The following is a 72,089-nucleotide window of genomic DNA, read 5'->3' as shown; positions in this document are numbered from 1 at the left end:
CAGTGTGTAATACGCCGGCCTGCTTGTAACCATTTGTTAGTTTATGAACGTGAATCACTCGTGATATGGCTCGGCACCATACGTAGTGTACTTTAGGATAGTTTGTGGTGGTATCATGTACTTCTCGTCTACTTTTTGGTAATCTTCTGTGGGTGAGGCTACAAACGCTGCCTAACGCATGTCGGTAGCAGTAGTTTTACTGTCTGTCACATGTCTACTGCATCTACATCTACATGGTTACTCTGCAATTCATACTTAAGTGCCTGGCAGAGGGTTCATCGAACCATTTTCATACTACTTCTCTACCATTCCACTCCCGAATGACGCGTGGGAAAAGGAACACCTAAGTCTTTCCGTTCGAGCTCTGATCTCTCTTATTTTATTATGATGATCATTTCTCCCTACGTAGGTGGGTGTCAACAAAATATTTTCGCATTGGGAAGAGAATGCTGGTGATTGAAATTTCGTAAATAGATCTCGCCGCAAAGAAAACCGCCTTTGTTCCAGTGACTGCCACCCCAACTAGCTTATGATATCAGGACACTCTCACCCCTATTGCGCCATAACACGAAACGAGCTGCCATTCTTTGCACTTTTTCGATATCCCCCGTCCATCCTACCTTTGTAGCCTCTAATAAATGATAAATGGGTGCATTTAAAAATTCTCTGAAAGAGTTACTATAATTTCACCTTCACCTCCTCCTTTTTGACGAGTTTGCAGTTAAGTAAAGTACAACAGATTGTAATTATTCCTTCAGTGAAATGAGCTAAGCAAAGCAGTCAGTACTTATTGGCATGTCGTGTTTCAACCAGTAAATGAATAGGTAAGTAGCTTTATTTGATTATTGTGTTGGGCATATGTTAATGTTAAGAAATTAAGGCTGTAGGAGTTTAGCGACTTCCCGTGTCTATCTATGTATTTTACAGGGATAACTGTGGAAACAGTACCGCTGTGCAGTGTGCAGCTGCGTACGTTCCAGTCGAGAGCCTAGCCTCGCCGGCTTAAAGGGACGGGCGGCCGTCCCCAGCTCTCGCCGCTGTCCCAGGATGGCAGGTTTAGGGCCAATAAACTGGTGTCGCGCAGAGTACGTTCATAAAACCGCCGCGCGCCTCCATAAAAATTTCATTTACAGCGCGCGACTGCGTCGTCACAGACCGGCGCCAACTCAGCGTGATTTGTGCGTCTTAGACGCGACTGTGTCTGCACTCAACTGGGAGCGCGCTCTCGCGCCGGGCGAATTCTGGGCCTGTTAAGAGAACCTCGTGAATCTCTGCAGTCGCTATTTGCTACACAGTGATTACAAATTTCTTGATGATTACTGAAGACTGTGCTTTCATCAACACTAGGTAAAACGATACTAGCTTTAATGAAAGTTACATTGCCCATGAAAAATGACTTGAATGAATCCAGATTCAGAATACATGTAGAACAGGGTACCAGCAGAAGGTGATTGAGACTGCAGAGCTTAGACAGTGAAGAGAAGCATAGAGAGGAAACGTGAAATCAAGTGCCAGTATACCTCATCACATCTTCAAGCGAGTGAGTTCCAGTGAAAATGCTGCTTTCGTATTGGACATTTCATCTTTATTGTCTGGAAAAAATAATTCTACGCCTGAAAATACGACGTAGAATTTGATTCGATGACGGCATATGTCAGCTGGAGGATAGTAGATGTACTGATAATGGTTTCAACGTCTTCCTCCAGCAGATGGCGTACATCTACATCTACATGGAAATTTTGCAACAATTACCTGGTAGAGGGTTCGTCGACCCACCTTCACAATAACTCTTCGCTATTCCAGTCTTTCCGTGCGAGCTCGGATTTCCCTTGTTTTATTACGATGATCGTTTATCCCTATGTAGGTCGACGTCAACGAAATATTTTCACATTCGGAGGAGAAAGTTGGTGATTGAAATTTCTTGAGAAGATCCAGCCACAACGAGAAACACCCTTGTTTTAATCAGGTCCAGCCCAAATTCTGTGTCATGTCCCTGATACTCTCTCCCCTATTTCTCGATAATACTGTACTGCTCTTCTTTGAACTCTATCGATGTGCTCCGTTAATCCTATCAGATAAGGATCCCACACCGCGCGACAGACTCCGACAGATGGCTGACAATCGTAGTGTAGAGAGTCTGTTTAGTTGATCTGTTGAATCTTCTAACTGTTCTGCCAGTAAAACGCGGTCTTTGGTTAGCCTTCCCCACAACATTTCCTATGTGCTCTTTCCAATTTAATTAGTTTGTAACTGTAATTCCGGTCGCTCAGATTGTCTCCTAAATCATTGATGTAGATAAGGAACAGCAGAGGGTCCATAACACTACTTTGGGGAACGGTAGAAATCACTTCTGTTTTACACGATGACTTTCCGTCAATTGCTGCGAACAGTGACCTCTCTGACATGAAAGAGTGAATCCAGTGGCATAACTGAGACGATAGTCCATAAGCATGCAATTTCATTACAAGCCGCCTATGAGGTACGGTGTCAAAAACTTTCTGGAAGAGCAGATATAAGGGATCAACTTGAAATACGTTGTCGATAGCCCTCAACATTTCGCGTGACTAAAGAGCTAATTGTGTTCCACAAGAACGATGTTTTCCAAAGCCTCGTTCACAGTGTGTCAATAGGCTGTTCTCTTCGAGGTGATTCATAATGACAAAACACAATGTATGTTCCAAAATCCTGCTGCATATCGACGTTAATGATATGCGCCTGTGATTTAGTGGATTATTCCTATTGCCTTCTCGAATACTGATGTGACCTGTGCAACTGTGAAGTCTTTGGGTACGGATCCTTCGTCGAGTGTGCGGTTGCATATGATGTTAAGTATGGAGCTTTTGCATGAGCATAATCTGAAAGGAACCAAAGTGGTATGCAGTCTGGACCGGAAGACTTGCTTTTATTAAGTGGTTTAAGTTCCTTCACTGCATCATGGATATCTACTTCTAAGTTACTCATGTTGGCAGCTATTCTTGATACAAATTCTGGAATATTTACGTGTCTGCTCTGGTGAAGGAACTGCGGAAGGCTGTGTTTAATACTTCTACTTTAGCAGCACTGTCATCAATAGCATTTCTATTGCCATCGCAAAGAAAACGCATTGAATGTGTCTTGCCGCTGTCATACCTACAAATGACAAGAATCTCTTTGGATTTTCTGCCGGTTTCGAGACTAAGTTTCTTTGTAGAAACGATTATAAGCATTTCTCAATGAAGTCCGCGCTAAACTCCGAGCTTCTGTAAAAGATAGGCAATCTTGGCTATTTTGCGTTCGCTTAAACTTGGCATGCCGTTTTGTTGTTTCTGCAACAATGTTCTGATCTGTTTTGTGTACCAAGGGGGATCAGCTCCGCCTTTAGTTAATTTATTTAGTATAAATCTCTCAATTGCTGTTGAAATAATTTTTTTGAATTTATACTCATCTGGTCTACACTTACATTGTTAATTTTGTAGCAGAGGATATTCTCTCTTAGGAAAGCGTCAAGCGAATTTTCATCTTCTTTTTCTGAATTAGATACGTTTTTCGTTTATTTTTGGTAGATTTGGGAGTTACGGCATTCAGTCTCTCTAACACAACCTATGTTCACTAATCCTTGTATCCGTTTTGTTGCTCGTTATTAGCTCAGGATTATTTCCTGTAAGAGGTGAAGTGTGTTTTCATGAATGTTTACCATTCGAGTGGACTCCTGAACTAATTCTTTGACGTAAGTTTCAGAGAATGTGGTCAGCAAAATTTCGGATGACGTTTTATGCGTACTTATAAATTTAAACATCTGTTTTCGCCAACATATCGAGGGTAAATTGAAGTCACCACCAGCTATAACTGTATGAGTCGGGTACGTGTTTGAAATTATAGTCAAGTTTTCTTTGAACCTTTCAGCACTTGTATCATCTGTGTTGTGGGATCGGTAAAAGCTCCAATTATTATATTATTCCGGTTACTTAGAATTACCTCTGTCCATACCAACTATCTGCTTCAACTTCACTACAAGATAAACTACTTCTAACAGCAACAAACACGCCACCACCAGTTGTATTTAGCCTATCTTTTCTCAACACCGTTCGGCCCTTCGCAAAAGTTTCGGCTCCACTTATCTCCAGCTTTAGCCAGGTTTCAGTGCCTGTAACGATTTGAGCATCTGCGCTTTCTGTTAGCGCTTGGAGTCTTGGTACCTTCCCAACACAGCTACAACAATTTACAACTATTATACCGATGGATCCTAGATCTACATTCTTCCTTTGTTTGACGAACACCCTTTGGGACCGAAGCTATTTTTGAGTTTCCCCGATAGTCTCTAACCTAATAAAAAAAAAACGCCCAATCTACGCCACACAGTTTCTGCAACCCGTTTAACCGCTTCCTGCGTGTAATGGTCTCCTGACCTATTTAGCGGAACCTGAAACCCCACCATCCTATGGCACAAATCGAGGAATCTGCAACCTACACTGTCGCAGAACCGTGTGAGCTTCTGATTTAGACCCTTCACTCGACTCTGTACCAGAGGTTCGCACTCGGCACTGTCGACTATGGCTCAAATGGTGAGCTCTGATTTCATCTCGCAGGCAAGACTAGTTGCCTTGAAAGGGTCCTGTAGACACCTTTCATTAGTCCGGTAGCCCATTTTTACTAGCATTTCTCTTTCTTTTCCTTGTTTCTCTTTTCTCATAACTCTCATAGTGGTGTGATTGAATGGATGTGGTTGTGTGTCACGTTACTAGACGGTGGCGTAGTCTGCTGCAGAAAGTCTTCGATAGTCGTACAGATTCAGCAGCAGTTGTACAGAATAGCGCTACTTGTACAGAATAGCGCTACTTGTGCGAAATCCACCTGCGTTAGGTTGGTGGCGGAAAAGGCATCTTTGGGTTTTCCGGGCCACGCGGAGCGTGGAAGACGCTCGAGATGAAAAAGGGGAGGCAGTCTGCCGCCGGTACGGGAAGCGTCCACAACTGTGCTCCAGTCGAAGAAGGGTGAGTTAGACTGACCGCGTGGCGCGTTGTTACTTGGCGAGAGGAGAGCTGTTAGCTTTTGGTCTCGCTTTTCAACTCTGAAAGATTGCTTTGCCTCGTCGCAGCAGGAAAAGCAAAACTTTGGCAGATTTTTCTTTTAGTAAATTTCTATAGCAGACTTGGATCCGCCGGAAGAGCGCCACACAAAGGTGTCGATAAGAAGTGAGCACTCGCTTCTTATGAGTGTCTGTTTGCCTTCAGGTGTGCCTGTATAAGCTTTCATTTATCTAAATATTAATATCTTCGCCTTCTCGTAAATTTTCCTTGCTTTATGTATCTTTCGTCCGTGGGGAGCCGACCACGTGGTTGAACATTAGAGTTTGTTGGGCTACTGTCATCACTAACTGTCCGATCTCATGTTTGTTATAAAGAATGTTAACTGTTCATGATTGTGTGATGTGTTATTGTTGCAACTTGGCCACAATACCTAGAAATTGTATCTGCACAACCACGTGGGTACGTGGGTGTACTGCGAAACGTGTACCGTTTCACGAGTTATTGCGATCAGTTATCAGGCAACAGCAGTTGTATCAATGATTCACACCAATGATTTTAGGTGTAGATCATAACGGTGAATGTATCGATGCTTTTCTTTAATGTTTTAGGAACTAATTTTCTCAGGAATTGTGTCATGCCTCACATCCATATCTTAGGAATAAATGATTTTATCCACAATTTTCTCTTGTATTCCGAGGTTACGTTTTTGCACCTAAGCCACTCACCTCGTAGCTTTCCTGTTAGCACATCCAACGCGTTTCCTTACGCACAGGTCCAGTGATTAGTTTCGCCTTTTATTTTAAAACAAATGCTTTAGATGAAGTCTTATTTTCAAATGTGTTCCTGGGAGCTGATCTTATGCACAGTGTTCATGCATTTTCTGTTTTATTTTAAATGTTTGTTTCTCGTGAACAGTGAACAGGGAATACTAATAATTACATCGCATCCCCTATAAGCGATATCACAACGTACGCATTTTTATGAGTTTTTCGTCTGTGATCAAATTAATTTATTTTCCGACTCAGCCAAAGCTTTGGTTAGTTGTATGGTTAGAATCGGTGGCGACTCTAATCTTAACGTAATAACCCGTAGAAACAAGTTAGTTACAGCCTTTACCACTTCTGATAGCTGCTCTAAACCAGAGACAATTTCTTCCCATGCAAAGCGACACACATCAGTGTGCTTACGTGAGCCACTACCAGCAGTTGGCTCCAACCTGTGCTATTCTCAGCAACCGGAAGGACCCGATGCACGTATGGAATGACTCCATTGTGTATGCACATGAAATGCACATTGGCTTTCTTCTCCTCCTTCGCAGCCACGCCACTTGGGAGCGCCGTAATGCGCCAAACATTGAAGCTCCCAACTACCAATAATCCTACCCTCTGTGACTGCCAGGATCTTACAGGCTGAGAGGTTTCCTCTGAAACAGGCCAAACGACTTCATGTGGCTGAGAGAGAGTCTCAACCACGGACAGCACCTAGAACCCTTTTGTCAGGCTAACTGGGGAGACATTACGTTCGATCCCCCGGGGAAAGCCGTTTGCAGCGTGCCACGGCCCTAGGCGACCTCCTACTCGACCACAGGCGAGGGGTCAATGTCTATGCGAGCAGTAACTGAGCTGGCCACCTGTGCGGCGCACCCAGAAGGCTAAGAGAGGTGCAGATGAGTGAAGCAAGCAGGCAACCATCCCACAGAGATGCAGTTGTGCTTCCTACAACCAACTGAGCGAGTTTGAAAGGGATCAATTGTTGCCTTTCGAGTGGCGGGACGGTCCTTTCGGAGAATTGCCACCCAAGTCGGACGTGCTGCGTCAGTTGTGCAACGATGCTGGTATCAATGGCCACGAGAACATTCTCAGAACTGTAGACGAGGCTCTGGACGTCTACGAAGCACAGACGCCCGCCAGGATCGCCGTATTGTAACTGCAACAGCCGCGCGGGATTAGCCGAGCGGTCACTAAAAGAAAACCTTTTTAAGTAATTTTTGGGGAAGTTCGGTTAACCAGTAGCTTAATACCGGCACGGTAGCTTAGCGTGTTCGGTCAGAAGGCTGCTCGCCCTCTGTAATAATAAAAAAAATTGAGTCAAGGAATCAACGATCAGCTTGACCGGATGTCTTGTCCGCCCAGACCAAACGCAACGAACAACACCGAAGAAAATGACAAGAGGAAAAAGAAAAGAAAGCGGTCTAAGGCGCTGCTGCCATGGACTGTGCGGATGGTCCCGGCGGAGGTTCGAGTCCTCCCTCGGGCATGGGTGTGTGTGTTTGTCCTTAGCATAATTTAGGTTACGTAGTGTGTAAGCTCAGGGCCTGAAGATCTTAGCAGTAAGGCCAATAAGATGTCACACACATTTGAATTTCTTAACTGCATCAGTTGCCGCTACCACAGCACAGATAAAAGGGCTTGTGAGCCCAGGTGTATGAATATGAAATGTTGCGAAGCGGTTATAAGCAGTGGGACTATGGACACACGCACCTCTAGTCCGTATTCCACCATGTGGAGAAACATCATGAACAGTGTGAAAAAGTTCGAAATACAAAATTATAATTAAGTTTCCGAAATAACCTGGTCGTCCGACCACCAGACCAGATGAGAGGAAACGCAGATCCCAGCAAACTGTAAGTAATCCCTTATTTACATAAAAAAAACGTGACGTGAACTGTTTGACAATCTAAAAATAACAAAACTGTATCGTTATAGATCCCACTGAAGATGCCTTAGCCGCGTGGAATGGCCGCGCGGTTTGAGGCGCCATGTCACGGATTGCGCAGCCCCTCCCACCGGAGAATTGAGTCCTCTCTCGGGCATAGTTCTGTGTGTTGCTGTTAGCGTTAGTTTAAGTAGTGTGTAAGTCTAGGGACCGATGACCTCAGCAGTTTGGTCCATTAGGAATTCACACACACATTTTTGATGATTCCTTAGAGTAAGAAAAAGGCGAAACGCGTCTGGGGAAAACAGATTAGTTGCAGCAAGAAAAGGCAATTTTATTTACAAAACAGGTATTTTCTCCAGCCGCTTCAGACTTAGTGCTGGGCGAGATACTAGCGATAAATGTAATCGAATTGGGATTCCATTCGGACCTGGCACTTGATTTGTTTTCTTTAAAAAAATGGCTCTAAGCGCCATGGGAATTAACTTCTGACGCCATCAGTCCCCCAGACTTAGAACTACTTAAACCTAACTAACCTAAGGACATGACACACATCCATGCCCGAGGCAGGATTCGAACTTGCGACCGTAGCAGCAGCGCATTTCCGCACTGAAGCGCCTAGAACCGCTCGGCCACAACGGCTGGCTGTTTTCTTTCAGTTGCGTCTCTACGACAGGGATGCCTATTATTATGTTCTCCATTCGGGAGTCTGTACGGCGGCTGGAAGGAACTCTGAAGCAGCGCTTGCCAGAGGAGAACTATTATCGGGTAAAGGAGTTGGGTCGAGAAAATGGCTGAACGTTTGATACAATTTCGGTAGTTTTTTGGAGCTTAGGAAATCGAGTAATCGTATTTACCCCTCCTGGCAAACAAATATTGTGACTCTGGAGAGACGGGTAGTGTTTAAAAGTAAAATTTCTTAAGTCAGCTCTTAGTGATCAAGAAAATCATCTTTTCCAATACGGAAAGACGACAAGAATTCGAATGTGCTTTCCCATACTGGACGTGAAATTCTGATTGGTGGTGCCATATTTCGTAGGCTAGTGTTTCGGCTTTTATTACGTGCGCATTTGATCGGTGGGCAGAGGCCTCGTATCATATCTTGGAGCCGTCAGGTGGTTGTAGGCAGCGTTTAATGGATGAGATGCACTTGGCGACGTGCAATCGAAACAAACGAACATCATTTCTTCCGTGAAGTTTGGAACGTTTTGTTTTGGTGTCATTCTTTGCCTGTTGATTCTGAACTGTTATCCTCCTTTGTCTGTGGGAGGGTTATCTACAGAAGTTGCCAGGAACCAGTTGGAAGTGGTGTATTTTCCAGTCCAGTGGTCAGATATCAGAATCTTTCTGACCATTATTTTTGGTGTTTGTGTAGTGACACTTTTAACGTTGCCTCGCTAGTCAAGGGGATGCTGGTGAGCCTTATTAGGACTGTTGTACAAACTTAGCAGTGACGGTCAGTGCTCCAGGTCCAGTTCGCCCACTTGAACGACTGCACACATGAGTACGTTAGACGTAGATATTCTCGGTGTAGTGAAGCAGGTTAAATCAATTAATAAAGCCAAGGCCTCAGGTTCCTTTCAGAGTCTGCTCCATACAGTAGCTCCAGACTTAGCAATCAGATACAACCGCTCACCCATCGAAAGATCCTTACCCAAACACTGGAAAGTAGCACAAGTCACACCAATACCCAATAAAGGAAATAGGAGTGATGTGGTGAATTACAGACCCATAACACCAACGTCAATTTTCAGTAGGATTGTGGAACATATACTGTATTCGAGTATTAAGAACTACCTCGAAGAGAACAATTTATTGACAAACAGCCAACACGAATTAAGAAAATATCGTTCTAGTAAAACATAACTAGCCCTCCATTCACACGGAGTAAAGGATGCTACAGACAGGGGATGTCAAATTGTTTCCATATTTTCAGATTTCCAAAAGGCTTTTGATACCGTTCCTCACAAGCGATTTCTAATCAGATTGCGTGCCTATGGAATACCGTCTCAGTTGTGCGATTGGATTCCTGATTTCCTGTCAGAATTGTCGTAATTCATAATAACTGACGGAAAGTTATCGAGTAAAACAGAAATAATATCTGGCCCCAAGGAAGCGTTATAGGCTCTCTGCTCTTCCTGATCTACAGAAATGATTTAGGAGACAATCTGAGCAGCCCTCTTTGTCTGTAGGTGATGCTGTCATCTATAGTCTTGAAAGTCGTCAGATGATCAAACCAATTGCACGATGATTTAAACAGGATATCTGTTTGGTGCAAAAAGTGGCAATTAAAAGTATGAATTCAAGCACACGAGTACTAACGGGAATCCGCTAAATATCGGTTCCACTTCAAACCACACAAATCCAAAAGTTGTAAATTTAGCTAGGCACTTAGGGATTACAGTTAAGAATAACCTAACCTGGAGCAACCTCCCAGATAGTGATGAGAGGAAGGTGAACTAAAGAGTGCGATTTACTGGCAAAATACTTAGAAAATGCAACAGGTCTACTAAAGAGACTGCTTATACTACGCTTGTCCACCATCTTCTGCAGTACTGATGTGCGGTGTAGCATCGACATCAGATAGGATTGACGAAGGGCATCGAAAATGTTCAAAGAAGGGCAGCTCGTTTTATATTATCACGAAATAGGGGACAGAGTGCCATGGATATGCTTCGCGAATTGGGGTAGCAGTCGTTATAACCAGAGATTTTTCATTGCAGCAGCATCTTCTCATGAAATTTTAATCACCAACTTTCTCCTCGGAGTGTGAAAATATTTTGTTGGCGTCCACCTGCATAGGAAGAAATGATGATGATAAAATACAAGAAATCAGAGCCCGAACGGAAAAATGTTCCTTTCCCAGCGCGCTGTTCGAGAATGGAACAAGAAATAGCTTGTAGGTGGTTTGATGAACCCTCTGCCAGGCACTTAATTGTGATTTGCAGAGTAATCATGTATAAGTAGATATAGAGATAAACATTGTAACCTAACCGCTTGATGCTTCTCTCTATATGAGTAAATCTTCCTAGAACTGGCTTCGAAAACTTCTCAAAAATGATCACCAAACCAGCTAGTTCCTAACTAAAACTAGTGTACAGTACAAAACTCTGACTATACTGAATTATACAAAGACTTATTGTGATTCTACAAATTGAAGCTAACTGTTTCTATAAAAAGTCAGTGCTACCCTGAATGTAACGCGACTTCTGAAAAACGTGCGCAACTAAACGAACAAAGCAAATCCTGGCCGTAAACTGTACGCTATTTTCACTTACCTAGCGTCTTGACAAATAGTTTTGCAGATTTCTCGAAAACAGCGCACAGCATACAATAGCAAAGCAACACTAAAAACTACAACTGAAAATTCCGTACCATAAAGTGCAATGTGCCTACATATATAATGAACTGAATGAAGGGTGGGAATCTTAGCTGGTAAGAATGAACTTCTGACAAAATTCAAATAAATCTTTATATTCAAAAGTAATGCTTTAAAAAACAACTAAATGTTCACCATAGTATTTAAATAACATGACTAAGAAATAATTGTGACGGCCAATGTGGCCGAGCGGTTCTAGGCGCTTCAGTCTGGAACCGCGCGACCGCTACGGTCGCGGGGTCGAATCCTGCCCCGGGCATGGATGTGTGTGATGTCCTTAGGTTACTTAGTTTTCAGTAGTTCTAAGTTCTAGGGGACTGATCACCTCAGATGTTAAGTCCCGTAGTGCTCAGATCCATTTGAACCATTTTGAAATAATTGTAAGCACAAGGAATCTCATCTTCTTATCAGAGAAATCCATATAACAAACCTACTATTTCAGCTTCGTTACTACAATCTCAATAACACCAAACAATGCTAAGTGTTTAAGTACTTACCTCAATTTCTCAATATTCCAGAAAAACATACAAACAATCACCTTAGCTTCTGTCTCTACAACTGCATCAAAAATATTCATACACCAAATCGATCAATATCGTATCACACTTATAAAGAAAATTTCCTGATCATTTTTCAAAATCTGTCTGCTACTTAGCACTGCTCAATTTAGAATGCGTATAACTTGGCTAGCCATCTCAGGCTGAGGCGGTGTAGCAACACAAAGATATTGTAGCATAGGCAAAGATTATTAAGTGTGAGCTATGCATACAGATATTTACGTGAGAAACAGAATTTGCAGAGCGACCAAAATAACATTCATACCTCGCAACAAGTCCTTGCGAATCGACGGAGCAATACTTACCGCAATTTTTGTAGAGCGCCGCACACACCGAAAAGTGGTTGGATTTTAACCTAGCGAAGGGAGATGAAATAATGTTGCAAAACTGTAGCGTTTTTATACGAATACCCCGTGTCCCTGTCCTACCTACGCCAACACTGATGACTTGGAGAGACCCTGGATACAGCGAAGTACTGCCCCGTGCATAAACATACCCTCGTGACCTGTTTTAGCAGGGTAATATGCATCAAATATGGTGAGGAATGTTTAAGGCTTCGAATAATAACATCAATTTTCAGTGTTTTCGCGGTATGAGAATTTGCTGAGCTATCGCCCATCCAACATGTGTGGGATTTGGCTCCTTCGCAATAAATTGGTCACGGTCTTTCAGCAATTAGCCGTGATGATTTGTGTAGTCACATATAGAAATTCATGGCAGGAGCTTTCTGAGGACAATATTAGAACTCTCTTTGACGCTGGAAGCAAAATAAGTTGCGAAATCCCACAGAAAGGAAACACAGACATGCACTGAGGTGACAAAAAGCTATGGGATAGTGATAAGCACGTGTACAGATGGCGATAGTATCGGGGTACACAAGGAATGAAAGGGCAATGTATCGGCGGAGCTGTCATTTGCACTTAGGTGGGTCATGTAAAAGGTTTCCGGCGTGATCGTGGCCGTAAGGCAGGAATGAACAGACTTTGAAAGCGTAACAGTAGTTGAAGCAAATCGTTAGGAAATTCGATGTTCCAAGATTCATAGTGTCAAGAGCGTGCTAAGAATGCCACATGTGAGGCCTTGCCTCCCACCACGGACAACGCGGTGGCCGATGGCCTTCACTTGACAACCGGGAATAGCGGCGTTTGCGTAGAACTGTCAGTGCTAACAAACAGGCAACACTGCGTGAACTAACCGCAGGAATCAATATGGGACGTACGACGGACGTATCCCTTAGGACGGTGCAGCGAAATTTGGCGTTAATGGGCTATGGCAGGAGACGATCGACGGGAGTGCCTTTGCGAACAGCCCATCACCTGCAGCGCCTTTCCTGGGCTCGTGATCATGTCGGTTGTATCCTAGACGACAGGAAAACGGTGGCCTGGTCAGATGAGTCCCGCCTGAAGTTGGTAAGAGCTGGTGGCAGGGTTCGAGTGTGGCGCACGCCCCATGAAGCCATGGACAGAAGTTGTCAACAGGGCACTGGGTAAGTTGGCTGGAGGAGTATGGGCTGTGTCTACGTGGAATGGACTGGGTCTGCTGGTGCTGCTGCACCAATCATTGACTGTAAATGGTCGTGTTTGGCTACTTGGAGACCATTATCAGCCTTTCATGGACTTCATGTTCCCAAAGAATTATGGAATATATGGATGACAATGCGCCATGTGACCGGGCCAAAAGTATTCGCGAATGTTTGAAGAACAATTTGAACAGTTCGGGGGAATGATGTGGCCACCTAGATCGCCCGGCATGAATCCCACCGAATATTTATGGGAGTTACTTGAGAGGTCAGTTCGTGCACAAAACCGTGCGCTGGCAACACTTTCGCAATTATGGACAGCTATGGAGGCATCATGGCTGAAGTTTTCTGCAGCGGACTTCCAACACTTGCTGAATCGATGCGACGTCGTGTTGGCGCGATACTCTCCTTGGTAAACAAGAACAGGAATCAATATGGGACGTACGACGGACGTATCCCTTAGGACGGTGCAGCGAAATTTGGCGTTAATGGGCTATGGCAGGAGACGATCGACGGGAGTGCCTTTGCGAACAGCCCGTCACCTGCAGCGCCTTTCCTGGGCTCGTGATCATGTCAGTTGTATCCTAGACGACAGGAAAACGGTGGCCTGGTCAGATGAGTCCCGACTGAAGTTGGTAAGAGCTGGTGGGAGGGTTCGTAGACTCACCTCAGATGATGTTGCCCGCAGCTGGCAACGAAACGTCAGGGAGAAGTATTTCTACTATTGGACCACGGCCTCTTAGCCCGGAAGTTTTAATTACTGAAGACGCCGGCCGTGAAAGCCTACACGCTATGATAAGAACAGACTAAATTCACGTCTTTCAGAAACAGGATAGAACACGTGCACCTTTTGATTGTCTGCTGTCGATTTCAGTAACAGCATGTAATGTCTCTCCATTATTCATAATAATTAATTCCGATAAACCCTTACTCTGCTCAGACATGAATATGACATTGTCGCAAAATACCTACCTCTTTATGAAATTTTCTTTCAGATACCCATCATTCTGTTTTCGCGTCGATTGTGATGTCCACATGCAATGTGAGCTATAAATTATCTTTGGTGGCAATTTTATTCTTATTTGTCGCAAAAATTCCTTGTAATATCCCTCTGTCTGTACCAAGACATTGATTCTGATGTTTAGACTCCATACAATGGCTCCTAAATGAGCGACTGTTCTCGTAGAAGGAGTTTCAAACTTCATTAACTCGCCTGAAAACTGGCTTAGCACGATCATCTTGGTTTCGATTGAAAGTTAGTGATAGAACTTTTCCGCCAATTACTGCAGCAGAAAATCACAATCTATGCACTCTCAAAATAAGCCCACGATTTTGCACTGCAAATGTGTATCTAAGATGCTCAAATAAAAGACTATGAACTTGAAAAAGTTTGAAAAATTACCTGTCTTCGTAAAATGTCGTGCTATATCAAGAAAAGTACAACAGAAATCCTAAAACTCGAGCACAGATGGATAAAGCATCAAATTCCAAAAAGAATGACGGCAAAAAAAGCCCGTCGGGCACACGCGTCCCAGCGCACGGTACTGCCGCAAATACATGATAACGGAAACTGTCAACGACTATTCAGGCAACTTCTGACGAGTTTAAATTAATACGGAGAAGAAGGAACTGGGAGAATTTGCAGTTTGGTGCTATCGACGTATGTTAAAAATCAAGTGGTGGGATAAAGTAAAAAACGAAGCAGTCCTAAAAGAACAGGTGAGGAAACAACGCTATCAAAGAACATTAAGCATTGGGACGGGTTAGTCGGACTCCTGTCACTGAATACAGGATTTGTTAACTGGACGTTGGAAGGAGAAGTTTAGAGGGAAATGTTACGGGCAAGGACTAGAACATTCAGAACAAAAATGATTTTGGGTTTGTACATTGAAATATTAGCAGAAAACAGGAAAAAATGAAAGATAGTATCAGACTAGTCGAAAGCCTCGCGATTTAAAATAAATGGATGGCTTTCTTTCAGTATCAGATGAAGAGTCAATGGCAGGTATTTAACAAATTTAAATCCAAAAATATATATCGTTTCATTATATCATATACCATTGACGTTTCTACGAAATTAACTGAAGTAGATAACTATAATCACTGCATTCTTTCTTCCACTATTGTGTTCAGCACAAGAACTTCTCGCATAAACTCTGAGCTCTGTTGTGTCACTGTGTACAACAACTCAAAATAAATTTAAAAGATTTGCAACTGTTGTCACAGGTAATCTGATAAGGCAGGCGCAGTGACAGTTAGCCAACATACCGCCACAATGACCATGCACATACTAATCGCTCGAAATTCTTACGGAGATGTCACATTAGAGAGGAAACCAATAAATAATGCTTATACGTTGTGGGAAAGTCTGAAAAGTAACTCAGGATTTAATGTGTTCTACAGTTTCATAGTCTCTTCTTTCAAATCTATGTTGGCCCCCAAAGCACAGATTTTACGTGTTCGTTCTTCATATCTCTTCGTAACATTAGTCCTGGATGTTTTATGTTTTTATGTATGTGGTAAAATCTTAAGCGTTGTACTCCGGCAATACTGTTTATGTCCATAAATCCGAAGCAACGCTATTTTCTTTATTACCAGCTTACTGTCCATGCAATCTGTAGGCTTATACATTTCTCATCAAATGCCTAGTGCAGCTATTACTGAAACCCCAGTAAGACAATTTCCAGAAAAATGTGCCTGACTTCGACGTATTTTCGGAAAACAACGAGGATCTTATAAGATTTGGTACGGTAACATTATTATTATGAGTGTTAATATTTGCTAAAAGGGCAGGGTACTGAAACTGAATTTAAAAAATCCAAATCCACAGAACAGACTGCGGAATATCTGGGCAAGGCTAGACTAAAGTCTGATCCTGGAAACACCATTCAATCTTAGAAGTAACTGAAACCTCCAAAGGAGACTACATTTCGCTAGTTCTCTTGTTCCCCAGTCATTTCTCAATAGATTCAGAAAATTATTATTCATTAGGTAGACGACGAAACGAAGCTTCCCGATAATTCGTTCTAAACGTTCTGCCTGAAAGCTACATAAAATCAGTAGTTGGAAAACCCACCCATGATAGAATTTTCACGTATAAAATGGGGTGACTGATCGTGAAGCATGTGTTGCAACAATTATCACCTAGATACAAAGGAGCAGGCAGGTCAACATGTTCGGCAAACTCCCTATTTGTGTATACATATATTAACAATGGCAAAATATGACTGAATTATTGTATTTGCTGACAGCAGACTGTTGGTGTTCCATCAGTTTCGGGTCTCAATGCGATAAGAGAACGTAGTTCATGCTCGACATATCGCACATCACATATTTAGTGCTGAGTTTTTCCTCTGCTTACGACCATCGCCCATGTGTGGTAATGTTGCATGACCTATTTACAGACGTTTGATTTTGTAGTTGAGTGGCGAAATTGTTTGCAGAATTTAATTCACTTTTGACTTACTCAGAAGACCTTTCAGTCCGGGCAGCCATAGCCTGCATGTACCATTCTGAAGATAAGAGTGCGTCAGCTGTAAGTATTTAAAGGCACGACCGGTTTCGCAGCATTTTAGCTGTATCATCAGGTGCAATCTGTACAAATTAAGGGACAAATACTCATGTAAGGCAAGAAAACGTAATTAAACTGAAAAGATAGACGGGATTAATATATTCACAAAATCAGGTCATGTTCTGATCAAGACAAGAGAATGAGATGACACAGCGTTCACAGCCATCAATGTTTCACTGAGTAGAGACGTCAGTTATAAAATAGCATAACACAACATAGGAAGCTCCCGTGATACGCTCCCTTGATACCTTGTAAAGGACGAAAGCTAGAATAAGAGCTCCCTAATAACAAACTTTCTGGAAGATAAAATACTGCTACATTCCAATCGCCATGATTACCACTATCTGGTGAGCTAACGTGCCCCAATATACCTAAATATTGATCAAAAACTGAAAGTATATGATCATCTATGGGATTACATAAATTAAATAGGACCGGTCCCTCATTTGCCTAAAATGATTGAAAAACACGGAGGAAAAACTCCAGTCATTCAATATTAAATTGTGGTTCATTCCCCAAAATATCCAATGTAAAACCGTTTTAAGGTTTAGCATGATACTGACATGAATTGAAACATCGAAGCATGTCACAGTACAGTAATTTTAGTATCTACAATTCTGAACCATTTTTAATGATCTGCTTTCCTATGGACATCATTGGCACTAATAATAGTCTCTAAGAATTTACGTCAGTTTTAACCCATTATAAGGGATCACTCAGTTTCCCATCAGGCCTGGCATAGTTCTACATGTCTAGTTACCCACGGATCCGCAAGGGCGGTCCACATGAATCTTCTCTTCGCGTCGCTATATCGCGCTTCCACAGTTTCATCTTGACACGCCGCTATACATCCAGGGCGCGCGGTTGCGGTGGTAAGTGCAGCCTCTTGGCATCTGGCTTTGCGATGGGTTGCTTTCTGCCAGTTGAGCTATTTAGATACGTCACGATATTCAGCCTTGTTTCACTTCATGTTAACTTCATCTTAAGACTTAAATAGTTTTATATTGGATTATTTTGGGACGTGAACTACAATTTAAGATTGAATGACTGGGGTTTTTACCAGAATGTTATTCAATCATTTTTAGGCAAATGAGGGACCGGTGCTGATTAATTTACGTAATCCCCATATGATCTCATACGGTCACTTTTTGATCACTTTTTGCGTGATTGGGGATACGTTAGCTCACCACGTTGTGGTATCCTGGTGAGTGAAATGTAGCAGTATTTTACCTTCCAGGCAGTGTGTTATCAGGAAGTTCTTATTTTAGCTTTCTCATTTCTAGGTATCAAGGGAGCGTATGACGAGAGCGTTCTATGTTCTTTTATGCTATTTTATAATTGACGTCCGTTACTTAGCGAAAAATTGGTGACCATGAACGCTGGCTCATCCCATTCTCTTTTCTCGATCAGAGCATGACTTGATTTTGAGAGTATGTTTGTCCCGTACATCTTTTTATTTTAGTTACGTTTTCTTGCCTTACCTGAGTTTTTGTCTATCAACCTGTACAGGCTGCACCCGATGCTGCAGCTAAAATGCTGTGAAACCGATCGTACTTGTAAATAAAGCACTTACATCTGAAGCGATTTTACCTTCAAAATATCACTTATTCATTCTGTTACTACATTTGCTAACGAAAACAAAGTTACGAGAATATAGGAATTTGTACAAATATAAAAAATATCAGACTCGTCTGAAATAAATAAAGTTTACATATGTTCATAAGTATTTATTGTCAACGTTTACTTTCACTCTTCGACCAATTTGAATGCCATGTCGGCGCAGGAAGCTTTCTTGTCTTCTAGAAATGACTCCACGTGCACCTTGTAGTCCCCTAGAGGCAGAAGCATAGAGTCCACTGGTATCTTCAGAGTCTGATCTGTAAAGCTGTAATTTCCCTGTGGACGTAAAGGAAAAATACGGATTTTTAAATGTCATAGCACAGCAGGGAAGATCATATGCGCAAGCAACACAGTCTTCTGCAGAAACACGAATGTCGAGAAAGACATATATACAAAAAGTCTTGACCTAACTATCGGTAAAACTACATGGCCACAGTCGTTTGTTCCGTATGAACAGTGAGTGACGGTTGTAAGACAGCTCCGTTCAGGCAGCAGCACAGGAAGGTACAGTGTTCGTTTGTGTATTATTTTACGAGCTTATAACTAGAAGCTTAACTTGGTTTCACCTACACCTGTTACACGCTACCAGATAACTTCACTGTCGCACTCCACTTCGACCTCAATAGAGACAATATTGTTGTCAATTTGCAATCAACACTCCCGCTCCCCCCCCCCCCCCCCTACTATGGCCGCTAATCTGTCTTTCCTTTGCCGGGCGGAGTGGCAGAGCCGTTCTAGGCGCTAAAGTCTGGAGCCGCGCGAGCGCTACGGTCGCAGGTTCGAATCCTGCCTCGGGCATGGATGTGTGTGATGTCCTTAGGTTAGTTAGCTTTAAGTAGTTCTAAGTTCTAGGGGACTGATGATCTCAGAAGTTAATAGTGCTCAGAGCCGTTTGTCTTTCCTTTATACATTCCTCGACTCGCTAAATATCTCAGAACTGTCCACTTCGGGTTTCAGCCAGCTTTCGGCTCCAAGAATAATTTGTGAACGAGAGCTTTCCTGGAGGGCAATAATTTCTAGACATTTGATACTAATACGTTGACGGTTTACTGATAAAATTTTGACAGTCGAAGTGCCCTTACTCTCAACACGGTCTGACTTCCCATGCTGCATACTTGATATCCTTGTAAACAAGACAGAGAAGAGTTAAGTTATCCATTGCAGATAAGAATCAATCGTAGGGCCTAAACGAACTTTCTGAGGTGAAATTAGGGGAGTATATTCATTTGTAAAATTTTCATATAATTCTGTAAAACCATTTTCTAAGATGGCATAGTTTAAATACGCGACAGTTAAGCAATGTGTTGTGATTGATGAAGAAGCCATTCTGTGCATTGCTGATAGCCAATCTTTATACTCAATTTCATTAACAAATAGTCAGATTCAGTATAGAGCAACTGGCAAATGAAAGTGATGTGTAAAGTTAATGTTCGTGTTAGAAGGAGGGTAGCAAAAGCTATTCTAGATCAGAATACAGGACAACTCTGTAATCGAAATTTAAAAGTTACACAGTTCTGAAATACAAGTTTTTTTAGATAACAAATTTTAAAGTGATTAGTTTAAAGTCAGTAACTGACCCTAACTGAGGGTCAACTGTGAAGCTGTTACGTGGACAGAAAATCCCTGTGATCTAAGCAAGTTCTTGAAAATCATTCTGCACTGGCCATTGCCGCAGATGCTGCGTGCGCAAGGGCCGCTATATGTCTACACTAAGCACATGAACAGGATTACAACATATTGCACACTTTACTACTGGTAGCAGAGCAATGATTAGTACAGGACAGAAACAACAAGTACAGTTCTTTCTATCCAAATTGCATATGGCGAGGGAAGATTCCTGACTACTGGCATCATAGTTGGCAACTCCCGAACGCGAGGAGCAGAGTCCTGCCGACAGTAGCGTCTGACACCCACAGTCGCTAACAATAACGATAGCACTGTGCTGTTGCCACGGAAACGTAAACAAAAACGCTTTACGTTACTGGCCGCGATAGACGCGCAACGCAGCCGCACCAAGTGCGCTTTAACTGTAGGGATCTTCTTTCGCCGTATAGCGACAGGGAGCCAAGTATATATCTTATTGTAAAGCTGGCAACGTTTAGTTTGTGAAAGTATGTGATGATACGTACCTTTGGACCAGGACAATCCGCCTCCCCGTTGACCATGGAGGCCATGGCATCCAGTATGCCGGGCATGGATGACTTCAGGGTGCGACAGGGGTCCGGCAACTTGATCACCGTAGGCTTGTCATCTGTCCCACCGTCTGGCATCGGCATGTACAGATCCAACACCAGCTGCGACAGTACAGCGAGTTCATTACCTTCTTCAACCGAACAAAATCTCCGACAAAGCACACGTCTACATTTGCTCCTACCTCTTTTTGGCTTGCCGCGTTACTTTTTTTTTTCTTTTATTCAACTTCTATCACTCACTCGAAATGTTATCAGTGGGAGAAGAGCCGATTAAGTTCACGAAATAACTTGTGGTCGGGTACAGTGAGGTCTAACTTCGTTTCCCCTGCTTAAATTGGGTATTGGCTCTGGTCTCATTTCCATATTTTTCTACTGAATCAGCGAGTGTAGCCATACTGCGAGGAATGGTGCGCGTGAAAAAATCACGCGTAGTAGTGTAGTACTGTTAGGGAAAACACCTGGGAACTATATTTTATTATCTACTCGCTACTAATACCAGAGAGTTACCAGCAGGCGGTCGGTCGGTGACAATAGTGGGGTATCGACAAAGGCGATCGGCCCCTCCCGTCGAAGGGTCGAGTCCTCCCCCTGGCATGGGTGTGTTTGTTGCCGTGGTACGCCTGGGCATTGAGTCAAACAGAGCTTGGATGGCGTTTACTGGTACAGTTGCCCATGCAGCTTCAACACGATACCAGAGTTCATCAAGAGTAGTGACTGGCGTATTGTGACGAGCCAGATGCTCGGCCACCATTGACCAGACTTTTTCAGATGGTGAGAGATCTGGAAAATGTGCTGGCCAGGGAAGCAGTCGAACATTTTCTGTATCCAGAAAGGCTCGTACAGGACCTGCAACATGCGGTGGTGCATTATCTTGCAGAAATGTAGGGTTTCGAAGGGCTCGAATGAAGGGTAGAGCCACGGGTCGTAAAACATCTGAAATGTAACGTCCACTGTTCAAAGTACCGTCAATGCGAACAAGAGGTGACCGAGACGTGTTGTAAGTAGGCTGTTTATGTTTTCTTATTGGTAACGCCACGTAGCGCTCTATATGAAAAATCACTGGCTGTGCTGTGTGCGGTCTGTGGGTAGTTTGCATCGTTGTCTGCCATTGTAGTGTTGGGCAGCGGCAGCTGGATGTGAACAGCGCGTAGCGTTGCGCAGTTGGAGGTGAGCCGCCAGCAGTGGTGGATGTGGGGAGAGAGATGGCGGAGTTTTGTAATTTGTCATGAACTGCTATATATATTATGACTATTAAGGTAAATACATTGTTTGTTCTCTATTAATATTTTTCATTTGCTAACTATCCCTATCAGTAGTTAGTGCCTTCCGTAGTTTGAATCTTTTATTTAGCTGGCAGTAGTGGCGCTCGCTGTATTGCAGTAGTTCGAGTAATGAAGATTTTTGTGAGGTAAATGATTTGTGAAAGGTATAGTTTAATGTTACTCAGGGCCATTCTTTTGCAGGGATCTTTGATAGTCAGATTGCGTTGCGCTAAAAATATTGTGTGTCAGTTTAAGCACAGTCTCCTGTATAACTGTACAAAGGGGACGTTTCATATGGCGACCCTGCCAGGATACGAACCTGGAATCTTATTTTGTGGGGAGCATGGGGGCTATGTAAGTAGGCTGTTTATGTTTTCTTATTGGTAACGCCACGTAGTGCTCTATATGAAATATCACTGGCTGTGCTGTGTGTAGTCTGTGGGTAGTTTGCATTGTTGTCTGCCATTGTAGTGTTGGGCAGCGGCAGCTGGATGTGAACAGCGCGTAGCGTTGCGCAGTTGGAGGAGAGCCGCCAGCAGTGGTGGATGTGGGGAGAGAGATGGCGGAGTTTTGTAATTTGTCATGAACTGCTATATATATTATGACTATTAAGGTAAATACATTGTTTGTTCTCTATTAATATCTTTCATTTGCTAACTATCCCTATCAGTAGTTAGTGCCTTCCGTAGTTTGAATCTTTTATTTAGCTGGCAGTAGTGGCGCTCGCTGTATTGCAGTAGTTCGAGTAATGAAGATTTTTGTGAGGTAAATGATTCGTGAAAGGTATAGTTTAATGTTACTCAGGGCCATTCTTTTGCAGGGATCTTTGATAGTCAGATTGCGTTGCGCTAAAAATATTGTGTGTCAGTTTAAGCACAGTCTCCTGTATAACTGTACAAAGGGGACATTTCATATGGCGACCCTGCCAGGATACGAACCTGGAATCTTATTTTGTGGGGAGCATGGGGGCTATGTAAGTAGGCTGTTTATGTTTTCTTATTGGTAACGCCACGTAGCGCTCTATATGAAATATCACTGGCTGTGCTGTGTGTAGTCTGTGGGTAGTTTGCATTGTTGTCTGCCATTGTAGTGTTGGGCAGCGGCAGCTGGATGTGAACAGCGCGTAGCGTTGCGCAGTTGGAGGTGAGCCGCCAGCAGTGGTGGATGTGGGGAGAGAGATGGCGGAGTTTTATAATTTGTCATGAACTGCTATATATATTATGACTATTAAGGTAAATACATTGTTTGTTCTCTATTAATATCTTTCATTTGCTAACTATCCCTATCAGTAGTTAGTGCCTTCCGTAGTTTGAATCTTTTATTTAGCTGGCAGTAGTGGCGCTCGCTGTATTGCAGTAGTTCGAGTAATGAAGATTTTTGTGAGGTAAATGATTCGTGAAAGGTATAGTTTAATGTTACTCAGGGCCATTCTTTTGCAGGGATCTTTGATAGTCAGATTGCGTTGCGCTAAAAATATTGTGTGTCAGTTTAAGCACAGTCTCCTGTATAATTGTACAAAGGGGACGTTTCAGTGTAACCAATGGCACCCCGTACCATCACGCTGGGTGATACGGCAGTATGGCGATGACGAATTCACGCTTCCAACGTGCGTTCACCGCGATGTCGCCAAACACGGGTGCGACCATCATGATGCTGTAAACAGAACCTGGATTCATCCGAAAAAATGACGTTTTGCCATTCGTGCACCCAGGTTCGTCGTTGAGTATACCATCGCAGGCGCTCCTGTGATGCAGCGTCAAGGGTAACCGCAGCCATGGTCTCCGAGCTGACAGTCCATGCTGCTCAAATGTCGTCGAACTGTTCGTGCAGATGGTTGTTGTCTTGCAGACGTCCCTATCTGTTGACTCAGGGATCGAGACGTGGCTGCACGATCCGTTACAACCATGCGGATAAGATGCCCTTCGTCTCGACTGCTAGTGATACGAGGCCGTTGGGATCCATCACGGCGTTCCGTATTATCCCCCTGAACCCACCGATTCCATATTCTGCTAACAGTCATTGGATCTCGACCAACGCGAGCAGCAATGTCGTGATACGATAAACCGCAATCGCGATAGGCTACAATCCGACCTTAATAAAAGTCGGAAACGTGATGGTACGCATTTCTCCTCCTTACACGAGGCATCACAACAACGTTTCACCAGGCAACGCGGGTGAACTGCTGTTTGTGGATGAGAAATCGGTTGGAAACTTTCCCCATGTCAGCACGTTGTAGGTGTCGCCAGCGGCGCCAACCTTGTATGAATGCTCTGAAAAGCTAATCATTTGCATATCACAGCATCTTCTTCCTGTTGGTTAAATTTCGCGTCTGTAGAACGTCATCTTCGTGGTGTAGCAATTTTAATGGCCAGTAGTGTATTTTGGGAGATGCCAGCCAGTCGCTTCTTCTGCCAGGCCACTGCCCTCTACATCCTGGCTGATACAAATGCGTACCGCCGACCATTAGCCAGGGATCGTCTTTGTCATCATCGGTCCCTAGACTTACGGCCAGAGGTGGTTGTTCTGGATACTGATTTCTCAGGATGTATGCACCCAAATTGCGTGAAAATGTAAACACATATCATTTATAGTATAATATATGTGTCCAGTGAATACCCGTTTATCATCTGCATTTCTTATTGGTGTAGAAATCTAATGGTCAGTAGTGTAGTTGCACCGCTGAGTACGGCTTACTGGTTGCCGTCTCGTCGCCAGGCATGTGGACTGTGAGGATGTCGTTCTCAGAACTCGATGTCTGACAGTGTGGGGTGCCTGACGAGTAGGCGCCGCACACAGCCTCTGTTTTGCGGTGCTCGGGTGCTGTTTCTCACGTCTCTGTCCTCCTGCGCGCAGCAAAACAGGAGAAAGATGATTGGAGGACTGGAAATGGTTCATTCTGATGTCATAGAGCGCCACTGAAATTTTGTGGCAAGTCTCTCTATTAAAGGAGGATTTTGCGTGGTGGTTTTGTATGATCTCCCGGACAGCCACGATTGGATGTGTTGCGCCGTGGAGGGGCTGAGGCTCACTAATTATACAGAGTAGATGCGCTGAGGAGAGTTTTCGAGGAGTCTCATCTCGGCCGCCAAAGACAGAGGTCGTGGCGTCTCCTCTGGTCCGTCAGAGACAGTGTTTCATCGTGGGGTAGAAGACCAAATCCTTGGTCGACATAGGAGTGATTACTGTCATTGTATCCCAGACAAATATCAACAGATTACATTCATAATCATCGGTTGGAATAAGTTATCATCCGAATCCATGACATGTCGGGAAATTATCCGCGGTTGCAGCTCATAAGGGAGGTCGGCAATCCTGTTTGCAGCCTGTACATCAACCCAGTGCTGATAGCTGTCTACCCTCGACCAGACTTCAGAGTTTGATAAAGTATTCACAGCACCAGCAAGGGAGAGACTTGTTTATTCGTGCTCACTCTCTCAGCTACATGTACCATCGCAGTGTGGTGGCCACACCAGAAATTTTTACATATTTGAACCTACAGATGACTAATCTTAGTCAATCATTGTTGCACAGCGTAGTCGAGTTTTTAATCCATTTGAAATTCCATCCTGTTTACAATACAATGCAGGGAACGATAGTTACGGAGTAGGACCCCATTTGACTTTTCCAACAGCTCATTTTCAAATACCTTTTTTTTGCCGATTATATTACAGAATAATTACATTGTATATTGAATTATCTTTGTGTCCTAGGATAATAAATCCTATAGTGATACCCAGTCTGATTATCATTTCAGAAGTTAAGGTACTACTTTTAAATCCTGTCCCTGGACCATTCATTTTTGGGGGCATTAATTAGTCAAAATAAATTATGATGTGCATTTTGTTTTTGTGGGTTACATATACTCAGGGACAAACTTGATGTCTCCTAGTGAATGTGAAATTTCTAGTGATGACGATGAAGAGGTATATATTGCAGAATACTCGGAAGTTCACAGAGACGACCATCATGAAGAATCCCTTTACGAAGGTGGAGAAGAACAATTTAGTGCAAATTCTATTGAATGTTACTCATTATTTATCTCGTAATGGGTATGAAATATGGGCTACAGCTGCTAAACTGGAATTTCTGGTAGGCAGAGTAAAAGGATGTATTGAAAGAAGACCAGGGACCCTAAAAGTTGTTCGATTAGGAACTGCGATAATGAAGAATCTTGTTTTACGTTCTTCTTTCATGTATCCGTCACTGACAAAGTGTGAACGTGGACCAACCAGGAATGTCGAATCTTTTATAAGAACTGGGTAGATATGGATACGAATGAAATGAAAAAGTTTATAGGTGCTCTGATCCTGATTGGAGTTTACAAATCAAGAAATTAAGATAGCAGTCAGATATGGAGTGTTGAGAGTGGCTGACCACTGTTCATTGAAATTATGTCTAGCAACTACTTGCGTGCTATTCCGAGGGTGTTGCGCTTTGACAATGAGGCACAGCAAATTGGAACCAGTTAGAGCAGTTTTTTAGATGTGGGAAATTACCTTCAGGGATGACTACATTCCTGAATGGTGCGTGACTGTGGATGAACTGTTGTTCACATTTAGAGGTCGCTGTCCATTTCGACAATACATCCCATCATAGCCTGGTAGATCATTAAGTTCTGGGCAGATTGTGACAGTACAACAACCTGCTCGTGGAAGATGAAAATGGACATGGGGAAGAAGGAAAAAACCAGTGCCGTATGCCTTGGAGAGAATGTTGTGAAAAACCTGGTGATTGAACTTGAAAAGTATGGACGTAATATCATCTGTGATCAGTTTCTAACATCTCACGATTTAACTCATTGTTTGTTATCAAAATATCTGACACTAGTCGGTACTGTCAGAAGAAACAAAGGTGAACTGCCTGCCGATTTTATTATACCCAATGGACGTTAAGTATGCTCTACATTATTTGGTCTTCAACCAGATGTAACGATAGCCTTTTATGTTCCTAAGAAAAACAAAGTTGTTACCGTCCTTAGTTTTCTTCATGACCAGGCAACGGTGTCATCACAAGCCTGAAGTTATAATGACATACAATGCCACAAAGGGTGGTCTTGACACCACGAACCAGAAGATGGAACGCTACAGTGGGAAGAGTAGAACAAGGCGCTGGTCATTGGTGGTTTTCTTCAACATGATCGATGTAAGTGTAATGAATAATTTGGTAGGTGCTGGCTACCAATAAAAAAAAATGAGATGTCAGACTTCCATCGTCAATCTGAGAAAGCAGCCAGCAGGGAGAAAGAAGTCTATGAATTCATTAGTAACACTGGGTCCATGAAGGACAATGAAACCACCAGCTAAGAAAAGGAGAACATGTGGATACTGTGTAGAGAAGAAAGATAGAAAAAGTCAAATTACATGTTATAAGAACACCAAATCTGTATGCTCGGAACGTTCTGCTATTGTCTGTAGACCCTGTGCAAATTTGCAATGAGAATAAAAGCCACTAGGAGAAGCATAAAAATTGTGTTTTTTAAAATGTAAACTTTAAATACATAAAATTATTTTAAAAGTATTTACAACTAAAAACTCGTTCACATCATAAGTAGTCAAAATAGTGTCAATTTGTCTCCTTTTAAACAACTGGTAGGTAGATGGATAAAACTGAAACTATGTGCACTTAACTCGGGCTTCGTGTGAACGCACTAAAACATTTTCGGTGTCTCTGCATTGCAGCAGTCCAACATCAAAAGCCACAATAGTGTATTACCCATATGTTTTCCACGATTCGTTCCATTCAGTTGTGTTGTCTATTGTTGTCGTGCAACAATGCCACACCGTCAAAATGCAATCCCAGTCTTTTCTTCCGAATATCTTCGTCCAAGCATCCCATCGTGGCATAGTAACTGCCGTCAGCGACCGTCTACCTAAGGACGAGGAAATTAACTAGCAGCACACGCTGCCCATGTAACAGACAGTGACGATAACTTTCATCGCAGATAGTACTGTTTTGCAATTCTTGTGGGGAAGCGGGAGATGAGAGGTGTTCCCTTGACACTGGTGCCTTCTTCATACCTGTTGTCACGTGTTGCACCCATGTTTCGTCACCAGTGGTGATATATAGTGAAGGAACACCCTCCATCTGATACCGCAGTAAGTGCTCGAAAGGAAACCTCATCGCTTGGTTTTCTTCTCATCTGAGAGTTGCGGCATACCAAAAGAGAACACGTTTTCCTAAAGACAGAAGGGTGGAAGAGTATAATTTAACATCCGGTCGACATCGAGATCACTATAGAGAGAGTGTGCCGGTCATGTGGCCGAGCGGCTCTAGGCGCTTCAGTCTGGAACCGCGCGACCGCTACGGTCGAAGGTTCGAAACCTGCCTCGGGCATGGACGTGTGTGATGTCCTTACGTTAGTTAGGTTTAAGTAGTTCTAAGTTCTAGGGGACTGATGACCTCAGATGTTGAGTCCCATAGTGCTCAGAGCCATTTGAGCCATAGAGAGAGTGTGGCGGTACCAAACGAGAACACATTTTCCGGAAGCAGGAATGAAGGAAGATTAGGGTGCAGCATCCGGTCGACATCGAGGTTAATGAGACGGAGCACAGACTCGGATTGATTCAAGGATGGAGAAGGAATTAGGCCTTGCCATTTCATGGGAACCATCCCGATATTTGCCTGAAGCGATTTGGGAAAATCACGGGAAACCTAGATCAAGATGGCCGGACGCGGGTTGAAACCACTCGTCCTCCCAAATGCGAGTCCAGTGTAGCACAGCGCCGCCTCGCTCGGTAACACATCTTCTACTAGCCCATCGTGTTGTGCACGATACATTGTTGCAACGGTAAATGTTGAGTTCGTGTGCAGTCTGTCACACAGAAATGCAAAGATCGTCTTGAATAAACCCGTCTGCGAGGCACGGATCGTCGTCCGACGTGCAGGTGCTTAGCCGCCCTGATCTTTCATCCTATCGCATATCTTTCCTGCCTTTATCAGTATACCAGCACCAAACCCATACCTATTTTCGTGACACTACACTCGCTTCGTAAAGATCCGCAGGTTAGCAATGTGTTCCAACCAGTAACTTTCCTCTAAACTCGGTACCCCGTTGAACTTCACACTTCAGTTGGCGGTCACGGTATCCACTATCTATATCTTCAAATTGAATTTGTTAGCACACTGGCACCGATACTTCCATCTACTGGCGGCGTTTGAAAGTTTTGATCATTTTAACCACGTAGAAATGACATTTAATTTGCAGGTGGTATTTATACACCCATGAGAGCTCTTATAATCGCACTTTGCTTTGCTAGTAGTTTAAGGAATATGTACACTGGACTTGGAAACTAGGAAAAGGAGAGCCTTTTACTGGTTAAAGAAAGGCACTCAGATGGAAGTACGAAGGGTGCTTGGAACTGAGGCCAATTCGAGAAAGGTAATGAAAGACTGCGTATTGCAACTGTGGCAAAATGAACGGGACAGTTCAAGCACAGGCAGGAGAACGTATGAATTTCTCCCTAATATCAAGGATAGATTAAAAACGAGGTTTCTTAACCCTTGTAGTGGACTGACTAGCAATGGCTGAGCATGTGAGGACTGTGGTAGGGAAGACGAATGGTAAACTTCGGTTTATTGGGAGAAGTTTAGGCAAGAGTTCCTCACCTGTAAAGGAGACATCATATAGGACGCTGGTGCGACGTATTCTTGGGTCGTGCTCGACTGACACCCGTATCATGTCGGGTTGAAGAAAGACATCGAAGCAGTTCAGAAGCGGGGTACTACATTTATTACCGGTAGGTTCGAACAACACGTAGGTGTTGCGGAGATGCTTTGGGAACTAAAATGGGAATCCCTGGAGGGAAGGTGACGTTCTTTTCGAGAAACGCTATTGAGAAAATTTAAAGAACCGGCATTTGAAGTTGACTGCCAAATGATTCTACTACGGCCAACATATATTGCGCGTAAGGACAACGAAGATAAGACACGAGAAATTAGGACTCATACGGAGGCATACAGTCATTTTTCCCTCGCTCTATTTGCGAGTGGAAGCGGGCAGAAATTGACAAGTGGTGGTTACGGTGGCTCGCGGAGTACCTGTGTAGACGTAGATATGTTACGTTTCTATACGAAATCAAAGGATAGATGAATGACAGCTGCAGCTGCGGCAGTGCGGGCACACCAGAACACACATTGTGGGACGGCGCGTATTATGAAGATGCGGCGGCTAATGGACGTCAGGTATAAGGATATTGGATTCCAAAGCAACACTAAGGAGCGAGTCGACCTGGCGATACTACAGCCGCAGTATCCAGGAAGTCCAAGGAAGACGAGACATTCAACCTTAAGTCATCATGCAGTTGGAGAGAATACGTTCTGCAGATGGAGAGAAGATAACTGAGGCCGGCCACCACCGAATGAAACAATTTTCTAAAAATCTACGTTGTGTTAGTTCAAGTGATCATGGCAGTGTGGAGTTTAAGACGTAACAGTGATGGGTGGAACTGTTTTCTACAGTGGAAACGCTGTTGACGAGCTGTCCGACGATGGAATCCAGCACAAAATGGCTGTTGACCGGTGTAGTATGGGGGCGGATCCAGCAGTGCAAACAACCATCTACAAGTTAAGTGAACCAAAATAAATGAACAAAATGAGAACAGATTCTGTATGGCTTCTATTAGTACCAGTAGTTGGATAACGGGTTAAGGCTCTGAGCACTATGGGACTCAACTGCTGAGGTCATTAGTCCCCTAGAACTTAGAACTAGTTAAACCTAACTAACCTAAGGACATCACAAACATCCATGCCCGAGGCAGGATTCGAACCTGCGACCGTAGCGGTCTTGCGGTTCCAGGCTGCAGCGCCTTTAACCGCACGGCCACTTCGGCCGGCTACGGGTTAAGGGTCTTATTGTAGTTCTGCGGCAGTAGAAGTAGCTGTAGTATTTAAAAAAAGAATTAAGTATCAGAGACAAATAAAATTTATTGCTATCCAAGGAAACGTAATTTGTATGGCATGTTTTAGCTTATAAGAGAATAGGTTGTAATTGTGAAGAGTAAATAAATAATACAGCCTCTTGTGAGGTCAACCTCGTGGTGCTTTGAGCACACCTCCGCAGTTCAACAACGCCCACTCACCATGAACTTTTCGTCGACATCCACGGGCGTGTACACATAGCCCGAGAAGAGATGTTGGCCGTCCGCTCCCTCGTGCTGCTCCACGGACGCCTCCATTATGGTGTCCCCCCCGCACCATGTCAGCTGCTCCGGGATTGCCATCTTCATGCCCTGCAAAATCATTGTAAACGCCATTATAGGTTTTGGTGGCAACTAACTAATTCTCAACAATAAGTAATTCCAGTGCTTTTTTCTGAAAAAAAAAGTTTGGGGGTACTCCGACATTGGATATAATGCAGCGAAAATTACTTATAATTGAAGCTTGGGATACCACCCGTCTGCTTTTAGTCATTACGTCATCAACATGTCGAACTACAAAAAAAATTGTATTGGACTCTTCAGTTGACTTTACGCAAAGAAACCATTTCCTCTTTTCTGGAACCACATGAAGATGACACAGATACTGTACCCCAAGGCTCTGTAACGTTCATGCTTTGTTTATTTCTTTCTACGTCTAAACTTCCTACTTCTTTGGAAATTCTGCAGCCAAGTTTTTTGTTTGAAACGATCAACCAGTCATTTTTCTCACAAAATGCGATTTCGTGTTCCAGAGTTCAACATTCTGGACGATCATTTAATTTTCTATCATGCACACTTTCGTTCACTGCATTTTCACACGTAAGTTCAGTGCTCAGGTTTACCGTTTCACTTTAGTCATCCACTGTTGAACTTCCTAGCTTTTCACTCGCACACGAATTATTGACTTTTTTTGGTTTTTTTAAATGCAGGAGAATAAGTAAAATAGTTCGTTAGTTTTCTGCTAATCTCTCACCTCCAACTTAACTTACAAGTTGCAACGAAAGACAGGACACACTGAAAACTTCGCACATCCGACAATAACGGAACAGCAAACGCAAACGAATAAAGAGCAACAAAACAAAGATGGCAATGAATCGCGAAGGATCATGGTAGCGGGACCGTAGAGACATCTATCGGCGTTTTAGAGTACGCATATCCGTTTAGCACTACCATCGCCCACTATTAGCGGGCGAGGGCACTAAATGCTTGTCGAACTGGCTGCCAGCGATTCAGTTGTCGAGAACGGTTGCCGCAGCTTATAAATGCTTGAAACAGTCAATGAGATCGCGTTTCCCACCAAAAACTGCACTGGTATCGTTCGTATTGCAATTAGCAACACTAAAAAATAAAGTAAAAAATTTACGTCCGTGAAATAAATCTTTGGCACTCTTCCAAGTTCCCAACATCGTAAAAAAATTACTTTGTCGACGGAAAAGTTTAGGGGTACGCATCCCCCAGCGTTCCCCTAGAAAAACAGCTCAAAAAAAAATGGCTCTGAGCACTATGGGACTCAACTGCTGTGGTCATAAGTCCCCTAGAACTTAGAACTACTTAAACCTAACTAACCTAAGGACAGCACACAACACCCAGCCATCACGAGGCAGAGAAAATCCCTGACCCCGCCGGGAATCGAACCCGGGAACCCGGGCGTGGGAAGCGAGAACGCTACCGCACGACCACGAGATGCGGGCTAGAAAAACAGCACTGAGTAACTCTCCTCCTCGTCTTCCTGTTTACTCCAATAAACTGGGAATTGTCAAAACAACGAAAGGAATTATTGTGACGTCAGTCGCTAAAATAAACTGTTAGTTTCTTCCTAGAGCTGACTGTGCACATTAGGCATGAAAACTGTGCACATTAGGCAGTGCTTAGGGCCAACTACGCCTGGTTTAATCAATATTTTTTTTCAACAGCAACAATATATTTATGAAATAAAACAATTTACATACAGGCCAATGTCAGTTGAGTAGTCCATGCTTGGGCTTGGAAACCTAGCCCTACAGGAGACAAAGAGTTACAGATTCTTGGCTGAGGTAGAGGCCAGTTTTATGACTTGAGAAAATCACATAGATAAGATTTATTCGGAAAAAAGCTGTAACTCATTTCTTATGAGGATAATATTTAGTACTGTAGATGAAGACACTTTATTAAAAAAGTACTGCAGTCCCCTATATTCACACTTAGTTTACTGCAGTTTGTTTCTTACTTCCTTCATTGCTTCACCACATTTCTTTTTCCTGTCTTCAGATAAATTTGCCCCAATTGTCTTTTCATAGAGGATCTTTCCACTTTTAAAACATTTTCCCTAAAAATCTTTCTTTCCAATATCTCTTCTTCTCTTCCGATGTTCCCTTCTTAGTCGTTCATAGCCTGTCGAATCACGGTGGTTGTTAATTTCTTTTCCCTAAAATATGCGAAGAGCTGCTTGGTAAGTCTGCTGTCAGCCATTCTATAGATAGTCCAAATAATAGTACTCTCTTCTTCCTTGTTTAGTATTTGTTTTCTATGTTCCGAAAAATTTCGTTGTTACTTGTTAATTGCCAAAATGCTGCATTTTTCTGGGGACCTAATTTTTCCGTAAGAATTATTTCCTTCCCAATATTTTTACACTGAAGCGCCAAAGAAACTGGTATAGGCATGCGTATTCAAATACAGAGATATGTAAACAGGCAGAATACGCCTATATACTGCATGATCAATCAATATGTTTTATAAAGTTGCTGACCAACTTCGTAGCAGTAACTCGTTTGTCGCTGTAACACACTCCTTACTATGCGGATGAATTCTTCAAAAAATCAGTAGCGTAAAAATGCACTCATAACTGGTAGGTGCAAATGCTCGAAAACAGTATTGAGAAATAATATTCAAAGCCAATGTAATGTAAGGAAAATAGACGTCGTACAGACAGACGTGTTCCTCTTTCACTTCAGCTCTGGTTTTTGTGAGTGGCACATGGTACCATAACGAATATGTGCCTGCTTGTTTTCTGAGGGGATTCAGGGCATACATCATGATCGAATGATCCTCTTCTAAGAGACCCAGAGTTCGGACAACCGTTAAAGAAAACCCAATCGCAAAACATTTGGAAGGATCATGGTTCTGCCATTTATCGTTGCCAAGGCATAATAAAGCATGTTACGCAGTGATGGGTCTAAATTAACGGATCAGACGAAATGATTTTCAGTCGTAGTGGCAGATTAACTTTGAATTCCAAAACTGCTGCCAGTACAGCAGGTTTGTGTAATCGATTTCAACGTTAAAATTATAGGCATATAAACGAATATAACTCCTGATTTTTTTTAAGTAGGATAGAGTAGTACATTCTACCATTACCGAATAATCGATTAAAACTTCAGTCTTCCACATCAAGTATACATTCAGCTAAAAGCGTAACAGGAATATATTGTAATTTAGGAGTCATAACCAGAAAAGATATCACGATCAATACCATATGATCTAGCATGACCCAAAATGATCTTAGGGATATATATACGAGAACCTTAATAAGTAATGGTCTAGGTCTCCTTGATAAATAATGTCTCTTTTACGTATCAGGAAGGCCTAATTTATTCTCCATCACAACCAACGAGATTCTCCGGAGCAGATACGTAGTTGTTCTTGGCATTCTCAGATTACTCTCACTAGAATTTTCCATACTGATTTGCTTACGACAAACAGAATCATCTCGATGTGCAACATCAGTACTGTCAAAGTCCCGTTTGGCATTTTGTGTAACCCTTTATCAGTTCATTTTGGGTGGGTGGATGGGGGCGGCGGGTGGAAGCGCATCAGCTCAGTCATATTTACATTAATTCTCTGGATGGTGGTGAGCTGATCTCATTTCACTCTGTCTTAGTAACTTTATACAGGATGATTTTTTCCACTGTGTGCAAACTGCAGAGATTTATCGATGAGTAGATATAGAACAAAGAAGGTCAATGAACTTATGTCCGGAAGTGCCTGGTTTCTATGCTAGTGACCATTTATTCAATCACATTTTGTTACAGAGACTGCGGTCTAATACGCTCTGTACCATGCAGTCACAGTTACAGTACGCATGGTTTCCTCCTAGAGGGTGGTACTGTTCATTATACGTCATGCCCTAACGTCCTTTCCTGCCATAGTAATTAGTAATGTTGTGTCCGATTCGCTTCTCTTGTTGACTCAATTTGTAGTGGATGTAAGCTAGCGTTGTACACAATGGTTCCAAATTCGAATCGAGAGCTTGCCGACATAATGTTTACTTACGGAAAAGCAAATGGTAACAGACGGCGGGCATCAAGGTTGTATCAGGAGATCTATCCCCGCCGACAACTACTACAGCATTCACTGTTTGCAACAGTGTTTCGCCGTTTGGAGGAAAATTTGACTAACACTGTGGAATGAGACCGCCGTGTCAGTACAAGGCAGTCGTAGCTCCAGTAGGGGCAAGCTAGATGACCATGTGGATCATTTACTTCACCACACAACCACGATTCAGGGATTTGTGTCATCCATCCTTTTCAAATATGAGGCCACCTTCATGCGAAGTGGTGTCTTTAACTTTCATAACAGTCATCTGTGAGATAGTATGCAGAACCCCCACGGTGTGGTGACAGCGAATCACCAGCGTCGTTGCAGCCGGAACGTGTGGTCCGGGATAATTATCGACCGTATTTTGGGACCAGTCTTCCTTCCACGTCGCTTAACAGGCCGGAACTTACGGCGTTTCTTGCGTGTGACTGCTGGAAGAAGTGACATTGATGATTCGAATCGTTATCTGGCTGCTACATGATGGTGCTCCAGACCAGTCCGCCGTTAACATCCTGACGCAACTCAATAGTGTCTTCTCTTGTCGATGGATCGAGGTCCAGTTGCATAGCCTGCTCGTTCACTGGATCTCAATCCGTGCGATTTCTGGGTAAGGGGTTATCTCAAAGTATTGTGTATGCAGATCCCACTCCAGATGTGGAGACACTGGAGCAGCGTATTGATGCTGCCTTGGACACTGTTCGGATGCAGCCTGGCCGATGTGAACGTGTGAGACAGAACACGCAACGGTGAGTACACGCATGTGTTGAGGCACATGGAAACTATTTTCAACAAATACTGTAACTGCGGCTGCTCAGTATAAGGCGTATTAGACCGCAGTCTCTGTGACAAAGTATAACTGAATAAATGATCTCTAGCAGGGAAACCATGCGTTTCCGGACATAAGATCATTAGACCTTTTCTGTTCCGTATCTTCTCATCGATCAATCCCTAGAGTTTGTACACGATGGAAGAAATAACCCTGAGCCGGCCGCTGTGGACAAGCGGTTCTAGGAGCTTCAGTCAGGAACCGCGCAGCTACTAGGGTCTCAGGTTCGAATCCTGCCTCGGGCATGGATGTGAGTGATGTCCTTGGTTTAGTTAAGTTTAACTAGTTCTATGTCTAGGGGACTGATGACCTCAGATGTTAAGTCTCATAGTGCTTAGAGCCATTTGAACCATTTGAAATCACCCTGTCTGTATGTCTGTCACTTCGCTATTATCGTGTAGGTCAAATCCTGGAATGCATATTTCAATGGTAAATAATTAAAACTATGGGGATACAGTTCTGTAAAAGATTATTCAACTGATTGTGAGGAATACATGTGACCCTTTACACCTCATCCATATTTACCGTGACTACCAGGAATGTTGTGTTTTAGATCTCACATCGACCTCAGTATTTACCATCTCCCTCTCACATGTGTCATCTTTTGTATGCACTTGTTAAACATGGGAAGACGATTATTCGTACCGATGACAGGAATCAACATCTGGGTAAAGAGGGAAGCACTTCCAGTCATATAGCGTCGCTACCCTTTCAAACACCCATTATATGCGTGCTCCAGACATTGCGTCCTTTGGACATCTGTACAATCACCAGTTAGGTACCTCCTTTGCATTATCAGAATTACACTTACTTGTCATTTTTTTCTCCATTATTCTTAACAAACCAGTAAAAATCACCGGCAAAGTTGACGCTTTTGGAAACCATAAATAACAACCATGCCTCCAAGTCTTGATTCAAGAGGATTTGCCAGACCGCCAGATGTAACATTGACGAACGGACGATCATCCTACCACTTTCATACTGAGAGAGAGAGAGAAAAAAATATGTTTCTACAGCATGTTAATTTACTTTAGAGGAGTGTCCAGCTTTGTCTGGAAAAAGCAGTGTTATTTATAAAGAATAATTTTTCAAATATTTCTATAACTGGGGGACTGAGACGGGAGAAGCTCACTGGATAGCAGGCAGAGCTGTCGTCGATCCTAGACGGTTCAGTATTGATGGACATGACGTACCATACCCAGTAGCGATGACATGTGGACCCTTGGGTGGAGCACGAGTTTGACGTCCCTGATGATTCGGTTACGACGGTGGGATGACCCGCCACACGGATCTACTGTTGTGGTCCTTACAGTTTGTAGATATCAGTCCTAATTCGGCGTTATCTTTATTCGACCGTACTGTAGAGAACAATATCCGGGATTGAGAGAAATACGTTCTCATGCTTTAATATTGCACAACTGAGTAATACTTACGTCGTCTTTGTTGGAGTCATGTTAACCTCCATTTAGTAGATAATTAAAACAGTATGCAGACAGAACATAATTAACAAGCTTCCAGCGGTCTAGCGTCTCAAGACGTTTTAAGGCAATTTTCGAGTATTCCTACCACCTCCAGTAGACAAACTTACGCTGTTCTGCATGTTGTCTGTTAGTTGACACCGTATGGATGTAATTGGCACAAAGTGCAGTGGCGCACACTGTAAATGCAGTTTGGTATATTTAAAAAATAATTAAAACGTCTTCCACAGGATCAAACACACTATCCGTTCTGTAGTTACAAATTGTAGCCTCCAGCTTGATTATGCAGTCACCTTTAGCCAAGGAGTACATCAAAGCTCCTTATAGTCACATGTCTGTACACCTTATAAAATTTACAAGGTGGTTTGTTCATGCCTGGGCTTGTGATTTGACATATAAATTTATTATATATCTACATTCCACAATAGGATGCCATCCAGTTTACACATTCTATTCAAACTGACTTATCATTGTCGAAATTCCTGTCAGTCTCCTTCCACGTAGAAATCGTGGTATGATGCCACGTAATCGGTGTATGTGGCGTCACCACTACCCCAATATCTACTCGTTACAGCTCTACTCGACCGATTACCCCATCTGTGTAATGATCATGTTTTTTTTTTCTAAGCTCATCAGTGACGCCATGTCTATGACTTCCTGCGCATAAGTAGCAAAAAAGTACGTATATTTTTTTCCAGGGGGTCTACTGTGAGATGATGAAAGTCAATTAAGATGCATATTGCCCAGTGATTCTAATAGATCACTCATACTCGTAGCTTTCTACGAAAGCGTCCAAGAGTTCTCCCCCAGACACTTTGATCCAGTGCTTACGTCACATCTCGACTGTACTCTGTAAGTGCAGATATCCTATGTGACCATACAGTATACAGATTTCCTACCGAGGTTTTTGACACTTATAACATTTTTCAACATTTGCCCATTTTATGCATAAGAAAATGTACAAGTACAAAAATACTCTTATTACTTACACGACCAGATGTAGTTTGCTATTTTCTCATGCCATCCAACTTTGATACATAGTCCCAACTCAGTCAGTGTCTATTCTTAATCCTTCAAATGGTAACACTAACGCTGAATCGCTTTAGGTAGTGAGTTGATGTTATTCTGCTGCAAACACACAGTTACACTATTTCGCGGGTAGATTTCAGCTTTCCACACACACACACGCACGCATCCCCCGCCCCCGACGTTGGAGAGGTCAATTCGAGGTTCTAGGTCAATTATAAAAAGATCATCTGATCATTATGTATCCTCCTAATATTTTTTAAAACGCACGCAGATACATATTCCTTATGATAACATGTGCCACGCAGAAAAACTCGTGCTAAAGAAAGAGAGGAACGTGTCTATCTGTGCAAGGTCTATTTTCCCTTAATCTACGTTGGCTGTGAATCTTGGTTCTCACAAGGGAACCTCCCCATCGCACCCCCCCTCAGATTTAGTTATAAGTTGGCACAGTGGATAGGCCTTGAAAAACTGAACACAGATCAATCGAGAAAACAGGAAGAAGTTGTGTGGAACCGTAAAACATTAGTAAAATATACAAACTGAGTAGTCAATGCGCAAGATTGACAACATCAAGGCAAATATAAGCCAAGGAGCGCCGTGGTCCCGCGGTTACTGTGAGTAGCTACTGAACGAGAGGTCCTTGGTTCAAGTCTTCCCTCATCTGAAAATTTTACTTTCTTTATTTGCGCAAAGTTATGATCTGTCCGTTCGTTCATTGACGTCTCTGTTCACAGCAATAAGTTTAGTGTCTGTGTTTTGCGACCGCACCGCAAAACCGTGCGATTAGTAGACGAAATGACGTGCTTCTCCAATGGGAACCGAAAACATTTGATCGAAAGGTCATAGGTCAACCGATTCCTCCACGGGAAAACACGTCTGATATATTCTATACGACACTGGTGACGGCATGTGCGTCACATGACAGGAATATGTTGTCGACCCACCTAGCTTTTACACTTGGTGAATGGGTAAAAAGATTCTTCTACTTTGCACGATTTAGGTTTTCTTGTGGATGTGATAATCACTCCCAAAAAAGTGATGAAAACATAAGAGTTTGTCACATAAACTGAAGATAAAAAATTAAACTTTTCACTCGAGGGAAGACTTGAACCTAGGACTTCTCGTTCATTAGCTGCTCTCGCTAACCACGGGACCACGGCGCTCCTTGACTCCAAGTGTCCTTGATGTTGCCTATCATCGCATGGACTACTCAGTTTGTATATTTTACTAATTTTTTTCATAGTTCCACACAACTTCTTCCTGTTTTCTCGATTGATCTGTGTTCAGTTTTTCAAGGCCTATCCACTGTGCCAACTTATAACTAAATCTGAGGGGGGTGCGATGGGGAGGTTCCCTTGTCAGTAGTGTTTTCGAGCGTGATGATTGATTCCATCAGTAATGATGCCAGCATTTGGCTATTGAATTTTTGGAGACGTCGTCAGCTTCATAAGGATTGTGTTAGAGCGGCAAAAGAGTCGCTGCTACAAAGTTGGTCAGCAACTTATAAAATTTCCTGGTGGACCATAGCTCTTTTTTCATCTTCGTTGGAAACAGTGTATGCGTCTGTCTTTTGATACGATGATCGTAATGTAGCACTACATACCTTGTCAGAACGCTTTTTTGTTAATGAGTCGCATCACGTTGGAAAAAAATGACTCAAGTTACTGCATTTTTGTCTCAGGACGTTTTTCTCCCGGTACAATCGAAGCACTCCGTCTTCAGGCCACGAGTGGCCTACAGGGACCATCCGACTGCCGTGTCGTCCTCAGTGGAGGATGTGGATAGGAGGGGCGTGGGATCAGCACACCGCTCTCCGGGTCGTAATGATGGTATTCTTGACCGAAGCCGCTAAAAATATCGGTGTCCAGATAGACTATGCAACCATTCTTCTCATAAGTATTAGTGTATTACTTGATTCGTGATTTGTCAAAGACAGCGATATGTGAGAGGCGGAATGGTGATAGACTCTTAATGTCCAACATCTCTTGATATTATAGTAACGATTACAAGAATGGAGTGTTTTTGCTACTAAGTACTGCTTGTTTTGTTAATAAGATATATGCAGCAGCTCACAGATGTGTAATATAAATTAATTTCGGACTATTTTACTCTTACAGTCTCTGCTGTCTGCATCGCTTTCGACAGGCGATACGCTGGTGGCTTTATCACGCTGGCGTCTGAAGGTTATCGGCGGCGGGTGGGCGATCCTGGGCTAGAGCTTCTCAACTGCCACACTGCAACCGAGCCTGCACTAGTTATCGGACGAAAGCTGCTGGGAAAAAAGTCGGAACCATAACCCCTCGGTGATTCTCTGCATCCCTCAGTTTCCGTATGATTTTTCCTGCCATTGCTTGGGGCCCTCAACTGGCGGGCACATATACAGCGATGTGTAGCACAGCCGAAGTGTTGTCATTATTCATAGATCTGTCTGCAGGCTCACAGTGACCCAGAGACACTCCTTTTCTCGTCATAAACACAGTGCTGATTGCACTGTTGTCAGGTACGTTGTCCCGGTTTTTTTTTTTTTTTCAGAGGTCATGTGCTTGCATTGTTCGCATTTTTTGATCTTGTTGGTAATTGGTCTTGCGAGGTCATGCTTGTCGCTATATATGGTGCTCGATCTCTAAGGTCACATTTTACACCATCGTGATCTCTGGGAGTCTATGACTTTATATGCAGGAAGGGTTTATTTTTGCTGCACTGCGTCCATTTCTCAGTCTTGTTTGCGTGTGGCGATGTCATATTTAAATATTTCCGCATCTATTTAGTGCCTTACAGTACCGTGAAACAGCCAGAGATACATGTGTGGCAGATCTAGCCTACAGCCGAGGTACTACGTTTGTATTTAGTCACTAATTTTTTTTCCCGGTGCACTAAGTATGGAACACTCGTGGGGGGGGGGGGAACACGTCTATTGCACCAGTCCTGCTCTGGTTTGAGTGATAGTCATTATTACTGAGTAGATAAATTTTCGTAGCAAATACAGCAGTCGAAATTACATACCGTACTCGTGGTTAGCATATGGGGCCTATATTTACCTCGCATACACTTGCAGGGCTTGTTTCGTTACGAGTCTTCCACTTGGGAGACCACCTAACTGAAAATGGGGTGCCCGCATCTCGTGGTCGTGCGGTAGCGTTCTCGCTTCCCACGCCCGGGTTCGATTCCCGGCGGGGTCAGGGATTTTCTCTGCCTCGTGATGGCTGGGTGTTGTGTGATGTCCTTAGGTTAGTTAGGTTTAAGTAGTTCTAAGTTCTAGGGGACTGATGACCATAGATGTTAAGTCCCATAGTGCTCAGAGCCATTTTTTTGAAAATGGGGTCACAAGCGCTAATTTGAAAAGCATAATGGTTGGAGGGATGGGGAGGAGAGTATGTTTCTAGTTGGTCAAGAAAGAAAGGTAAGTGGGGAAAAATGTGCTTGGCGTCTAAACTGTTAGCAGCGCTTATCCTCGAAAGAGTCCACTGATTTCCTCTGATGAGGTTTCTACGAGTTGAGACTGTTTTGTCTAGAGGTTCCATAGAGAAATTATAGTGTACGTGGAGGGGGAGTACTTGGCGCTTAAATGTTAGCAATGTTTTATCTGAAAAAGGGTCGACAACTACGACAGGTTTTTGCTGTGGTGGGACGCCCACTCCTTGGACGATTGAGCACCATTTGTGACAGCTATGATTGCACATACATTGTGCAAAATTCTCTTCCACTCCGAGGGAGATCATCTGGCGTACTTATAGGCAGACATGTGGATCTCTCTCGTTCGCGACCTGATGACCACGATCATACGAGGAGTTTCATACCTTATCGGTATGATCCGATGAATAGAGTTGAGGAGTTCCTCGTAATATAGGTGTGTATCCGTTTTTGATAGTTTCACCTGCGACTTGGGATCTACTTGTCGTTATTATCGCCAGCAGGAGATCTCTCGACCGTCAATGTTAGGCACCAACTGCAACTTTCTCGGTAATTGTTGGGCGCTGTGTTCGCAAGCATTGGCATTCGCGACTACGCCCCATCCTCCGAGTCTGAGGGTGGTGGTCTACACCCCAGCAGGTGACGTGAATTTCATTTGAGTTGTAGCAGATATTGGTTGGTTGTCCTCAGAGGTGCGGTACAAACACAGATCTTTGTTTGGAGGCATCACAATTTTACTATTAAGTCACATAATCTAGTATTTTAATGTGCTATTTCTTAGACAGTGTCTTTGGATTATAGAAATATCTATGACTTCACTATTTCTACCAACGTGTACGTTTTCTAGCACTATGACTTCACACACTGGTAATGGAGCTGTGACTTAGCAATGATACATAAATCGGTACCGTGCTGAGAGCATCATGACGTGGGCGCGACTCAACGCGACGTGACGCATCGCGAACACTGTGAAGCGACGTTACGAAGCCACTTCGTGACACGATGCGACGCGATATTGACTCATAACTCTCGTAATAGAGTACAATACACAAAATTGTGGAAAATACGGAACACAGAGTGCTTACATATCTGCTTGGGGGAGGCCTCTGCTGGTGATTCGAAATATTACACAAACAGTCCTCGAGTGACGCTGTTTGTTATTAACAAACAGACTCAGCCTATTCCAATGACCCCCAGCTCCAGAATATCCCAGTTTCAAAAGAATGAGTTGGGGAGTTGTGCCTCAGTATCAGTGGTATCTAAGTCTCCATTTCAGTTGCCTGAGAGCGTCATGACGTCGACCCGACGTCGGGAACAGCCTTATTTTATTGGACAAAACACGTAAAATTGTGGAAAACCCTAAGGAAAACACGTAAAACTTAGAGTGCTTACATATCTGTGTATGTGAAGTCTCTGCTGGTTCCATGTGATACTGGTATTAACAAATAGACAAAGACTGACATAACTTGTTATAGACAATACGACACAACCTCTCCCTATGCTCAAGAGTGCTTCCTGTTATAAAATAGCAAACTTGTGGAAAATACGTAAAACTCGGAAAAAATGCAAGAAATGAAAAAAGTAAGCATACTTACATATCTTTCTGGATGTGACCTCTACTGATGACATTTAATACTGGTATTAACAAATAGAACTCAAGTGACGTGACTTAACGGGATATTGTTATTAACAAGTGGACACATACCTTCCCTATGCTGTTCTATCCTGAGTAACCCCTCTCACACAAGTGTTCCAGTTACAAAGATGCTGTGGAGTGGGTGCACGATCGTCATTAATCCAGTGGCGCGAGGATAGCCTCCCGTCACCTTTAAGTCACATATGGGTGACCTTGATCAGTTCCCGTTAGTTCCCTGGGGGAGAGGGAGTAGGTGAAGCTAAGAGCCCAAGTGCCTGGCCCCACACCGGATGCGTAACATGACACTGGGTGCGTCAAGATCGTTATCTTAACTTGAACCTGCCCTGTATTCCTACTGATGTCTACCAGAACTTCCTGCGTCCTGGTTATGAAGGTCCACTCGCTATTTATCAGCCTGTCAGATCAAACTGTATCGATTCCTACCCGTTACTAAATAATTAATTAACTAGTGTGATATAACGATTGTTCCTACAGTGACTCATTACTGCTTCAGCCACGCTAAAAGCAAAAGTTGTTCCGCCAGAATTGTTGCATGCGGAGGGCTACATTGACCAAATCGTAACGAGAAGCTCCCTGACTCACCATTAAGACGTTTGCTTACCTCGTGTCCTGTGAAGTTTCCTCGACGTCCCAAACGGTCTTCTCCTCCACCGGTCGTGGCTCCACGCAAGCTTACAATAGCCTATGTCTAGTGGAATGGCAAGTGGGAAATTTCACCATCACTTTAATGAAAGTCCCGCAATAATGTCATTTCACCATGTTTTCAATAGAAAAAAAACAAGGAAAAATCAGTCTTTAGAGCCAGCCTATCGAAAATACTTAAATGCAAGTTTGTGGACTCTAGTCGTCACATACCGAGTACCATTTCTTCGTACATTTATCTCCACACTAATAATGACAGTTCGAAGTAGCAGACTCGCGAATACGCATATAAACTTTTTCCCAGACACTGTTAACTCATCAAGCCCGCATCTCGTGGTCGTGCGGTAGCGTTCTCGCATCCCACGCCCGGGTTCCCGGGTTCGATTCCCGGCGGGGTCAGGGATTTTCTCTGCCTCGTGATGGCTTGGTGTTGTGTGCTGTCCTTAGGTTAGTTAGGTTTAAGTAGTTCTAAGTTCTAGGGGACTTATGACCACAGTAGTTGAGTCCCATAGTGCTCAGAGCCATGTTAACTCATCAGTCCACGGCCCAAATGTTGTGCCTCTCCAGAAACTAATCCGACACTGTCTAGTAAACTAGAAGTCACTTGGTATGAGGGGCAACCACAGCTATAATAATATATTTGAACTAATGAATACCGCAACAACTGAGTCAAAATTATTTATTGATCATGACTTTCTCGCAAAGCAACAACGTTTTCATACTCTAGTTCGCGAATGCGCTACTGAATTTCCTCCCTATGAGGGTGCCCGCTTATTCAGCATATGTTTATCTAATGTCCCGTCCGCTGATCGTGGAAAGACGTAACGGCATATGTCCGGGTTACATCCCGATTTTGTTCCTCTGATTATTTTATTGATGATGGCTGCGTACTTTATGACGCGAGTTTTTTGCAGGAAGATATGGGACTCTGTTATTTACCTGCACGGAAATTTTAAGGATATTATGTATTGAAAGGCCAGAGGTTTGTCTTCTGAAGGTGTGACTATAATGTCTCATAAATAGTCGTTATTAATAAATCATTTTGACGCAGCTGTTACGCTTTTCGTCAGTTGAAATGTCCAGTAAACTTTTCCCGAGGCTGACTAATACTTAATTTGAACAAAGTTAAGTATTGACTCGCAGTGAGTTACGTTGCCAGCCTGAATATTAGTCGAATATTGACTGTTTGAACCGATTTAAGGTTCGTTGTGAACTGCATGAGACATTAGCTTCAGTGTTTCGAGTCTAACTGTTTCTAGTTATTCGGTTTAGTCGGCCAATGACTGAGAGTCTTAAATAAAACGTTAATTAAAATGTGAGTTTGATTTTGTAGTTACTGAAATCATGCCAGTGTGGACAATGTCGACAATCTAGTTGGAGGCGAATACACGTATACACATTTATGTGAATCACCGCATTCTCAGTACATTCCAGTACGATAAAGCTCATACTCGCATCTCCATTGTCACGCTCCATGGCCATCTGTCGCTTTATGGGATGGGGATTGCTACAGATCCTAACTCGTTGCTGGTGGCATGAACCTTAATTTACAACAAGACAACATCAATTTTCTCGACAACACTGCGGGAGGCACGTAAAATAGTCAACAGTAATAACGTAGCCGCTCTCGGTAACAGACAGTTATGGGACAGGCAGAAATTACTTGAAGTGAAAGGGCAAATGACAGTATTGGAAACGACAAGTGTGTTGATTGATGTAAGGATGAATGAAATACGACAACCAACATCCTTCATTTAAATGCACGTGTACTGTACAGAATATGATATCTGATTTGTCATATTAACAGACATTTAGGCTTGGCAAGAGAAGCTAACTGTACAAATTGAAAGCTAACTGTCGTCTTCATTTATTTAATCACTCAAACCTAAAATCTGAAAAACTCGTAACTGGTTATAGCCAATCACACAATGTAACAAAACTTAACCAAGATTACGTTTATGTAATTTTTTATTGTTTATTTGCCGTGCTAATGAACGACTTGAAACTTTTTTCTCTAATTTCAATATTTTAGATGTAATTCCAAAACATTCACTTCCACTGATGCTAGACTAATGTAATTGTTCTCTTCGACAAACAAAAAATATATGATACGCAACAGACATTCCAAAAGAGTATGTTTTGTTTGGTGAGAATTTAAATAATAAAAAAAAAACAGCGTTCCCTTGTATATGGTACTATCTCCATTCCATGTACTAAGTCCAAATACAGTCCCACATTATAGATGTATCCCACCTTCCTTGAAATGTGTTGGCGAAAATTTTCACCATGCTCACACATATCTCCCACACTCTTCTAAAGAAACCAATATGTGAAAGCAAATAGTGCATTCTAATTCACATTCTGCATCCAAGGGCACTGTAGCTTTGAAGTAAAGCATCTATAACTTCTACGTAATTCTCATTTCTTTTCTTGCCTAGAAACCCAAGCACCAGCGTTCCGAATGACTCCCATCCATTACGTTCTTCTAGAGTCATTGCTTCCTCCAAATCTTTTGATTGTAACATGAGCCGGCTTTGAGGCAAGGTAAACATTCCACCATTCAGTTTTGTATGAGATATCTGGAGTAACACTTGTCTTACAGTTCCGCTGCTTTTGCTCTTTGTGCAGTTGTAATCTTGTAAACAAATGTACCAATTTCCTGACATATTTTGCACATTTCCACATACTAATATCTTACGGAATAATCATTTAGAAAGAAAGTGCTGATTGCACAAAAGGAAGCAGTAACAATAATATGTGGTGTTTACAGATGGACGCCATGTCCTCGTCAAGGAGCTAGGTATTTTTACTGCACAGTCACAATACATATATTCGCTAATGAAATTCGTGAAACATAATCCATCACAAATGGAGAAGAACAGCAACTCAGAAATAAATCAATCTACAGCAACAAAAGTTTTGGTCTTTTGCCCAATAACATAAAATATCTGACAGGTAGCAAAAAATGTTCAAATGTCTGTGAAATCTTGAGAGACTTAACTGCTAAGGTCATCAGTCCCCAAGCTTACACATAACTTAACCTAAATTATCCTAAGGACAAACACACACACCCATGCCCGAGGGAGGACTCGAGCCTTCGCCGGGACCAGCCGCACAGTCCATGACTGCAGCGCCTGAGACCGATCGGTTAATCCCGCGCGGTGACAGGTAGCGAAGCATGTTTTAAATCCAGTTTAAAATCAGTTCTCCTGGGTAACTCCTTATCATCCACTGACAAATTAAAGTGTTCACTAATGTTAACAGTAATCATGTACACATATCATTTCGATAATAGAGTTGTTCAAATGATCTACGGAACATGTAACTAACTAGCAGAGAGGGTAACGAAATATCTTCCCTGGGTAAAAGAGGATTTCTAAGTAAGATGCTTGTGCCTGGAATTAGCTCCTCTCCCACAGGCCATGTTTTCCTAATATGGTGTTGGTCTTTTGCCCTGCTGTCCCGAAGACAGGGAAAACATGAGTACCTCTTAAAGTCCTAAAAGGAATCCAGTCATCCTAAAGTCTTCACATAGTAATCTACAAGACAGTGGAATAATTTTCTACTTGAGTCTTACCTATTGGTAACCTGTGGTATTGTCAAAGAAAATGGAGATAACTCTAATAACCGACGTGACAGCAGGTGATATGTACTGACTATTTATCTAAGTAAATGACTAGACGATTTTCCATCCGAACTATTTTAAAAACCAGGCTCTCCTAAATATTTAAAAAATAATTGTTATTTGAGCAAAGATATTGTCATTTTAGTGTTCTGCATGTCAGTTTTAATCAGCAAGTGTCGCTAAATTGATATGAACAATTTCTTGTAACACAGTGTTATGCGGCAAGCCGAAGTGAAGGCACATCTGACTATAATTTATGTGACAACGACAGTTAACCTTCACAAGCGCGACGGAAAACAGACTCTTGAGTCTCAGAAGAAAATGATTAGTTAGTACAACAAGAGGGATAAGTGGAACTAATAGGATGCTAAGATTATGAACTGTTAGTTTAACGTTTTAGATACAAAACACTAATCTCTGTACACAAAAACAGCTTTTCTCTGCGCATTCGAAGAGGGCTGAACCGTAGCGTGAGCTGGCTTGTGTTACCACATTCACCATCAGTCCACTGTACGAGTACTTATCTAAAAATATTGGAAAATCGTATAACACTACTTGTGGCGCCGGGAAATGTGCAAGGTATTTTTGAGTGCTGGCACAATTAAACAGGGCATGGAATCATAGCGTGCACTGTTCACACACCGTGATCTTAGATAATAACGTGGGTGCGGGATCACAGTAAAATTCGGAAAGACAGGCACATGAGCATCAGATTTGTTAATAACTTGCTCTACTACCCATGTCATTATGATTGGCCCTTGATTTTGAGCTCATATTCTGGTCAAATTGCATTACAAATATCGATATGTTATGCCGTGCCAGATTTGTGGAAACGTCTACTTTTATTTAGTTTATGAATATTATATCTTAGTTGACATGGAGGCGACGGACACGCTAGTATTTAAGAGAAACCGTGCTTTTTCAAGTTTTTTTCGGCGAGTGTCAGCTTTAAAGACACATAAAAATCAGACCGTAATTAGGAGATAAATTTCCTCTGCACAGTTTAAAGGTACAACCACGTTCTATTTACAGGATGATTTTCGTTATTTTCTGATTACTGGTTTCTCCGCTATAATGTCAAATGCAAGACGCTACGATTGAGCTTACCGATGCCGCTTCTGTGACGGAAAAGGCACTGGTGTTAAGTTTGAACTTTTGTTGAGTACATCATACGTCTTTACTAATGAATACTCCTCGTGTTTGTTGATTAAGATTTCGTAAAGCAATTATGTTAGTAGTTGCAATTCATGCGAGGCTGTGGTGGGCGCCGGCCGGAGTGGCCGAGCGGATCTAGGCGCTTCAGTCTGGAAGCGCGTAACCGCTACGGTCGCAGGTTCGAATCCTGCCTCGGGCATGGATGTGTGCGATGTACTTAGGTTAGTTAGGTTTAAGTAGTTCTAAGTTGTAGGGCACTGATGACCTCAGAAGTTAAGTCCTATAGTGCTCAGAACCATTTGAACCATCTGTGGTGGGCATGGTTGTCACACCATCGCGCCGCCACCGTTCTAATGCGCCATAAGCGCCTATTCATCAGCGAAGAACGGCAGCTTCCAGTACAGTATTGCCGCGTTCAGTTTTTGTTGCAAGTAGATGGACGACATAATATGGGAAATTGCAAATAAATGCTCGATATGCAAGCAGCTGACAGTAAATGAACATTTATGTAACACATTTCAACAGGAAATTGAAAAGTCGATTATGTCGAATAAATTTTGCAGTAAAGAGTGATAACTGAAATAAAATCCACCCTAATCGCTTTCGCTAGTGGCTGAGGTCTTGTTGACGCTGTTGCACGCGTGTGCTTGAACAGTTCTATTGCTGTGTCAAGACAGTGGGCTCTTTGTGCTTAACTGTTTTCAAGTTTGTGTACATGACTCTCTGAATTCCTCCAGACACTTTGGAGGGGGGGGGGGGGGGGGCACTTTCCAGAGCGGAGCAACACAACTGTAAACTATCACTTATTTGAAAATTCTTGTTCTCCTTTGCTACCTTGTTCTTGACAAATGCCCAAATTAGTTCAAAGGCTTTCAATTAGCAGTGCGCTACAGACAGCCACTGAACTTTAATTTCCTTGTCCACTGATCGAAACATAGTTTCCAAAAGGTATTCCCGCGCCCTGAAGTGCTGTCGTGCGTGTTCCAGTAGGCTCATATGATGTGTCATTAGATCGAAGTTCTACATTATTGCTTTCCATCCATTTAATAATAGAATCCTTCCTCTATTTCGTATATGGATTTCATGATAATGGATTTATCATCGTGTGATATGGAGCCTGATCCAAAACAATCGCAGATCTGTTTAGTAATTTTTCGAGAACGCTCCTAAATCAGTCTTCATAGTGTCTGGCATTCACTTCAGAATGATACTCTGCACCTCCTTTCTGCCCAATAAAACATAAGAAAGCATTTTGCACGAACCCATCTTCGTTCCCAATGTGGCTTAGTATAATCCTTTTTTCAGAACCTTACGCTGTTTGAATTCCTCTTTTCCAGCTATTCCACTCTTGAACACTTCCTCTGTGATAATCGTATACATTTTCTGATGAATAAGGCATCTTTTGTTCCTGCTAACCAAACTTTCTGGAATGATTTGCACCACACCAACTATCAGCGTAATAAATAGTCCAGCCAGTGTTGCGCAAGTGTATTCCCCGCAAGAACGCGGCTCTTTTTCTTGCTATTTTGTTATTTACCGTCAGCACAGGTTTTCTGTTGAACTTTTTGTATCTGAAGCCCAATTTTCGAATAGCACGTGAAAGGGTTGTTTCACTCATATCAGGAAAATCTTCCACTTCAGTCTTCAACTTTTCCAACAAGGCTGCCACTGTTGGAAACTGCTTTTCCACATAGAAGTGGATTTTCTTCTTGTGACTCCCTATGTAAATTCGTTTAGCACAAACTTCTTTCGCCTGCCAGAACTCTTTTTTTGGTGATACATGACGTAAAATTTCTCTATATTCTCTCTAAATTCGCTTCACTGCACTTCCACTAATATCGAGACATTCAGAAATTCTCTTTACTGGCTGTGATACGGAACTGCTTGCGCCCTGTTCTTTTTCTGACTCAAAGTAAGCACGCGCACTGATCACCATACACTTTTCACAACTTCGTAAATGTTACATGATTTCACACAAATACAAGGCAACTTTTTATGTTACGAGCACTGTCTCACATGAATACACAACAACGCGTGGGAGAACAATTGTTTACTATCTGGCAGGAAGCCTCGATGTAAACACTGTAACAACAGAGCTTGCATTTACACTTTTAGTATTGTTAATATGTATCTCCATTAAGCGAATCGCGGCAATCTATGCCCACCATTCTTAGCACTAAACGACTGATTGGAAACCAATGACATTTTGCCTGAAAATTGAGTATGGTTGCATCATTAAACTGTGTAAAGGAAATTTATCTACTAATTGCGGTCTGACTTCTATGACTCCTCAATCTTGAAACTCGAGAAAAAATGGTCGAAAAAGCACGCTTTCTCTTTAATACTACCGCGTATGCCGTCCCATTTTCAACTAAAATGTAGTATTCATACACCAAGTAAAAGCAGGTATTTCGACAACTCCGACATGGTGTAACACATTGATGTTCGTCATGGGATGTCACCAGAATATGAGCTCAAAGTCAGGAGCAATCATTATGAAATGGGTAATAGTAGAAACTACTTCTTTTATAGAATAACCACATGTACAGGGATGCTCTTTGATCAACATCGAAATTCCAGCTTAGGACAAAAGAAATAGATCACTTCGCGCGATATATAAAATAGTTCTGACTACCACGTGGCTGAGCGGAACTAAGATAAGAACGAGAGCAACTTACTGCGCCTCACACCACGCCGAGTTCAAAGCGAATTCTTGTGGAAAGCATCGATTGGCGACCGCAAGTCAAAGAGACTTCCATAGGACATGTCACACGTCCGTCTAGACGAGAGAGCCACACCATCGATACCTTCATGACTATATGCGTGGCTATTTGACAAGACAGAATACCGCCATTTTCATGTATCAGTGAAACAAGTCAAGGCAAGACGCAGAGATGTTTCAAAAGTTACCTAAAATTCTTCTGTTGTTATTTCTGTAAAATTATTGAGACCCACCCAGAAATTTACGCATATTTGAAAGGCAATATGAGTCACCAAATAAGAACTGCTTGATTCGCTGTAAATAACGGTTTGGATGATCTGAATGAAATCCTATGGAATCGCCAGCCACATACTAGGGTTATTAAGTAAGGCAAACAAATTTCAATGAAATGAGGGCAAAGATTTTCAGTGCTCGACATTGTAAGTGCGATTTTTGCTGAAGGGATAATTTCAAGGATTCTGTCCCTGTAGCGTAAGGGGATAGAACCACGGCCACATATGGTGGTAACTTGGGCAGAGAAGTGGAGTGCTCCGAAAAGAAAAGGTGTAAGTGGAGATCCCTCATCTGAGCTCCTCGCAGTTCAGTGCTACTGTACATCAGCATATACTGACTCCAAGGATCAGAGACTGGGCTGAAACTGAGTCCAAGATGTAGAATTATCTGCACACTTTTTAATGTCCCTAACAGAACGTAATAATACTAGATAGAATATGATACAGAATTATTATTACAACGTCATACACATACATAACGGAGCCTAGTTTATTTAATTACATTAACAACACAGGTTTAGCTTATATCTTGATTATAACTTGGATGTAATATAATAACATACTAACAATTTAGGTCAAGACATCTAGTTAACTAACGTTCTGACGTAAATTAGCACGAGAGTATCCTCATCTTGGTATGCAGAATTCATACGCCATCAACTAAATATTGCGGTAAGATGACCTGGTACATTACCAGACAGCAACTCAGTGGTCAACGTGTAAGGGGTCCGCGATCCCTTACCGAACGAATAACACTTGTTTGCTCCACACAGGTCGATGGCAGACAAAACTGACTGTCAAGCGCCGCTAGAGCTAGAGAGCGAAGCGTCAGTCGAGTTCGTGTTTGGAGTCCGTCGAGTCCAGGCGAAACTGTGAGCTACGCGTCGTGTCGTGTCGGCTGAGTTGAGTCCCCGCCGCCGTGGGTTGATCCTCAGTAAAAACATTACCGATTCGTAATATATTATACTCCTGACAAGTGTTTTACAAAGGTCTGCCGTATATTCGTGTTCACGTTAGCCGCGCCTGCCATATCTTGTATTGCAGTGAGGATTGTGTGTGGTGAACATTATTAGAGCGTGTCACGTAATACTAAAAGTCTGATCTTTAATGAGATCAACTGCAACTAGACGTGTGAGACGAATGTAGTGTTTGCCTCATATTGTGTCTAACAGAATATGTAAGTCAAACAATTTAAAACATCTTAGTAATGGTTACTGCAAAACTCTTTATGATTGTGTGAACACTGGTGAGCAGCCGCACTCTGATTAGAAACGACTCCTGAAGCAGCAAAGTCCGATTAGCATTCATTAGGCCACAGTCTCATCAAAATTACAGTTAGGCTGCTGTTTCGGTTAACAACAATCGACTCCATATTAATCGGGAGCATTTCAAATGTCAGCAAATAAGTAGGTAAATAAACAAGCGTGATTACTGCAGCAGTTGCAAAGAAAATTTGAGCAAGCAGTGTCAGACACTTCACTATCGACAACCAGCTGAATTTGTAACTGTAGCGCCGGCCGCTGGTGGCCGAGCGGTTCTGGCGCTACAGTCTGGAACCGCGCGACCGCTACGGTCGCAGGTTCGAATCCTGCCTCGGGCATGGATGTGTGTGTTGTCCTTAGGTTACTTAGGTTTAAGTAGTTCTAAGTTCTAGGGGACTTATGACCTCAGCAGTTGAGTCCCATAGTGCTCAGAGCCAGAGCCATTTTTTTGTAACTGTAGCAGCTTCTGAAGAACACGAGAAAAAGACGCTTTTCGTTTAAACGGATCGGTCACATCGATTTCATATAACTTCGTCTCGATAGTAAGTAATTCCAGTGTTCCATTGCCACTAGCTGCCTGTATGCGACAGTAGCAATCATCCAGAAGGGAACGAGTCATTGTTCACACCTGTATTTTGTGTAGCTGCGTCTTTTCTGTGTCCTAATTCTATAATTAAGCCCACAATTAGGGTTGTGTTTTATTTGAATGTGTATTTCTCTCTGGTTTCGGGACTCTGTAGCCTGCTGTAACAGTTTTGCCAACATGAAGTGATGTAGACAGAGAGGTTAGCTGTATGAGCAGGACAGATTGGCTTGTCATGGGGCTACCGTTAGATCGTTGAGGGGAGCTTCGTTCCTCTGTGGATGGTTACCCCCAGCAGGACAGATGGCCAACAACGTCCTCTGGGTCCAACACTCTGACGGCGGTGTTGAGTAAGGGCAGTCGTGTCTTGCCCACGCTCTGTTACTGTTTGGCTTCAGGTATTCGAACGTGTCATAAGTGAGCAACGGTCGTGTTCCATAATTTTCCTCCGGTTTTGGATATTACTAGGAAATTTGGTAGTTGTTTCGAGTGTAATTTTCATGTGCACAAATGACTACGACTTCTGTGGGAAATACTCTGTGCACCAACTTAACTGATACAACATTTATTTAATGAACGAACGAATGTGCAGTTGTTTTTCCTTTCTGTATGTCTACATGTGTTACCACATGCATTTTACAAACCTTTCTAGTATAATGAACATTCATGCATTCCTAGAAGGTTGTAGTTTCACTGTACCGATGTGCAGTTGCTTTATCATGGGTAAGGACCATTTTTAGTTTGTATAGGTTTATATGTTTTGTGTTCACCAAGATCTTCTTTTCATCTGTTCAGTAAAAAATTTGAGAAACCAATATCTTCTATGTTAAAACCTCTGCCAAATCCTTATTTAAATTCATGGATTTTAAGATTTTGTATCCATTGTCTAATTTAAGTGTTGATTTCTTATATCTGGTTAGAATGGCAGTCACAAAAGGTAAAATACGCATAATAAAATAAACCCCCGCTGCGAACAATGCAGGTGATAACTTTTATATCGCCGACCCTGCCAAGATACCTTCCACATAGGTCATCCTGCCAGATAACTTTGATTGGGTTATTAAAATTCTTAATTTGAGGGATGGTCTGCTGGACAGATAAAAAAAACTGACTAATCTGAAGTTCATGGAGACCCTGCACTAGCACTGGAGACCAGTTACTCGCACTTTTCGGCTACCGAGGTTCAGCGTGGTCATAGGAGGACTGAATATAAAAATATTCAAAGTGCGAGCAGGACTCGCACTCTGATGGTACAAACTTAATTAGGTGCATATACAGTTTATTCCATCTCGGGAATCGAGAATCTCGACGGTTTTTCTCTGTTACGGATATCGATACTTGCAAGACATCGATCCCAGGAATTACAAGACTTTCTAGAATGTTGTTTTCGAGTGGTATAAATATGTTGCTGTTGTTGTGGTCTTCAGTCCAGAGACTGGTTTGATGCAGCTCTCCGTGCTAGTCTATTCTATGCAAGCTGTTTCATCTCCAAGTACCTAATGTAACGTACATCCTTCTGAATCTGCTTAGTGTATTCATCTCTTGGTCTCCCTCTACGATTTTTACCCTCCACGCTGCCCTCCAATACCAAATTCGTGATCCCTTGATGCCTCACAACATGTCCTACCAACCGATCCCTTCTTCTAGGCAATGTGGGCCACAAATTTCTCCTCTCCCCAATTCTATAATTCTATTCAATACCTCCTCATTAGTAATGTGATCTACCCATCTAATTTTCAGCATTCTACTGTAGCACCACATTTCGAAAGCTTCTACTCCCTTCTTGGCTAAACTATTTATCGTCCATGTTTCACTTTCATACAAGGCTACATTCCATACAAATACTTTCAGAAAAGACTTCTTGACACTTAAATCTATACTCGATGTTAACAAATTTCTCTTCTTCAGAAACGCTTTCCTTGCCATTGCCAGTCCACATTTTATATCCTCTCTACTTCGACCGTCATCATTTATTTTGCTCCCCAGATAGCAAAACTCATTTACTACCTTAAGCGTCTCATTTCCTAATCTAATTCCCTCAGCATCGACCGATTTAATTCGACTACATTCCATTATCCTCGTTTTGCTTTTGTTGATGTTCATCTTATATCCTCCTTTCAAGACACTGTCCATTCAACTGCTCTTCCAAGTCCTTTGCTGTCTCTGACAGAATTACAATGTCATCGGCGAACCTCAAAGTTTTTATTTCTTCTCCATGGATTTTAATTCCTACTCCGAATTTTTCTTTTGTTTCCTTTACTGCTTGCTCAATATACAGATTGAATAACATCTGGGATAAGCTACAACCCTGTCTCACTTCCTTCCCAACCACTGCTTCCCTTTCATGCCCCTCGACTCTTATAACTACCATCTGGTTTCTGTACAAATTGTAAATAGCCTTTCGCTCCCTTTATTTTGCCCCTGCCACCTTCAGAATTTGAAAGAAGGTATTCCAGTCAACATTGTCAAAAGCTTTCTCTAAGTCTACAAATACTAGAAATGTAGGTTTGTCTTTCCTTAATTTATCTTCTAAGATAAGTCGCAGGGTCAGTATTGCCTCACGTGTTCCAACATTTCTAGTGAATCCAAACTGATCTTCCCCGAGGTCGGCCTCTACCAGTTTTTCCATTGATATGTAATTATAATTATAAATTATCAATTTTCGAATTTTTACCTTTATGTGTACTCTAAAACATGGCTTCTTGGCAAATTTAATGATTCTGGGTCAACGGGAAGCGCCCAATAAGTTTTGATAAATGCAGTTAAGAGTATCCAAATATGTGACATGAATTGTATCTTTTGACTACATTGACTTAGAAGCTTAAATGTTTTACGCGGTCAAGGGACTGTAGACCCTACTATGTGACATAATTTTGGACTTGATACGTCAGCGCGTTGCTCAGAAACAGAGGTCTTAACAGTCGGACAGACAGACGGATAACAAAGTGATCGCGTAAAGGGCTGGTTTTTATCGACTGAGGCACGGAACGCTGAAAAGTGCTGGTACACGTCAGTTGACGACAGTATGATGAAAAATCACTGAATAAGTTCATGATATCGCGATGCGAAATAACCAGTCGTGCGTGAGGTACTTGGGCACGAGTACACAGTACCATTCACGAGAGAGTGGAAATGAAAGATATTTACTCAGTATATGCAGCAAAAGCTGACACTTAAACAAAACCAGAAGAAAATTTTAACCCAGTATCGAGCGATGTTTCATTGCACTCAATGTTTTTCCGTCTACTTCTAACTTTGGATGAAGTTTTAATGTATCGTTAGACAACACATTCAAAGAACAGTCAAAACAACGGACGAAGTACCCTAAGACTGTGTGGAATGGAATACATCCGTTTTGTCAGTAGATGATGAGATGCCCGCAGAATTTTGGGATTCCAAGAGATTAATACTCGTAGAATATTTATAAAAGTGCAGCATTGCAAAGGAGGCCTCATATGTTTCATTCTGCATCACCTGAAACTAGATTTGAATGAAAAATCATCAAAACAGCTTTCAAAAAGATGCTGTGCGATTGTGACGAAGTCCCACACAACGGAAATGATTCGTTCGTAGTTCACCACATTGTCCAGATTTAATTCCAAATGAATTCCTCCCGTTTTTCAAATTTAAAATTTCTCTCGGTGAGAAGAAATTTGCGTCAACCGAGGAAATGATGTTTGCAGAGTTTGACAAAAATCTTACTTGCATATTGAAAAAACTTATTTTGCGGACGGAATGAAAATATTGGAAACTCAGTGGATTGTAAGCCAAATGAGGAAGTAATCTTTCCACACTGTAAACATTAGAAGTTCGGGCGCCAATATAAAATGGCATCTATCTTAATAATATGAATATTTATATATGTGTTTGGAGAGAGAGAGATTGATTTTTGATTGAGACTTTACTTTAAGTCTTAACTGGTACGTGAATTTTGGTTGCTGCTTCCTTAAATGATTAGCTTCTGCACCAGTTGGTGACGTATTATAATTTGGAGGAAATTATTTTTCTTTAAGGTTTAAAATACGGCTCTGTTGGTTACTTGGCCGTATTGCGGATATCTTTGAACCCAAGTTTTCGTAGCTTTTCATACCTAAGGGACCACTGTTGTAAGTAAATAAGATCAAACAGTAATCTGCTTTTCGTGAGAAAAGGTGGTTGCTTGGCACACAAACTTCCTTCAGACAACACGTCCTGCTGCATCAAAATTGATCAGTGGAGTTCAGCACCATACTATTATACAAGAACATAATCCAATTACTGAAATTAAGAAATTATGAGAGGTTGTTACATATTGAATGAAAACTATAGAGAATGCATTTCCTTTCCCGTAATTTAGTGAACTTTGTACACTTACAATTCTGTCGATTGATAGCCGGTAACGACAGTGAAGTTCACCTCCTTTTCCAAAAACATACTTTACTCTTTTATCACTGAAACAGCAATTTTCATTAAATGTAACAATACGTTCTGAGCGATGGCCTAGCAACACGTCCTCTTTCCACAAGATACAGATTAACAGTCCTCTTTTTTTTAAATAAATCAATTTTTTTGTTTTGAGTCCATACTCAAAGATTCACAACTACTATCGTTCCGGGGATGGCGCCCTAAAGAGTTTCTTGCTGTCCAGCTGCGATTCACTTCACTTCAAGAACTTTTTGAATCAAATTTACATTTACTGTATTAACATACATTACTGAGCTTCTCATAATAAAATCAGGCATGAATTATTTTTTTAAAAAAGGGCAGTGAGTCTCACATAACATTACAACACCCTGACGGAACTTGCACTTGCAGTTTGATAAAAACCTACTTTGCCGCGGTAAACTCTTTTAAATATGTGTTTACAGTTTTGATTGTTGCTTGAACTCAAGAATACGATTATGAATCCAAGGTGCATTCACAGTTACAAGTCGATGCAAAAATCCTTTGTTTCGTGCCTAACACTGACACATTCTTGGTTGGGATACCCTTCCACATTATTTGTTGGTCAAAATTAGCAGTCACGAAACCACGCTTCAAAAGGGCTTTTTCTTGTTTAACTTTTAACCACGAATGTACGCGCACTCATTTACTTGAGAAGCTTAGCATCTTGAACACATTCGTTCGGCGATTTTAGATGATCACCAAACGAATTTTTCAAAAGGTTCTTGTGTTGAACAGGTTTTCAGAAATTACTGCAACCAGTCGCCTTTATGTAGATGTATTTTATTTAACCATGACCGGTTTCGAGCTGCCTAGCAACTCATCATCAGATGGTGTATACATTTAGTGCTTTTTTGTACCCATTGTGTGGGTGGTTGAGTATCTGTGGCTGGCTAGGTAGCAAAATAAGACTTTTATCCATTGTGGATGTGGAGCACTGCGACTGTGGTGTGAACAGGTTTTCAGAAATTACTGCAACCAGTCGCCTTTATGTAGATGTATTTTATTTAACCATGACCGGTTTCGAGCTGCCTAGCAACTCATCATCAGATGGTGTATACATTTAGTGCTTTTTTGTACCCATTGTGTGGGTGGTTGAGTATCTGTGGAAATAAATCTTTTTGCAGGTATATATATCTCTTTTAGGACGTATTTTTGAAACCATTGTGTCTTGTTTTTCACAATTTCACAAGTTAAAACTTTCACTAGATGTATATTACTTTTATGAGGCACTGTTGGAAACATATATCTCGTTTTTCGTAAACATCGCGATGTTTACGAAAAACGAGATATATGTTTCCAACAGTGCCTCATAAAAGTAATATACATCTAGTGAAAGTTTTAACTTGTGAAATTGTGAAAAACAAGACACAATGGTTTCAAAAATACGTCCTAAAAGAGATATATATACCTGCAAAAAGATTTATTTCCACAGATACTCAACCACCCACACAATGGGTACAAAAAAGCACTAAATGTATACACCATCTGATGATGAGTTGCTAGGCAGCTCGAAACCGGTCATGGTTAAATAAAATACATCTACATAAAGGCGACTGGTTGCAGTAATTTCTGAAAACCTGTTCACACCACAGTCGCAGTGCTCCACATCCACAATGGATAAAAGTCTTGTTCTTGTGTTGGTCCCAAGTACCGGCGCTTTGCCAATACTATACAAAGACGATCACATTTAAACTCACTAATCCAAAAATAAACAGTATCGTGTATTACAGTGCGTAATCCACATGAACTAGCACGATTCTATTGTCCTGTGCGCAATTCTGGAGCCACTCACATAAATTTTAAATAACCTCAAAAAACTCGTTTTCCTCTATCTGGGATCTAATAATTAAGAATAACATGAAGTCAATTTCAGTCTTTCAACGAGCACTGTACAAGAATTGTGAGCCGGCCGGTGTGGCCGTGCGGTTCTAGGCGCTTCAGTCCGGCACCGCGTGACCGCTACGGTCGCAGGTTCGAATCCTGCCTCGGGCATGGATGTGTGTGATATCCTTAGGTTAGTTAGGTTTAATTAGTTCTAAGTTCTAGGCGACTGATGACCTCAGAAGTTAAGTCGCATAGTGCTCAGAGCCATTTGAGCCAAGAATTGTGATAAGACTAATGGTGCGGTTTAGCCAAAAGTCTCGTCCCGTCGCAGAAATTCGTACGCCTTTACAAGCTACCCACATATGCGACTAGTGAGGTACTCACACTCACTACTCCAAGGGCTGCACACAGCGCGACTGCGCCGAGAACATTCCAGCTGCCATACTGTGCTCCCATCTCATCGGCCGCGAGCTGTCGAACAGATATGCCGCCAGTCGCTACAGCTCTATATCGTCCTCGCCAGGGCAGTTTGCGTGATGACCCGCTTGCCGGAAACCATTTCTACAGCCACGCTGTGCTGACAGGAAACACACCTAGATAGCAGTCACGTATTTCCGTATGCCTCCTGTTGTTAATGAGTAGAACCCGGGTTATTATGTAATCATACGTTTTTCCCCGTCGCTCCTACGTACGTAAAAAGTGTAGATTTTCACGAATTACAAAAACCATCAATGTGTTTCATTTCATCGCAAATTTTTACACATTTCAAAGAAGTTACATGTTTTTGCATAGTTTAACTTCATGATACGTAATATTACCTATTGCTACTTTTTCTCTCCTTTATATTTCCCCAAACCCTCAGTAGGCCGATCCCTTAGATAAATATCTGAATCCGACGTAACACAAAAGCTGAACGCACGAAGTGCATTATCGGTAAAAATCACGTTCTAGTGCAATAAAATGAGGTTAGCTACACTTTGAGCTATATTATGAAGCCAATGCTTTTTTTTATTTTCTAAAAGTCAGAATTTCAGTGTCAAGAGGAAAGCAGGTGATATAGCAATAACGCTGCAGCAATCATTATTGTGTGTAGTAAGGAGCTTCGTGTGCTGTGTAGATCAGAGGTTCCCAAACTTTTCTTCTGAAGGAACAGTTGGAGAGTCCTGGTACTTTGGTGGAACACCTTGGTGATTTTGGAAGTTAATAATTTTTTTAAATTGAGAGAAACTTGTTTTATTCAGTGATTATGTCCATTGTGAACCATAACTAATAACAAATAAATCGTAGTAAAATTTTAAAAAGTAATTAGTATCGTCAAAATGTCGACAAAAACTGACGCCGTGTTATTAACAGTTTTTTCGGAGCACCTGTTCACGGAGTTTGGGAAACCATGATATAGGTTGACAGTGGGACAAACGTAAGACTAGCAGTCTGAAGTTTTTCGACTACTAGCTACTTCTATTGATTCAGAAGTACGTAGTGTGTGCGCAAAGAAAAGTTGATCACATAGTACTTCTTAACAGTTAACATCTGTTTATGTTCATGATGTCCCCGGCTGCATCAAAATTTTCAGTTAACTGAGATTCTTGGTTACTACTGACGATGCTCCTTTTACTGCTGACGGAGAAATTGTTCTATGTCGAGCGTACAGAAAGTAGATCGGGTGCTTATGAAATCCGACTTCATCAACATATATTTAGTGATGCACACACAAAGAACAAAGCAGGACAATGGGCTAAGACGCAGATATTATTGAGGCTGATGAAAAATACTTCGAAGTCCTCGACTTAATTCTTTTTAAGAAGTGCTCCGCTTATGGTTGCTGCGAACATTCGATGGTACAAACTTCAGTGTATAAATGTCACGTGTTTCAACGAAAGCACAGGGGATAGCAGATTCCTGATGAATTGACACTTAGGAAAAACTGTTTTGATTTTTGTTAATAGGAGACTGTGAAAAGTGTACGATGTTACATAAGTAACCACTAAATACGGATAGCGGTAGACGAAACAAGAGATATATGTGGTAATGTGTATGTTTCATTGTCAGTCGCTCAAAACCACTACTGATTTCCTGAAAAGTGCTGGAACTCACACATCATTCAACATTAACAGTGTGGTACAATTAAATAACTTTTCCGATTAATATCGCGTCCTGCATTAGGACAAGACAGAAGGAAGAAAGCTACCAGACGGCAAGCAACGAGAGCAGAACAGAAGGTACGTTAGAAATCCTAAAAATGGTTGTGGAGTGTTCTATATTTACTTGTTACCATCTCGCTGTTATTAATACCTACTCATTAGTTCTAAACCTACCTTAGTGTCACACTTGAATGGGTGTTTGTGAGATATACTGCAGTGGTGAGGCAGATCCTCCTCCTTTCCGTTCTGCATTGTTTCAGGTAATGTGGATCACTGTGCTTGCATTTTTCTCCTTTCGTGTCACCGACATTGGGGTACGTTAAATCAACGAATTTTTAATGTTCTTTGGCTTTCTACTAGTCCTGTATTGCTTTATTCTTACTGATTTGGCTTTCATTTCTTCTTCAGAAGTTTGGATTGTTCGTTTGGTTTTCATTTTGGGTTGGAACTTCTCTTTCTTGTCTTCGGGTTTTTTCTGGTTTTATATATGAGTATATTTTCTGTGATTTGGAGTTCTATTAAGTTCTTGTTTCTTTGTTGCGGAAGTTGTCATTTTTTTGTTAATTTATTTTGGTTCATTCTGAGAATATGTCCATAAAAATCAATCGTTTTTTATCAGTGTGTTTAAGAGTATTCCAGTAGTTTGCTAAAGGATCTCATTTTGATGTGAATTAGTATGTGTGAAATTTGGGGCCAAGGATTTTTCTTCAAATCTTCCTTTCTTTGTCCTCCAGCCTTTCAACTGCCCATTGTTGGTGACGGACAATGTTTCAACCGTGTACAGTGCTTCCGGTGCGATTACTGTACCGTAATGCCTTATTTTTGCATTCCGAGAGGGATTTTTTGTTATACGTGTTTTTGGTGAGCTGGAACGCCAGTTAAACTTTACTTTTTCTAGATCTCGTTGCTTTTTTCCTGACGCGCGGTGTTAGCCGAGCGGTCTGAGGCGCTATAGTCATGGACGGTGCGGCTGGTCCCGGCGGAAGTTCGAGTCCTCCCTCGGGCATGGATGTCTGTGTTTGTCCTTAGGATAATTTAGGTCAAGTAGTGTGTAATCTTAGGGACTGATGACCTTAGCAGTTAAGTCCATAAGATTTCACGCACATTTGAACATTTGCTTTTTTCTCCAGGGCATTCCACCTAATCTATTCTCCAAGATATTTGCATTTTTTTGACAATCTCTATTTTTTGTTGTCCCACATTAGTATATTGTGGTGCGTTTTTTTTATGTTTCCCATTATCTTGGCCTTCTCAAAGGAGTTATGAGGCCTATTTGTTCAGCTTGTTTTTTTAGTTCGACGGTCTGTCCTTTGGCTTCTTCCCAGGTCTCGGCTAGTAGGGCCATATCATCTCCAAAAGCTAGACGGTTGACTCTGATGCCTTTGTTTCTTGTTAGCAGTCGGATTTCACTATGGACCTTCGTATTCCGCTCTCTGATTACTTTTTTTTTTTGGGGGGGGGGGGGGGGGCAGTTAAATAGCAGTGGGGAGAGACCATCTCCTTGACGTACACCAGTTTTTATCTCAAAAGTGTCGGATATTTCGCCCATGAATCTGACTTTGGAGTATATGCACGTAATGTTTTCTCTGGCTAGATTTGTGATTTTGCTGTCTAGATTTAATTCTTTTAGTACAGAGATGAGAGATTCCCGGCCTATTGAGTCGTATTATTTCTGAAAGTCAATGAAAGTAATAACATATGATTTTGTTCTTACTTTTGGTAGGCCATAAGATTTTTGAGGTTTAGGATTTGCTCTGGGCAGGGTCTCCCTTCCCTGAAACCCTGTTGGTATTTTCCAAGTTAATGGTCTAATTTGGGTTCTTCCCCGTTTAGTAGGACTTAGAAAATATTATCCTTGTGTTTTTATGGATGATTATACAAAAGCACTGGGTGGAAATGGTGAAAACCGCTAGCGTCAATAGTGGGAACAATAAAAACCGTAAAACATGTGGGAGTAATCAATACAATCAGAATTATTGAGGTCCTCGGGAGAGCGAGCCACGACAGAACTATCGGTTGTGGCAGGCAAGACATACGAGACAGGAAAGCATTCTCAGACTTTAAGAGGAATGTAACAATTGTTACTGAAAAGAAGACAGGTGCTGACAGGTGTGGATATTACAGAACCATCAGCCTCATAAGTCAAGGTTGCAAAATACTGAGACAAATGATTTACAAAGGAATGGAAAAACTGATAGAAATGTATCTCTGGGAAGGTCTTCTCGGGTTCCGGAGAAACAGAGGCACATCCATGGCAGACGACTTGTCTTAGATTACAGACAGTAGAAAAGCAGACGAACATTTACGGCATTTCAAGATTTATAGAAAGCGCTGGCAATGTTGATGGAAGACATTCACTGATATTCTGAAGGCATCACGGATAAATTACACTGCCGGAAAAAAATCACACCACCATGATGGTGTTCGAGGTAAACCAGAGTTGGCAGGCTTGTTTCTACATCCGAAAGATAACGTCTATTGAACTTTGGCTTCATTCGGGTAAGAATGGCGCTAGTGGCGCCATTAAGACGATGCAAATGAGGTTGGCACTAAGTACGCATTGTAATGGTCGTGAGTGTTAGTTACCTTTGAGACGGAACGTCGTGAATTGATATTAGTGAAGAATGTCTTTAAGACAAGGACGACGCTATTATCAACAGCTCATTAGTTTGGACGAGGTCATGCAGTAGGCCTAAGAGAGCATGGAAGTTCCTTCCGCGACATTGTGAAAGACTTGGCAATAACGTAGCACTGTGCATAACTGCTGGCAGCCGTGGTCACGGTGGCAAGAAGACCGGGCTCCGGACGGCCACGTGGTACTACCGAGACGGAAGGCAATCGTGTTCGGCATATGGCTATGGCAAATAGTACTGGATCTGCAGCAGCAATTCTAGCAGCAGTTGACACCATAGTGACACAATGAACTATTACAAATCGGCTACTTCAAGGACAGCTGCGAGTCATACGCCCTGTAGCATGCATTTTACTGAACACTAACTACCGTCGTTTGCAGCATCAGTGATGTCAGTCGAGAGTTCATTGGAGGGTAGAGTGGAGGTCTTTTGTGATTTCTGATGAAAACCGGTTCTGCTTTGTCGCAATTGATGGCCCTGTGTTGGTTAGAAGGAGGCCAGGTGAGTACCTGCAATCACCCTGTGTGCGACCTGGACAGAATAGACGTAGACGTGGGCTTATGGCCTGAGGTGCGATTTCGTATGACAGCAGGAGCGCTCTCATGGTTATCCCACGCACCCTGAATGCAAATTTGTACGCCAGTGTGGTGGTTCGTCCTGTTTTGCTGTCATTAATGAACAGCGTTCGAGGTGATGTTTTCCAACAGAATAACGCTCGCCCACATACCACTGCCGTAACCAGACTTGCTCTACAGAGTGTTTTCATATTGCCTTAGCCTGCTTGATCACCAGATATGTCTCCAGTCGAGTACGTATGCCACATCATCGGACGACAACTCCAGCGTCATCCACAACAAGCATTAACCATCCCTGTATTGACCGACCAAGTGCAACAGGCGTAGACCTCCAGCTCACAAACTGACATCCGGCACCTGTATGACATATGTGCGCACGGTTGCATGCTTGAATTCAACATTTTGGCAGTACACCAGTTATTAATGTACTAGCATTTCCCATTGGCAACAGCTTTTTCTCGCGCTTATGTTTACTTGTGATCTTGCAATATTAATCACTTACATGTGTTACTAGAGAAATATATTCCTGAAATTTCATAACTCTACATTTCTTGTTTCTTGGTGCTGCGATTTTTCTCCGGAGTGTAGAAAGAGCGAGAAGTTATCTCAGCTTGTACGAAAACCAGAGTGAAGCTGTAAGAGCTAAGGTTCACGGAGGGGAATCTGTAATTGAGAAGGGAATGGGACAGTGTGTTGCCTGTCTCCGGTTTTATTTAATCTGTACGTTAAGTAGGCGGTAAAGGAAACAAAGGAGAAATTGCAAAGCAAATTAAAATACGGGGAGAAGAAATAAACAGGTATGAGCTTTGACGATGAAGTTGTAATATAATTCTGTCAGAGGCGGCAAAGGACTTGCAAGATCAGTTCAGTAAAATAGATAGCATCTTGAAAACAGGTTATAAGACGAACACTAACAAAACGAAAATGAAGGTAACAGAAGTAAGCCAGATTAAATAAGGTGATGCTGACAGTATTAGATTGCGTAGAGATGCACTAAAAGTAGTTGACGACATACGCTATTTGGTCATCTTAGTACTAGCCAGCGTAAACCACGGTGGAGGCAGATGAGCTGGCATGGGTAGAGCAGCGGAGTAATTGAGAAACCTGCCACGGAGGCCGTACGTGCCGCGCTGTATGAGCACACCCGCTGGCGGAAGTTGTTATTTACGAGCGGCAGGAAGCGGAACTGGTCATTACTGATGTGGAGTTAAAGAGTCGCGGCCTCCCCTTGCACTTCATGCCGAGTGCTGTTCTGTACTTAGTCGTTAGTCGTCCGTTCCAGCCGAGTACTGAGTATACTGCAGCGGTCGTACCTTCGTGGGTTCGAGCGTTCTCCTTCCCCTCTCACGGGGTTTAGTTCTTCAGTTGTCACCAAGCCACCGTCGACCCGCGAAGTACTTGCGCCGACAGTGTTGAGTAGCGGCGTTGTCACTTCTTCTGCATATACACTGAGGTGACAAAAGCCGTGGAATAGCGACATGCACATGTACAAATGGCTGTAGTATCGTGTACACGAGATATGAAAGGGCAGTATGTTGGCGGAGCTGTCATTTGTACTCAAGTGGTGCATGGGAAAAGGCTTCGGACGCACAATGGGAATTAACAGACTTTGAAGGCGGAATGGTAGTTGGAGCTAGAATCATAGAATGTTCCATTTCGGAAATCGTTAGGGAATTCAATATTCCGACTTCCACAGCGTCAAGTGTGTACCGGGAATACTAAATTTCAGGCGTTACTTGTCACAACGGGTAACGCAGTGGCCGACGGCCTTTACTTGACCACCGAGAGCAGCGACGTTGGTGTAGTGTAGGCGGATAAACAACACTGCGTGAAATAGCCGCAGAAATCTATGTGGGACATGCGACAAACGTGTCCGTTGGAGCAGTGAGGCAAAATTTGTTGCTGACGGGCCATGACGGCCGACGCGACTGCCTCTGACAACAGCACGACGTCGCCTGCAGCGCCTCTCCTCGGCTCGTGACCATATCGGTCAACTGGAAAACCGTGGCCTGGTCAGATGAGGCTAGATTTCAGTTGTTAAGTGCTGATGGTAGGGTTAGAGCGTGGCGCAGACCCTATGAAGCCATGCACCCAAGTCGTCAACAAGGCGGTGTGCAAGCCGTTAGTGTCTCCATAACGGTGTCAGCTGTGATTACGTGGGACGGGCTGGGTCCTCTGGTCCAACTCATCCGGTCACTGACTGTAAAGCTTATTTTTTTAGTCACTTCGAAATTATTTGCAGCCGATCATGGACTTGATAGTCCTAAACAAAGATAAAATTTTTAATAATGACAATGTTCCATATCACAGGCCACTCATGTTCGCGACAGGTTTGAAGAACATTACGAACGATTCGAGCGAATGATTTGGCAATCCAAATCAGCCGACGTTAATCCCACCGAACATTTATGGATTGTAATCGAGAGGTCAGTTCGTACAAAAAATCCTCCACTATCAACACTTCCACAATTATGGACATCTGTACAGGCAGCACGGCTCAGTATTTCTGCAGGGGACTTCCGTCGACTTGTTGATTTCATTCCATGTCGGGTTGCTTCACTAAGTTGGGCAATAGAAGGTCCGACACATGTTGGGAGGAGCACGATGACTTTTGTCACAACTGCGTAATTCTGTCAGAGGCAGCAAAGAATTTGGAAGACCAGTCCTGTGGAAGGACACCATCTTGAAAAAATGTTATAAGACGAACATCAACAAAACGAAAATGAGGGTATGAAATGACACCATTTCAGTGATTTTACTGGTCTCTTACATCCACGCATGAAAAAAAGTTTTGAATCACCTCGGTTCCGAGAGTTCCGGAAACTGTACAGAAAACTGGAATAGAAATTAACATAAACATCATTTCCGCCCTTTTTATTGCTCATCAGAATTACAAATAGCATGTTGTACCACCATACAGCGACACCTTCAGAGGTAGTGGTCCAGAATGCTGTACACATCTGTACCTCTAATACCGTCATCTTGCATTGGTGTAAGCCTTTATTCGTCGTGGCATACTATCAACATTGAAAGGTCTCTGTTGGATTCCTTTCATGTTAATTTCTTAAATCTGTTGTCATTTACGGCATAAATTCCTCTTCTAAATTTGCTGTGGCGTTTCTGACTATCTGGGAGGAGACTGCGCAGTGAAACGTGCTACTTTTATACATAAACAAGAACGATCTGTCACACTACTACACTTCAAAACACAGTTTATATGTAATTCATGTCTCACAGTCTCATACAGAACCTACATCCGCTTTCTTTTATATACTATAAATGATAAGATACTGTCATCCCCCTTCCCTTCTGTGTGAGAGGATGAATGAGCAAATGTATTTCTAGTTGCATAAATGAGGGTAGCAGACAACCCTGTCTGCTAGAGAACAGTAGGACCAACGTTGGAACAGGTAGCTACGCTTTCTAAAAGCAGAGAGGTTTCTATTCTTAGTATGGTCCTGTCCGTCCCTTGTCATGTTGGTATAGGGAGCTGCCTCTCTGGTAACTTCCGTTGGTATTCGTGAGGCACCCTCAGGAAGCGGCCACGTCAGTCTGTCAGCGGCGAGCGTCTGAAGTGGTAAGATCTGCGGCTAAGCGCGTGTCTGCTAAGTCCGTAGGACAATGCATTTCTTAAGATCAGCCTAACTGAAAATTTAATCACCTTTATTACAGGTTTAGCTCTAAAGTATCTAATGTTATCTTAAATTGCTACGCAGTGTAATTCGAGTGTGAAGTTCAGAATATATTCCAGTAGTTGCTTTGTCACTAATTTGTGAGTAAAGTGGAACCACATTGTTGATCAGTAACTCTAACAAAGATCATCAATCTTAAATGCGAATGTGCGTGAGATTATAACATCTCGTCTTGACAATATTTTTCAATATAGCAACTTTTCTTTATGTTCAACCCACGTGGGGTGTACTTTGTGAGACCAGTACCACGTGCTTATACAATTGTTTGACCCATCAGGTTAGTAGTAAGACGATAGTAACCAGTTCAAGGTTTTTCTTTTGTAAATTGCTTTTCGATCTAATTTATTTTTATTATCGGAATTATTGTGGAGTTACACTCTTTGTGCAAACCAAGTTGACCACGTGAAGCATGTGGTCTAATCATCAAAGTAGCTCTCAGCTATTCTTTTCGGGAAGATTTCACAGAGAGTTAGTATGAATTTAGTATACCAGTGTGTGGTAATTACATGGCGGACAGGATTGCGCTACGAACGTAACTTATTTGGGTGAAAATTGAATCGGTTGGTTGTGGTTAATTTCCTCTTGCATATGTTTCAACGTTCTTCGTGTGTTATTTTATGAATGCAGTGTTGTATGCAGTCTCCCAATCTTGGCTCCATATTTTATGTGTTCCGTAAGATTACAATCTCACACTTTCACAATCCTAAATAAGGCACCAGTTTAGTTATGAATCAAGTTTAATATGCTGAAATTTCAAAGATCGATGTTAAAATAAATTTCCAAATATAAACTGATTTATTTCTTTTTATTTAGATTCTCTTTTATATACATATATCACCGGTTGTCGTATGACTATTAAAAGATTATAATTAACGTTAGTTTGGTTGGGAATTTGGTAAGCTAGACTGGATACCTGGTGAAACAGTTGCGCAGTAATATAAGGTTAACTTCCTCAGATAGCTGACAGCTTTTAACCCACATTTATGGTCTTGAACATCAGCACCGCTTTCATAGCAAATTAATGCAACAACGTTACACATGGCGACCCTGTTCTGTGATTCCGCTAGACTTTGGAATCTCTGAAACGTTAGATTGCGAGCGTTGTATAACCTTAATTTTTTTTCCCTGCAGCGCTCAAACAACTTCTGCGTTGTTTCTGAGCATACTTTAAATGATTCTCGGCGTTGTTGAGCGGCGTTGTGTTGTTTGTCTTGTTGTTTTGTTTTCTATATTTGTGTGTTTTATATGTGTGTGTAAGTTTTTTTTCTCTCGCTTGTAAATTACACTGCTTCGATCAAAGATAAAAATTTGTTTTGCGTGTGAAAAAGTGCGTACTAGGTTGGGTACCTTTCGTGTAACTGTCGTAATTTTTGGGGGATACATTTATTGTGATTAGTGTGTTGCGTACCGGGTATAAATTGAACTAATGTAGACACGTAACCAAGCTAAAAGTAGGCGGTCCAACAACTTAAGCAGCATGGACCAAGGGGATAATTTGATTTCGAATATTAACGCGTCGGGCGCTTCCGAAAGTGCAATGGGGAATACTTCAGACGAAATGCAAAACAGGACGAACGGGCTCACAGCAGAGCCAGAAATTAATTTGCCTCCTACTAACCAAATTGATTTGGCAGAACTGATGAAAACCTTATTGCAACAAAATAAAGAAAACGCAGAGAAATCAGAAAAATCGTTCCGAGAACAAAAAGAATCATCTGAAAAATCGGTTCGAGAGCTAGGCGAACAACTGACAGAGAAATCTGAAAAATCGATCCATGATCTAGGCGAACAAATGACGCAGAAATCTAAAAAATCGATCCGCGAGCTAGGCGAACAAATAGACGAAAAACTAATCCAGCAGACAAATAAACTCGACAAGTCGATGCAGAGAGTGTCCGATGATATCTCACAAAGAATAAACAATCTGGCAAGTGAAATAAAAAGTGATATTATGAAAGAATTAGGCCATACATTTGAACAAATGGATGACCGTCTGCAAGCCCTAGAACAGGGCAAGCGGAGTCGCGATGCGGAATCGAAAGAGAGCGAAGAACAGCTGCTTAGGAATTTCCAAGCGCTGAGAGAAGAATGCCAAAGGGAACACCAACAGGTACTCTCGAGGGTCCAGGAGGCGGAAACGCATTGTCCCGCATCTGTTAACAACACAGTAGCGGACAACAGTCATGCGATTCACGCACTCGAACAGCAAGTAGAACAATTGAAGCAGACTGGGGCGGAGGACAACAGACAAATACATGATAAGATTGCGGCATTAGCGGACATCGTAGGTACGATGAAGAAGACAGAGAGCAATAACAATACTACCCAGGTAGCGGTCGCAGAGACCGAAGAAGTGCGTTCGCTTCTTAAATTTCAGAAGGGACAGTTCGAAGTGAACAGGCGGCACAAAGCTGTAACAGGCGAATTTCAAGAACGCGTGGCGCATCTGGAAAGCCATATTGGGTGTGATTCCGAACTCGCCAATAGCACTCAAAATAGCTGTACGCACAGTGCAGAGAGGGACTCCGGCCACGAGGGAGATTTTAACGACAGGGAAGAATGTATTTTGAGGGGCAGACATGAGAAAAATAGAAACATTCAAGGGCCTCGCCAGGAGGAAATGCGGAGATTTGATTTCAAACATTTCCTAACGGTGAGAAAGTTTGAGATATTTCGAAATTCGCAAAAAGGAATACATCCACGAGCGTGGCTCAAGCAATTTGAGTTCTGTCTTCCCCCCGACTGGGCAAGTTCACATAAGATAGAATATATGTGTGACTATTTGGAAGGCGAACCGGCGATTCGCATGAGGTCGGCAGCGCGTCACTGCAACTCCACTCGGGAGTTTCGACAAGCCTTTCTCTCCGCCTCTTGGCCGGAAGCGGCACAAGATAGGGTCAAGCATGGCATAATTATGCTGCCAAATTTGAACCAGTCTGGTTTCGGCAGCCCAGCAAGCCTATTCGACCACATGCTGCAGGCGAATCAATTTCTATATGATCCATACGGACCTGCGGAACTAATTAGGATATGCATCACCAAATTGCCGATGCACTTGCGCCACGTCATTCTTTCAGGGCGATGCAAAGAGGACGTGGAAACGTTTAAGACACTTCTCCAAGAGTTGGAATATAATACAGCAGAATGCCCGCCTAAACAGGCACAAAG

General features: G+C 42.3%; 1 protein-coding gene across 1 annotated transcript; it reads right to left on the bottom strand.

Moving 5' to 3' along the window:
• Window positions 1-18,399: 18,399 nt before the first annotated feature.
• LOC126235750 (uncharacterized) lies at window positions 18,400-60,416 on the bottom strand. The gene is made up of 4 exons (XM_049944546.1): window positions 60,265-60,416; window positions 30,839-30,988; window positions 20,437-20,601; window positions 18,400-18,583 (listed from the first exon to the last, which is right to left on the bottom strand). The coding sequence occupies exons 1-4, from the start codon at window positions 60,334-60,336 to the stop codon at window positions 18,434-18,436; spliced, it is 537 nt and encodes a 178-aa protein (XP_049800503.1). The 5' UTR covers window positions 60,337-60,416; the 3' UTR covers window positions 18,400-18,433.
• Between the last annotated feature and the right edge of the window lie 11,673 nt (window positions 60,417-72,089).

Source organism: Schistocerca nitens, chromosome 1 (assembly GCF_023898315.1).
Source record: "Schistocerca nitens isolate TAMUIC-IGC-003100 chromosome 1, iqSchNite1.1, whole genome shotgun sequence".
NCBI classification, from domain to species: domain Eukaryota; kingdom Metazoa; phylum Arthropoda; class Insecta; order Orthoptera; family Acrididae; genus Schistocerca; species Schistocerca nitens.
Note: the sequence above shows the minus strand (reverse complement) of the source record. Positions and strands in the feature narration are given on the sequence as shown.

Coding starts and splice junctions, on each gene's coding strand:
- LOC126235750 (XM_049944546.1), bottom strand. CDS start 60,336: ATGGGAGCACAGTATGGCAGCTGGAATGTTCTCGGCGCAGTCGCGCTG. Junction 20,602..30,838: donor ATGTCGACGAAAAGTTCATG/GTGAGTGGGCGT, acceptor GTACTGTCGCAG/CTGGTGTTGGATCTGTACAT. Junction 18,584..20,436: donor CGGATTGTCCTGGTCCAAAG/GTACGTATCATC, acceptor TTACGTCCACAG/GGAAATTACAGCTTTACAGA.